Below are 72,089 nucleotides of genomic sequence, written 5' to 3' on the forward strand. Positions count from 1 at the left end.
TGTCCAATTTCAAATTTGAAATGATGGTTAAGGTCTAGGTGAGGAGTGGACTCAAGCTATCTAGTCACAATTTCCTAAAACTGTCCCACTCAAAATGTCATGAGTCTATCGCGATAGGCACAGGAGATTGTGTAGGAAAAGTCAACTCAAAATTGTGACTTCACTTTTAGATTCCCCTTACTCTCTTGTGTCTATCCCTCAAATTTCATGCAATTTGGGCACTTGGTTTGTGTTTTGGGCCATTTTTAGTGTTTTTGTCAGAACCTGAATCTCTATCTGGGCTTTAGATTCACTTCTAGTGATCCAAACACCTTGAAATTTGGTGTGTATGCTATGTAAGCTCTGCTTAAGCTATCCCTAGGAGGGATTTGCAAAATAAGATCCACAGCTAAATATCCCCAACCTATCGCGATAGGTTCATAAAGTTTCCCAGTTTTCGTCTTTTTACAAAGTACTCTTCACAACTAGTTTCCTTATCCTCTGTATAGTGAATACACAAAGTTGTGCAATGTTTGGACTATTGGTCAAGGTATTTTTACCACTGTGTCTCTGAACTTAGACTCTAAACACCACACTTGAGGTTTAGTGGTTAAGCAGGTGTCCAAGTACACTCAATTTTTGGGAGCAGCCTTGTATTGATGTGTTTTACCTGTGGTATGAGGGGTTTTGTCTGATTGTGAGTCTATCTCTAATTCATCAGTCTATTGCGATAGACTGGGCAGAGAGCCATTGGGAAGTGATTTTTTTTTTTGTTTTTGGACAGTTTGGTTCCCAATGCCCTTAGAAGCCTATCCCCAAAGTTTCATTCAATTTGGACTTCTTTTCCTTTGGATTCAAGCATTTCACAGTTCACTTCCTTACACTCAGAAAAAGCAAATTCCCACTTAGATGCACAAGCACTGATGCAAATGCTTTGAAAGTTCACATACAAGCTCTAGTGCATATGCAAAACAAGGTCTTGAGGTCAGACTTTTTGTTTTCTGAAAATTGCAGATTTGGTTTCAGATTTTTGTTTTTTGGGTTTTTTAGAGTTTTTTAGATTTTTTTTTTTGTATTGGACCAAATATGTGTTTGCCCCCTACCTTAAGGTCTCCAATGCAAAAACAAGCACTCAAATCGGCTTTCAAACGACCATTTTAGAGCACTTTTGCCATAATCAACACAATTCCGCCTTTTGTGTTTTCAAGCACATTTTTATGTCAAAATTGCTCTAGATCAACATCAGATGTCCTACACTACCTAAAGTCCTACTTTGGATGGTTGAATGGTTGTTTTTCCTTTCTGGCAAGCAAACAACCTCCTACTTACCTTTTGCGTTTTTTTTATAAAACAACCATAAGTCACAAGCAAACACACAAACCATAAAACCTAATCTAAACACACAACAAAATAATATAACCATACCTCAACCTCATGGTGGACCACCTCGGCGAGACGCAGGCTGCCTGGCTATCCCTCAGTCAAGAGATCCGCTCTCTGACTTCCCACTAAGAAGGCAAATGGTGACAACACTCTAGAAAACTCTAGAGAAACGCTATACTCTCAAACACGAGTGATGCGGTCTACCCTGGTTTAGGCGCTTCATCCCCAGCAACGGCGCCAATGTTAGCGGGTACGCCGCAACGGACGATGGAGCACAGCGAGAACACAGACCAACAAACTGTCAATCCGAGGACGTAGCTGACCCGACTAGGGCATGGAGGCAATCTCTGGGTTTTCAACCCTGAGCTAGACACGAACAACACTCTACAGTCACTAATCCTACCACAACACTACCATAAAGCAAAGAAATAGACAACGCATCCGATGAAACACTACAAGCTCGAAAAAGTCTCAAATCATATCGGAATGACTCGAAATCGGAGGGTAAGACTCACAAGGACATATCCTATGTGGCCAAACACCTAAACCTTGAAAACCATAACTGTAAGACCTCTAATCGCTATCGCGATAGACTCAAAACAGCAATTTCGAAAGTGTCCGAAACTGATCTACAAAGACATCAACACGAAGAGCTTCTCGCCCTGATTCTAACGACTACTCGATCATTCAGAACGGATGTCGTTTGAGGTACTTACGACCAAATATAGCTCGTAGCAGGCGGGCTCGCGATGTGGTCCTCGGCTTGCATTGCTTGCGTCGACGCGGAGAGACCCTCGATGCTAACACGCTCCTACTCTCATATTTGCAATGTGATTAGTGTGTGCGACGGTGTGTGTGCGTGAAGCTCACTACTGTGTGTTGCAGAACCCACGACTGTATATTATTTGAGATAACGTAATATGTTTTTTACAAAGCCTTAGGTTTCAGCTTATATACAAATCCTTCAAACCTAATGTCCGGACAAATGACCTGAATTGTCCCTAGGCTTCTACAGAGCTTAATTACAAGAAACTGAGTTGGCTTTACTCATTCTACAAGCATCTGCGGCCAAAATACAAGTGCCGATTTAAAATATGAGGTTCCCGTAAACATTACAAAAGTGGCCATAATGGCTCAAAATAATAATAACGGGATATTCGATGACGTCCATGAACTTGTATCTTCATGTTGCAGCATCCATCTTCATCTTCATTACTTCATCACCATCTTCATGTGGAATCTTTGAGGAATCTTTAATGGAATCTTTATGGAAACGTTGTTGAAAGGACGTCCTTTCAACACTCTAGGATTTCTAATCTTAGACCCCCAAGTTGGCCTCGTTGCCCTTCTCGCATGCACCCGTAATCACCTTCTAAGTTGAGACCGCCCGCTTCGGATGCTCATGACTCAAGATGTACAAGTCCGATTCACAAGCTATAAAGCACGGATGAAAATACTTATTAAAAACCATATTTTGGAGTGTCAAAAAACCCAAAACATCAGCATTGAAGCTTGAAAAAATCACACCTTTGTACATGAAGTTTTACAAGGCCACTTCCAAAACTTGCAGGGCTATGTACACATATATACATGAGGCTAGTGGGCAAGCTTTTTGGCATGACTTAGTGACTTCATGCTTATCCATGCTTGCTCTGTCATTCATGACAAGCAGAGGTGTCTAGGGTGAACAACTACTGCATTTCATCCTCAAAAACCTCATCCACATTTTTAGATGTCTCTACATTGTAGTCTTCTATTGATAGCATTTCATTAGTCACAATTGTCATCAAACGTGCCAGATACTTCTTCAATCTATAGCCATTAACACGATACTTATGTGGGGCACCATTAAGTCTGCCAACAACTGATATGTGCCATTTTCAATTTTTCTTCATAGTAACTCAAAGCTAAAACTCTATCCAATTGCAAGCATTGTAAATCCAATAACCTTTTCTGCCATGCATTCATTTGCTCCTCATTTTCCAATGACAACAACTTGGGAGCAGGAATTTCCACTTCAATTGGCAATAAAGCTTCCTTGCCGTAAGGGGAAAATCTTGTGCTCATCTTGATAGCAGTTCTGTAGGCCCATAATGCACAAGGCAACTATGAATCCCAAGTCTTTCCATGTGTCTGAGTCATCTTTGTCAAGATCTTTACCAACTCTCCACTGAATCTTTCATTAAGCCCATTGCATTGTGGATAATAGGGAGAATTGTACCTATGCTGTATATTGAGCTTTTGGCATAAGAAATCAAATAGTTCTCCTCTAAATCCTGGTCCTCTATCAGAAAGTAGCTCTAGTGGCACACCATATTTGCAACATATGTACTCATAAAAAAATTTTCCCATCTCTTTGCTGGTAATTTGTTTGATAGCCCTGGCTTCTACCCTTCATGAAAAATAATCCATTTCTGTCAGGATGTTGAGGCAATCTTTTCCATGCATGGGAACCCCCCCATATATCTTTGCCCTTTTACCAAAATATTTCCTATTACATAAGTTACTTTTGATTTTTCTTCCCTTTTTCACAAAAGTTTTAGCCTTTATTAAATAAATAAGACTTATGCTAATCAATCACGATGCAGCATAAATAAGTAAGCTTTCTTTGTTGATCTCTCTTTTGACCTTAAATATTAAATATATATAAATTACATTATATATTTTAGTATTTTCTAATATATTTATATATTATTCCACCCTACCAAATATTTTATTCACTAGTTTTCATTTTCAAACCTCAACCCCACTTTCAAATTTCAATAATACCTCCATCTAGATAATTGCCAATCTTTTCAAAACTCTAGGTCATGTTTTCATACACATGAAGGAGCTTACACTTGAAGGCAAGAGAGAAGTCCACTCAAAGGGAACCACCAAAAGACCTTTGCAGCCACAAATAATACATTATTTGGCTGAATTTTTTAAGTAGAGAAGAACCCCGAATGTGAAGGAGCATTCAACATGAAAGATGTAGCTCGTGATCTCAACTTTTAGCTCAATTTTTTAAAATTTTTTTGGAGTTATGAACACAGAGATATGATTTTTGTAGTGGACCCCAGTTTTCTCGTGTAATGGTGACACAGGCCATCCCCAATTTTCTTCCCTCTAGAATGGCTATGGTTCTACAGGTCTTCAAGCATGATTACAAGAGACAAGGATCTTTTAATGAGGTCTTGGCAAGTCTAGAGTGATTCTATCACCATTTTTGGAGGATCCATCCTCATCAACAATTATCCACCTTGGACAACCTCTCTTATAATTTTCTTACCTCTCTCTTCTCTCCCTAATAAGCTTATGTCTAGCCAAAGCTAGACTATTGTAAATATATCCTATCCTCTACATCCTACCCACATTCTCTCTTCTTCTCTCTCTATTGACTCTGGTATTTTAAATAACGAGGAGACAAGATGGGAGCCACAGTCACATGCACCCCATTTTCCTAGTCACCAGAGTGGGACACTCACCTCAATTAGAAATATTGCTAAAACCTTCCCTCCTTCCCTATATAAGGAGGCCATGAGAGCTCACTTGGGGGACACACACACACACACACACCTATCCATACACACTCTTGTGCTACATGCTTGTAGCATGAACCCTAATCACATAATCACAACACCATCATCATCACCATCACCATGCGCAAAAGATGAGCACCACACCTCCACACCACTTGTAATTAAGGGTTGAAGGCACAATTTCAAGAAGAAGAAGGGTGGACACACTCATGATATTCCTCGCCATCAACTCCCATCTCTCCATTGTGCCTCTTACAATCTTGTTCCCTTCTCATTTTTCTGCCATACGCTACCTATTGTATTCATCTTTTGCAAGCAATCAACACACTCCATCTTGGTGCCATACTTTGTGTCGCTTTGGATACATCTCATTGTGAGTATGGTATATGCTTGTTCCTTGCCATTTTTTCTTTTTGCTTATGTTAAGGTGTGCGGATTCGCCACCATACACACACACACACTCTCTCTCCCTCTCATATTCCTATCATCTTGCTACTTCCATCTTGAGGTGTGCGGATTCGCCACCTTTTGTATGAGAAGTGAGCATACTTGCATGTATCCCTGACCTCGTTATCTTCCTTACTACATGCATGAGTAGCGAGCCCATTCTCACTCACTCACCACTCCTCTCACCTTATTCTCTGACCACCCCATTCCACATTTGGGTGTGGATCTTGAAATTGTTTTCCATGGCATGTTTCATTGTGTATATGTATGCGTCCTAGCCGCATATCTTGCTAGGTGGTGCCCCTATTGCGTATTCCCCATGATGAGGCCATTGTGCATAGTCTTAGTGTAGAGGCCACTGGGTTTATTTTTTCACTTCCGCTTCTCATTTGGTGCCCCCACTGAGGAGGGCTCTTGAAACCTTCAGTTTACAAGGCTGACATGTTTACTTCTCTTGATGGACGAGTGGCTTCTTGAATTCTCTAATTGGACCACTGAAGAGGAGGAGCTTCAAGAAGGTTTGACTCAAGTCATCAAGACACTCTTTCCAGGGTGTTGTATTGTTAGCATAGAAGAGGTGCTAAGACCCTCTTTCCCTACTCAAATTGTTTACATTTCTCATCATCCCCGCAAGCGTAAAAGCAAGGCACAAGCTGCATCATGCTCACATTGTAGCCAAAAACCGCACCTTCGACATGAGTGCAACCCAAAGTGAAGAAAAGGCCATCATTTTCTCCCTCGACATCCGCACAGGCATTCTCACATCAGTAGGCTTTCAAGTAGCACCAGGCTTCTCTACATCTACGTCCACATCTTTGCCACCTATTCCACCTACGCCCACAACAAGCCTTCACAACTTGAGGAAGTTACTACGAACGCATAGTCCCTCCCTCTCCCTTGCACCAAAAGATTCAAGGGTTTTCCAGCGCCGACAATCACCCTGTCTCCAAAACAAAAGGGTCCAAAGTCTTTCTATACCTCACTCTCATCTCATGAGCCAGGAACTAGAAACAGTAGCATGGATTCTACGTCGTCTACCGAGTGAAGTGGCAAAGCTTGTCATCGACAAGGTCTTTGACACAGGTTTTGCTTGGCGGAAAGACAAGACCCTCCACCTTCAAGGGGTGTTGCTTGTGAATCAAGGCTATGATGACGACTTTACAGCTTGCTATGTATCCATCCAAATTGGATTAATACAAGTGGTAAGACTCACCACCTACCTCATCACACCTGTGTATACACTAGATGGCACTCTATCTTGCAGGAAAGTGAAGTTGCTCAAAGAGAGAGACTTCAAGCTTTTCCAAGAGCTTGCTAGAGGGGCAGTCCTAGAGCTAGAAGACGAAGACAACCTTGTTCTGTGGTACTATAAATTTGACCTCGACTACCAAGAGCTCTACACCTCCGACTATAACCTTCCACCACGAAGGAGAGAGCCTTTCTGAATTATCATGTGATGGACCCAGTGCATCAGCCTTTTGCAAGGAACCAAACTTATGCACCACAACGAATTCAATCAATCAAAGTAATCTTGGACCACAAGATGTTTTATCAACAGATCATTACAACCATGTTTGGTAGAGAACGACTGCAAGAGATAAACACCTCTTCTCTACCCTTTATCCTCCCTATGATTAATCATGAAGTGTCTTTTGATGTAGTTATTTTCATCCTTGTATAGTATGTTTTCCATCTACCGAGCACCCATGTATTGAATCTCTCTTTTTTTTAATTTTTTTTATTAAAGATTTCTAAGTTGAGTTAATTTTCTCACTCTCACAATGGCAAGTGTAGCATTTCCAAAATTTACTGGTAAGGTGGGTGAGGATGCTGCAGACTTTCTAGACAACTTGGAAATAGCATGTGTCATCTCTGCGAGAGATGATGATGCTTCGCGCTTGCGCATCTTCCCACTTCTAATGAAGGTGGAAGCAAGATCATGGTACAATGCCTTGGCACAAGCAACCAAGGAACAGTGGGACTTATTAAGAGCAGCCTTTGTCAAGCGTTTTCGAGAGGGCACAACATCAGAGAAGCTATGGTAATTGTTGACAGAGTTGAAGCAGGGTAGTATGCTGGAATACGCATCATATGAGTCAAAGTTTGTAGATTTATGGGGGCGATGGGTTGCATCGCTAAGAGAGGATGAGGGGGTACCTGATTTCCTAAAGAAGGATCGGTTTGTGGCTGGGTTATGGCCAACTCTTAAAGAGAAGGTGAAGGGAAGGTTTCCTGCTACGTATGAGCTAGCAGTTGAAGTGGCCCGCCTTAAAGACAAGAAGTTGCGCCTACAAGCCAGGAATATCGATGAAGAGGAAGCCGTTAGGACCCGACCACCTCTAGCACCACCTACAATAGTCGCCCAGAGGATTCAACCACAAGAACCAATTGAAGATCAACAAGACCTGCTCAACCGAATCACCAATCAACTTGAGAATCTCTCAGTCCATTTGATACAACAAGGGCATGCACACAATCGCAACCAAGAGCAAGGGAGGGGACAACGAAGGCAAAACCAAGAATACCACTGCTACAATTGTGGGGAGGATGGTCATGGCATGTACTACTGTCCACACCCAAGGAGGCAGAATTTCAACAGAGGAGCCAGGCAAAACCAGGTTTCAACACAGAGAGTAAGACCACCACCACCGAGGGCACCACAACAAGCACCACCTGTGCAAATCCTACAACCACCCATTCAACCACAACCACAACCACCACCACAACCTCTCATTCCACCCTTACCCCCACCACCAGTTGGCAATCAAACAGTAAGCGTCATCAGTCTTGAAGGTAAAGGAAAGGAGAAAGTGGAGGAGGATAAGACCAAAGTTAAAGGAGTAGATGCCATAGGGGTAAAACGCGCTAGGCATGGTGAATCTTCCCAAAAGGAAGAAAAGATGAAGACTAAAGGGGAATCTAGCAAAAAGCCGTCCAAGTCACGACGTACAATTGACATTGTAGATTTCTCTTTGGGTGAATGTTCTAAACCATATGATTTGGTTCAAGATGTTTCTGTGCAGGGCCCAAAAATCACCTGGCCCCAGTTACTCCACCTAGCACCTAGGGTGAGGAGACAATGGACAAAGATGGTTAGCACTAGACGACCAAAGCCAAAGATAGTTGGGGCTATCTCTGGGAGGAATCTAGATGACATACTACCAGTGATGGATGCTTACATCAAAGGGCAACACATCTCCAATATCTACATCGATGGTGGCGCACAAATATGCGTCATGAGTGAAAAAATGATGCACCGTTTGGGTTTAGAGGTGAGTCGGCAGGCACCATGCCGAGCCAAAATGGCAAATAATTTAAAAGTTCAATGTGTTGGTGTCATAAATGCAGTTAGGATAAAGGCATTCAACACCGAGGTAGATGTGGACGCCTTTGTCATGCCACACAAATGGGAGGGCTACCCTATCATTCTAGGGAGGCCTTGGCTTATGGCTATGAGAGCTAAGTAGGATTGGGACACCGGCATAATCCAGATGAAGGATGCAAAAGGGAGGCCAATACTTTACGACATGAAGATAGGTCGGCAATGCGACATGGATCTAGAAACCTCTATGGATGAGTTTTCTAGTGGTGACTCTTCAACCACTTCAGAGGAGGAGTCAACAGGGAGTGAAGGAAATGATAGCTCCATTGAGGTAATGGGCCTCACATTCAACCAAAACAAGGTGGACCCTTCAAATTTGCAACCACGGGTGAAAGTGGTGAAGACACTTCAACTACCCCTATGGCACGAGATTGGTGGAAGACGACCAAAAGTTATATTGACGACCACTTGGCAAGTCCTTTCTAGAGAAAGACTCATGCAGAGAAATGCAATTGAGGTCTACTGGCACTTTAGGTTTTCCTTTCTAATTGTGAACATTGTGTGTAACATTAATTTGGGAAGCTCTTTAAGTTGGGTTGAGACAAGAGTGGAAGGATTGACATCAACAACCAGTGGAATCAATCTAGGACACACCAATCAAGGAAGAATGGTTTTGCATACTAGTGGTAAGATGGAAGCATTTTTCAAAATGTGGTTTGTAGTTTATCTTTTGTACATGGTGGGCTCTCTTGTGCAACAGGCATCAACCATGCAATCTATCCATGTGGGCAACAGGTCTCTATCAATTTGGCATGAAGAAGGACAAGCAAGATATGAGGATTATGGTTTCTTACTCCCTTTTGGCTATGTGTCTGGACGAGGAAGCCATGCATGGTCCCACTTTGGAATACTTTCAAGGACTGATCAAGTTCTTTACATACCTTCTATCACTTATGCAAGAGTTAATTCTTGTGCAGTTTGGGGACTCAAGAATCATTATAAGTGTGATCTTCTGAAGAGGGCATTATTGCATACAATGGATTTACGCTTAGTGTGGGACCCAGGTGGACACCGAAAAGAACTTTGGGGAGCCTCATGCTTCCAAGGGATCCATTATTCCCTACAAGGATCTACCAGCCACCAAGGAGAAATCCTACTCTATTTCAACATGCTCAAGTACAGAGCTAGAGGCATGAATACCTCTAGCCTTAGGGGGAGGGCTAATGAGGCAAGCTTTTCCATGCATGGGAACCCCCCCATATATCTTTGCCCTTTTACCAAAATATTTCCTATTACATAAGTTACTTTTGATTTTTCTTCCCTTTTTTACAAAAGTTTTAGCCTGTATTAAATAAATAAGACTTATGCTAATCAATCACGATGTAGCATAAATAAGTAAGATTTCTTTGTTGATCTCTCTTTTGACCTTAAATATTAAATATATATATTCCAAATTACATTATATATTTTAGTATTTTCTAATATATTTATATATTATTCCACCCTACCAAATATTTTATTCACTAGTTTTCATTTTCAAACCTCAACCCCACTTTTAAATTTCAATAATACCTCCATCTAGATGATTTCCAATCTTTTCAAAACTCTAGGTCATGTTTTCATACACATGAAGGAGCTTACACTTGAAGGCAAGAGAGAGGTCCACTCAAAGGGAACCACCAAAAGACCTTTGCAGCCACAAATAATACATTATTTGGCTGAATTGTTTAGGTAGAGAAGAACCCCAAATCTAAAGGAGCGTTCAACATGAAAGATGTAGCTCATGATCTCAACTTTTAGCTCAATTTTTTTCAGAATTTTTGGAGTTATGAACACGGAGATATGATTTTGGTAGTGGACCCCGGTTTTCTCGTGTAATGGTGACACAGGCCATCCCCAATTTTCTTCCCTCTAGAATGGCTATGGTTCTACAAGTCTTCAAGCATGATTACAAGAGACAAGGCTCTTTTAATGAGGTCTTGGCAAGTCTAGAGTGATTCTATCACCATTTTTGGAGGATCCATCCTCATCAACAATTATCCACCTTGGACAACCTCTCTTATAATTTTCTTACCTCTCTCTTCTCTCCCTAATAAGCTTATGTCTAGCCGAAGCTAGACTATTGTAAATATCTCCTATCCTCTACATCCTACCCACATTCTCTCTTCTTCTCTCTCTATTGACTCTGGTATTTTAAATAATGAGGAGACAAGATGGGAGCCACAGTCACATGCACCCCATTTTCCTAGTCACCAGAGTGGGACACTCACCTCAATTAGAAATATTGATAAAACCTTCCCTCCTTCCCTATATAAGGAGGCCATGAGAGCTCACTTGGGGGAGACACACACACACACACACACACACACACACAAACCTATCCATACACACTCTTGTGCTACATGCTTGTAGCATGAACCCTAATCACATAATCACAGCACCATCATCATCACCATCACCATGCGCAAAAGATGAGCACCACACCTCCACACCACTTGTAATTAAGGGTTGAAGGCACGATTTCAAGAAGAAGAAGGGTGGACACACTCATGATATTCCTCGCCATCAACTCCCATCTCTCTATTATGCCTCCTACGATCTTGTTCCCTTCTCATTTTCCTGCCATACGCTACCTATTGTATTCATCTTTTGCAAGCAATCAACACACTCCATCTTGGTGCCATACTTTGTGTCGCTTTGGATACATCTCATTGTGAGTATGGTATATGCTTGTTCCTTGCCATTTTTTCTTTTTGCTTATGTTAAGGTGTGGGGATTCGCCACCATACACACACACACACTCTCTCTCTCCCTCTCATATTCCTATAATCTTGCTACTTCCATCTTGAGGTGTGCGGATTCGCCACCGTTTGTATGAGAATGGAGCATACTTGCATGTATCCCTAACCTCGTTATCTTCCTTACTACATGCACGAGTAGCGAGCCCATTCTCACTCACTCACCACTCCTCTCACCTTATTCTCTGACCACCCCATTCCACATTTGGGTGTGGATCTTGAAATTGTTTTCCATGGCATGTTTCATTTTGTATATGTATGCGTCCTAGCCGCATATCTTGCTAGGTGGTGCCCGTATTGAGTATTCCCCATGATGAGGCCATTGTGCATAGTCTTGGTGTAGAGGCCATTGGGTCTATTTTTTCACTTCCGCCTCTCAATGTAAGCATTTCTTTTGCTAGTCATAGGTAAGGATCCGATAGCATCAAGACCCCATTTTTCAAACACATCAAAAGCTAAAATATTCTTTCTTAATTCAGGCTTCAAATTTCTCTTTCCCATCCTCTCACAAGGCAAACATGACTTGCACCAATGATTAACATCCCGTTGAATACTCGGACATATATAACCTTCTCGAAAGATCTTATGCAACATGATCTTCATAGAAAAATGTCCTCCACAAGATCCCTCATGATTTTCTTCCAAAATTTTGTAAATCTCCTCCTTCCAAGGCACACGACGCAAAACCAAATCACCTCCTTTCATGTAAAGCACATCATCAAGCATTTTGTATTTCCTGGCTTTCCTTATGAACGCATACTTTTTAGAAGACGGTAAACCTTCACGTAGAACACCTGTCAATAGAAAATGCACTTCCTTTGATAAGATTTCCCTTCCATGATATAAAGGAGCATCTGCCTTTACCACAAACACACAAGTGATCATCTCTTGGGCCGCATCATGAGATTCTTCATTTTGAGACCTCTCAATATGCTGCAAACTCCATGCTTCAAGCTTTTTGAGCAATGCTTTCACTTTGAAGCATAAATTCTTTAATTTAGGGTTCTTATTCTTCCATACTCCCAACACTTGCTTCACAACCAACAAAGCATCTCCTTTAGTTTGCAAGCGTCTGATTCCCAATTGTAAGAAAATATGAAAACCACCTTCAAGAGCCATGTATTCTGCTTCATTGTTACTTTTGGCATCAAGTTTTAGCCCTTGCTTTCTCATAAGCTTTCATTGTGCATCATAATGACAATGCCTCCTGAAGCAGCATCATGAATTCTTTGATAAGAACCATCAAAGTACAACAATGAAGCATTAGAAATGGTAGAAGTTTCAATTTTCTTTTTCTGCACCACCTCTTCTTTGACACAAAAACTGGAGTATCCTTATAAGTGAGAATATCTGCCAGGTAGCTCGAGTACTTTCCTCCACCAAAAAGGTAAACTAAAACTCTTGAAGCTCTATAACCCATTTCATCACCGTTTTTGATATATTTGAATTATTGAACAACTGGGGAAGCAATGAGTAACTCGTGAGAAAGGTGAATGAATTTTGTGGCAAGTAGTTTCTGAATCGTCTGCAAGCATAAACCATACTGGTCATCACCAATTCAATTTCCAAAAAATCTCTTTCGTGAGGAGTCTTTACTCTGCTAGCATAATGAACAAGCTTCATATACTGAGATTCCTTCCCCCTTTGCAATAACATAGCTTTGATAACATCATCTCCCACTGATGGGTTGACATAATGTCTGAATCGTCTGCAAGCATAAACCATACTGGTCATCACCAATTCAATTTCTGAAAAATCTCTTTCATGAGGAGTCTTTACTCTGCTAGCATAATGAACAGGCTTCATATATTGAGATTCCTTCCCCCTTTGCAATAACATAGCTCCGATAGTATCATCTACCACTGATGGGTTGACATAAAACTCCTTTTCCCAGTCAGGAGATTGAATAATAGGTAACGTACTCAAAACCTCTTTAACTTTGTCAAAAACATCGTCACAGTTATGAGACCACTCCAATGGATCATTCTTAATTGTTTGCTGCAATGGATACAATAGCTGTGATGCCAAAGGTATGAAGCGAGACAAATATTTAACTTTTTGTATGAAAGTGGCCAACTGTTTGGTATCTTTTGGAGGTGACAATAACAACAAAGCCTCCACTTTCTTTGGATCTGCTTCAATCCCATTTTCTAAAATTACATGCCCCAGAAGCTTCACCCATCGCTGTACCAAATGACATTTTTTAGGATTGAGCTGACCCCACATTCATCGTACCTGGCAAAAGTCATTTCAAGCTTTTGAACATGCTCTTTCCTTGAACTATATACACAAAAATCATCTATGAATCCTTTGACAAACTTCCCAAGAAATGGGGGTAAGGACCCAATCTACTTCTCTTTCAAAGGCTCCTAGCCCATTTGTCAACCCAAAAGGAAGGCAACAAAAGCCAGAAACAACCCCATGGCATGATAAAATTAGCCTTTTTCCTATCTTCAGGAGCAAGGATAAGCTGAAAGTATCCTAAATACCCATCACAAACAATGTATCTCTCAAAACCAGCCACTCCATCTAGCAATTGATCAATAAAAGGCAACGGGTAAGGATCTTTCTTGGTCATTGCATTTAGTGGCTTGTAATCAACACATACTCTCCAACGCCCATCTTTCTTTGGGGTGACTACTACAAGGCTCACCCATTCAACATTATCCACTGACACAATGAACCCTGCATCCAAAAGCTTATCCACTTCTTCCTTTAAGGCATTCATCTGCTCTTTGCCCATCCTCCTTAACTTCTGTCTCTGATTGGTTTTTCCCCTTCAACTAGCTTGACCTTCACAGGATCCCCAACAAAACCCCTTATTTACTGATATGAGGTAATGAAAATATTTGGAAACCTGTCCAACATTGCTAAGTACTCCCTTCTTTCTCCTTGTGTCAAATCAGTACTCAACATATTTTGAATCAACTCCTTCTTCACTGGCAATTCCTGTTTAGGTTGCATCAACTCTTCAAGTTGCTCTAAACGGCTTGAAGCATTTATATTCCCTGATAATTGCAGCACTTCACTAATTTCTTTATGTTCCTCATCCAACAACAATAATGACACTTCACCCTCATCACTGGAACTCGAAGTAGTGCTACTTTCTAAGTCTTTAGAACTATCATCACTGGTAGTTTAGGACTCCTCATTTTCACTCACATCTTCAAGTGCCATAGGTTGTTTGGTAGTCATATCAAACACTTTCTTTTAACCTTTTTTGCCATGCACACCGATTGTGCCCTTGCCCCAATCTTGCACGGCGCCAACAACTCTCAACCAAGGTCATCCCAAAATGAGAGGAAAGGCTCCCAAACCAGCTGGCATAACATGAAAGGTTACCATAACTTTCACATTAAAAACTTCGACTTCCAAATTCTTGATTAGTCCCAAACATTCCACTTTGGCATGGTTTGCTATTCAAATCCAAAACCCAGAGCTTCCGCATGTAATGAGGCCCAGTATCTTGACACATGACTGTGTGATCACACAAACTTGAGCACCTCCATCAATGTAGGCTTCTCCCATGCCCACACCTTTGTGCCAAGCATTCACCACAAGACAGATGTTGGCCACAGACAACACTCTAACTTTTGTCCATGCTTCGGCTCTTTTTCTGGACTCACTAATGCCTTCCACTCCCTTTTAAGTTTGGGAGCCATATTCATTAACTGTCCAAAATTATAGTCTACTTTCCTCCTAATAAGGTCTTCCTTTAAACTGTAAGCTGTTTGGCCTTCTCCAAATGGTAAATCTGCCACTTCAAATCATCTACGAGGATTTCTCTTCCTCTTGGCTTTCACATCTTCACCCTCTTTCTCTTTCCCATTCTTTCTGCTAGGCCTTGGTGCTGCATAGCCTTCCCTCTCTCTTTTGCCTACTGATAGCACATCTGCTTCTTTCTCACACAACACCCACATGACCACCAGAAGTTGAGGCTTGATTTTCTTGTCCAGTACCTTGATCTCCTTGTATATCCAATGCATAATCATTAGCTCTATTAGGAATCTGCCGAGGAAGTGGGAACATATCCCCTTCCATCCTTACTGGCTTTGAACAATAAGTGCTAATATGACCAAGTTCACCACAATTATAAAAAGTGGGGATGAATCTTCTGTGTAGCTCAAAACCACCTTGTCCACGACCAGCATTCACATTAGGTTGAGCTTCACATGCCTGAGCGATTCCTCTACCACGCTCATGACCACGACCACCTCCACCACCAAGGACACTAAGTCGCAATTCTTGCATCATGGTCATCATATCTTGCATATTTCATTGACTGCTCGGTACTAGCAGCCCTTTGAATAGGTTGACCTCTAGCTTCTGCTCTGGGACCGCTTTCTCGTATTCACTAAGCCTTTGAGATTTCCACTCTTTCTCTCTAGCAATGGCGACTGCCTCCTCGAAGGTGACAGGTCTTTTTAGATCAACTTTGAACTTCAAAATTTCTTTTAGGTTTGCCACAAGCGATCCTTGTTTAACATGGATGGGGGAATCTTGTTTCCCAAAGCTCGGGCCCATTTATCCCATAAACGGATGAACTGCATGACAAAATCATCAACACTCTGATTAGCCCTCTGAGTGTACCTCAAAATTTCATGCCAAACTTCATCAGGTACGTTGATGGAGCAGTATTATGCCAGGAAATCTTGCTTCACATGGTTGTAGTCCAAAACTACCCCTGGATTTTGTGCCTGCATCAACTCTTCAAAATTGTGCAACCAAACTTTTGCCTCATCCTGTAAACTATATTGTAGCAGCCGCAACAATATAGCTTGGTCTAGTATATTGCGTAGTAAGCAATTGACTTCCAACTTTTCAATAAACGTCTGTGCATACTCATTATGAAATCCATGAAACTGTGGGAACTCGTCTGCCATGTTTGATTGCCACAAAAACACTTACATGTGACGTCGAAAACTCAAGGGATGTCGATGGATCGCTCCAGTACCTAATCCTCCTCACACTGGGTAACTCGGCCCCCAGTGCTCGGCTTCACAAAACCTCACAACCCTCCAAACTCCAAAGGATACAATCCAATTATACGACCGCCTCAAGTGCTATCCACAATTTTCACATACATAGGCGGTTGTCCATAAGGACCCACATCCCTTTTACATTCACTCTCTGCAGAATAGACATATTTCACAGGAATTGGAGCATAGGAGAACTTGCTCCTCAGTGGGGGAACCAAAACAATGTTAGCATGCAAACAAGAAGGAAAACAAGAACCCCTATAGCGTTGCACACACCACACCATCGAAAAGAAACACCACAAAGCTGCGGAAAACACCTATGTTGAACACCTATAGAGTCCGGCGGGAGACAGCCCTAACCCAAACCATGATTAAAATTGATGAAAACCAAGACCATAAAGATGAAGCGCGTGTTGTGTATACCTCCATAGAGTATCATTATGCGTGATTTTAACACCAGACGAGAGAGTTACAGGCTTTCAAAGATGGGGTCTCTCTCAAAAGCTCCAAAAAAACTAGTCTCTATTAGGAAAAAGGGTGTGCAAGGAATTGCAGCTATTAAAAGGGGATTTTTTTTGGCTCTTATCCCAAGGGATTTTCTCTCTCTTCTTAGCCGACATGGTTCTCTCCTTGGGCACCTTTTAATTGGTCCAATTTTGGCCTTTTTTGGGCAAAAATAAGCCATCGCCACTTTTTGACCAAGGCAAGTGGGGAAAGGGGATGTCCGGTGGACCAAAAAGGTGGCTAGGTGCCTGGGCGGTTGGTGTGGACTGAAAATGGCACCCCCTCTCTCCCCCAAAGTCCATGATCCCTCACAAGCAAGGCAAGGAAGCTCCATTACTCCTTTGATACACCCTTAGGGGTACCCACTCCCCCCCTTATACCCTCCGATTTCCACTTTCTCCCCCCCATGTGGGATTACTCCATTTCCACTTGGCATTATCCTCCAAGCTTCCCAACTTCCCCAAAAATTCCCAGCTTCTCCCAAAGCATGAGAGGACTTCTTGGATAATTTTCCTCGAGGCATACCTTGATACTCCGGTCACCGAATGACGCACCGTAACACACGGCTCGAAGCCTATCACCTCGGCTATCTCCAAAAATATTAAACTCTAGCATTTCTAATCTTAGACCCCCAATTTGGACTTGTTTCCCTTCTCGCCGGCAGTCGTAATCACCTTCTAAGTTGAGACCGCCCGCTTCAGATGCTCGTAGCTCATGATGTACAAGTTAGATTCACAAGCTATAAAGCATCGATGAAAATACTTATTAAAAACCATATTTTGGAGTCTCGAAAAACCCAAAACATCAGCATTCAAGCTTGGAAAAATCACAACTTTGTACATGAATTTTTACAAGGCCACTTCCAAAACTTGCAGGGCTATGTACACATATATACATGAGGCTAGTGGGCAAGCCTTTTGGCATGACTTAGTGACTTCATGCTTATCCAAAAAATGCCAGAAAACGTGAAGATGAAGCTTTTGAAGCTATCAATGAAGATGAAATCATGGAAGATCTACAAGGGGACTGATCTTGCAAAGATCAAATGTGGCACATACCAAAGGATGTGTAGGTTTAGAGGGGTTGGATGTTGTGCTGTGACATGTACATAGTGGGAATGAATGCTACAAGATCTATCTTGTGACTTTTTAGATACATAAGTATATTTCCTATAATGTATATATGCATATCTAATTATAATAATAAAGCTTTCTATCTCATCCTCCTATTATTTATCTCAAGGATAACATATTCTTACTTTACCATTAGAAAGTACTATGGGACAAAGCGTCAATAGCTCCGTCTTTTTAACTTGGGGCAAAAAGCATTGGTTCTTTATTTCTAATATCTCATTCTCATCTCACACCCTAGCTAAATCCTATATGAAGGGTAACTTCAAATATATATATACTCTATGTATTTTTGATATATTTCTTTTTAATAGCTACTAGAAAGGAATCATATCCTAGTGGGACACTAGCTTGCATGATTTTCAAAGATACACCTATTTTAATGCATTATTGCAAGCATGATTACAAAACTTTGTCAATGAGCAATTTCATGCTTTCATATTGCATGAGGTGTCCATTGGAATCAAATGAAAGTCTATGCTAAGGGGACCACAAGAAGACTTTTGCTGCTAAAAATGTATCCTATTTTGATGAATTTTTTACACAAGGTTCTACTGCAAATTGGAAAAAGTATATCAAATGGGAGTCATGGCTAATGAGCTGAATTATCTGCCTCTATTTTTATTTCTTTATTTGGAGCCACAATTGAGGAGTTATGATCAAAATGGTGGACTCCAGTCTGCCCACATTATGCAGGAACAATCCATTTTAAACTTTTCCAGTTCATGTTCACACTGGCTCTTCTCTTTCTTGTGTAACCCTTGGGGGTTCCCTTAACCTATAAAAGGGGACCTCTTCTTCCTTGTAAACCATTCATGAGATGAATTCATGAGGGAGTGAGAGTAGTAATGCATAATTCTACTTAGCCATAAACATAAGCCTAAGCCTAAGCCTACACTTGCTCCTAGAGGAAGACTAGCCAATTTTGTAAGCTATCCTTTGGAGATCAACTCTAATCAAAGAAGGTCTTGAACTTGGTGTATCAATCAAGGCTTGAAGTCTTCCCTCTTCTTCTCTCTCCATCAAAAATGGTGAATAAATCCCGAAGGGTTTGTCAAGTAAGATGTGTTCTAGTTTGCTATTTTGTTGATTTCTTGTTGTTTTCTTTTTCATCTCTAATCCAACATCTATCTCTAATTTCATCTCCCTCTCTAACCAAATCTATCTCTCTCACTCTTACAAATTCATTCTCTCTACAAATTATAGGTTCTCCTTGCTACAGGTACATCTCTCCCCGCAGTATACTTATTGCCTACGGGAAAGAATAGGACTTGGGTTGGGAAATTCTCTTTCCTTCACTTCTCTCATATCTACATTTTTCACATACTTAAGTTATCCTAGATGAATAGTCCACATGATGTGAATTTCTATCGCTTCCACTCTGTGCGATCTATTACAATTAACGTATGGATTAACCATAAAATACACTTTCAACAACATATGGTGTTTCTCTTTGGCCCAGAAAGGCTCAATGAAATACTTCTTTCACTGGATCCCATCATACTACCCCTTATAGACTATAACTTTTCATTTAATGTAATTGTAGTTATCTTGCTATTAACCAAGAGAATTTGTACACACAATTAATCCCAATCAATAGAGAAAACATATATATTATGGTAAGCACAAAATTACAATTCCAAAGAACAATTCATAGCATGTTTGGTCAGTAAAGATTGAACGCCATTAACTCATCTATTAACCCTTTCATATTACCCATGATACGATACGACCATAGCTTTGATGTTTTCATCTTTGTGTTGTTTTGATATTCTCTTTTGTGTTCTTTCTTTGTGTGTGTGAGTGCAAGAGAGAAAGAGTGGGGCTTCTTTGATTGCACTTCCTTCTAAACCCTAGACTTCATGACATCATTGGTATAGCTCTTTCATAAAGTTTTTTGGAGTTCTCTCACAAACTCTCATAGCCAAAATCCTTGTGCTTTCCTGGCAAGACCGCAAAGTTCTTGACAACAAAGGAGTCAGATGCCTTGCATAAGGTAATACATTAAAAAAACCGTCATTTCCTACCCCAAGTCATAGCCAATACAAGGCTTCAAAAAATAGGAAGACTCCTCTAAAGTACACAATGGTAGATTGGGCAAGGATTTGGGAAGAGCACTACATCAGTGATCCACCTTCATCTACTCCACCAAAAGGTATGTCATGTACTCCATTTTTTTAAGGCTTTCATATTGGAAGGACTTAAAAATATGGATTCAACACCTCTGGGATTCTGTCATAAAATATAATATCTAACTTTATCAAATGATTTTCTCAAATTAAACTGATTATTCAATATGAGAAGATAAAAGGGGAACATGCATTAGGATATAGATATGTGCTTCTAGACCTATCTCAATAAAGGACCAAAAGGAGAAATGGTTGCATCTCAATAAGGGTCCAAAAGGAGACGGTCTGCCAAAGAGAAATATGCAATAAGTGCTTCTAGATTTACCTCAGCAAGGGACCAAGAGGAGATATGGTTACATCCCAATAGGGGTCCAAAAGGAGGTAGTCTATCAAAGAGTAACATGCATCTAATGGAGGTTAAAAGACCTTAGGGTTAGCTTCATTAAATACTATCATAATAATCAATATCTAATTCTCCTAAATGATTTTCTCATGTTAAACTGATCATTTAATACGGGGAAGCGCCACGGGAGAAAAATCTAGAATATTGGTTAAGTTAGCAGACCGACCACAGTAGGGATCCAAAGGAGGGAAAATAGGGATGAAAAGGGGGGGCATCTACAAAAGAGCTATGTGCAACAATGGGCTTAAAAGACCCTAAGGTTAAGCCCATTAAGACTTCCAAAATGCTAAGGTTCCAAAATTCAAAGGTTGTGTCCAAAGGTCAACATTAGGGAAAATTGGATGCTTTGTGTGTGTCCCAAAAGTCTTTGTCAAGCCCTACATAGGAGGGGCGAGCCCAAGAAGTAGGGGATGAGAGAGAAAATCACACACACACACACACACAAGCTCCCTTTGTACACAAGGGGAAAGAGGGACACATGTCAGCTCCCTAGCCCAGATGCCCACAAGGTGTACTCAAATCCTATTGGATGGCCTTTGAGGTGGACCAATAAGAATTAGGATAGAGTAATTCTAATTTAATTAATTTAAAAAAAACTTAATAAAAGAACCAATAAGAATTAAGCTCTCTAGAAGACTATTGGACAGTCTCCCAAGGGGACCAATGAGCATTCAAAAGCCCAATGGCTTGCCTGATTCCTATTGGCTAGGAGGCAAAGGGGTCCAATGAGGGTTTAGTTGCATTTATTAATTACCTAAAGCTCTCACAAAAGGGGAAAGGGGGACACATGTCAGAAGGCTATCACTTATACTGCTTAATTACCATTGGCTAGCTCTGGGGAGGTCCAATGAGGCTGCAACATGAGCAAATAGCAAGAGGGGTCGACCAAGAGAGAGAGGGGGTTGATTTTTCAAAGGCATTATTAACTCACACACACACACAACTCATGTGTGGAGTAAGAAGACTCTCTCTCTCTCTCTTCTCAAGCTTTAGATGAAAGCTTATCACCTACTCCAAGCTTGTGAGAAGGGAGGCCTACACCAACAACTCTTGGCTTTGTGATGCAAATCCAACCAATAGAAAAGCTTCAATGCATGCTCATCTCCTCTACCATGCAAATAAGTAAGATGAGCTATGCTAATATGAGTGATTATGTGAGGAGATGTACATCTTTCTCGTAAGAATACTCCTTCTTCCTCTCAATCTACTCTCATACCCCGCTAGCTCTCACCATCTTTGAAGGTGTGTGAGGTCTTGGGTCTGAGACTGTGAGGGAATTGATGTTGTGTTTGATAAGTGTTTTGATTAGTGCATGAAGTTTCCATCTTCATTGCACAAGCTAGTCTTGAAGGAACACAGAGAATTGTATTGTACAATGTCTCTCTTGATGGGAGAAACCATAATACAAAGCCTTTTGGAGGGGGGACCGGCTCCATATAAATCCGGTCCTCAACTGTTGTCAATAGATTAATCTCTTTCTTTTTTGAAGTATTGTTCATGCTATCTAACTAGGTGTTATGCTTTTTGTTGCTCTCTCCACCCAAGCACTCTTGTTATTCTCATTAGGAAGCTATTCTAATGAAATGCTCACTATGTTCATGCTATTTTCCGCTACACACAAGTTACTAGGCCATTGAAATGTTACATTGGTATCAAAGCACAAGGTTTCTCTTTTCTTGCTCAAGAAGGGAGGTCCTCAAGCTAGCTATAAATGGCTGGTATTATTAATTGCATGTGAGTAAGTAGAATAGGAATTTATCAGCGTTGCAATGTGCCTGCCTTTGTACAGTTAACAAGGCATTATTGTCGAGCGCTATGGTCTTAATAGTGGATTCCTATGGGGCCTGCCTATGTCTTAACCATTATTGAGCTATTAGAAGCTTGGCAGGATCCGGTGTTGTTTTGGTGTTGAACGACCCTCTCTTCTATTCCTTGCAATTAATGGTATTTGAGCCATGGGTACAGTAGCTTGAGTGCTTTTTCTAAAGGGGTAAAGAGGAGTAGCAACTAGGGCTTGAAGTGCCAAAGTACACCTAAAAAGTTTACACCTAAAATTTGTTAGAATGGCTGACAATAGTAAAGAGAGTGAAATTAATGTTGATAACTTTGAGTTTGCTAATGAGCAGGCTACTAATGATGCCTCGATGCTTGTTAACTATCTTGTTTCTAGGCTTCAACAAGCCATGGGCAATCCATCCCTCCAAAGTGAAGTACAATGGCAGCTTCATGCTCATGGGATTCTCCAAGCTCCCCACCATGACAAGAGAATACCTAGGAAGCCTCCTTGTGAGACTTCCAAAAGAGTTCTCTCTCTGATTCGGGAAGAAGAAGAGGATCCATACAAAGGGCTCAAGAATTTACTTCTTGATGATGCATCTCCTTCCCAAAGGAGAACTCAAGAGCCTCCACCGAAGGAACAAGAAATAAATGAGTCTCCCACCACCTCGGCGGAGATGGCTCCATGAAGACGGTGGGCTAAATTTTCTCCATCACCTCCAAAATGGAGAAGACCATTGCACGCTTATCCACACCATAATTTAATGAGGGATGACAAAAAGCAAGAGAAGAAAAAGGCGAGAAAGAGGACACCCTCTTCTCCATCTTCTTCATCCTCTTCCCCTTATGAAAGTAATGGTTAAGACAACAAAGATCAAGGCAAGAAAAAGGCGAGAAAGAGGTCACCCTCTTCTCCATCTTTCTCAGATTCTTCATCTTCAGAAGAAAGTGATGGTGCAACCTTTGAACCATAAAAAAGAAGAGGCCATAGGAAATCCTATGCCGCGTGGAAGAGGTCATCCAAGCTCAAGAAGTTCAAAGAGGGAGGGAAGAGCATCTCTTTCCGTACGTATGATGGCACCTTTGGTGCTACGGACAAAGTCTTGGCCTTTATCCAACAATTTGATGTGGTGTTCGGAGATGAGGGCTTCACGGAGTCCTCTAAGCTACACCATGTAGCTATGCACTTTCAAAAGTCCACCAGACAATGGTGGTCTAGCCTACGGGCCAACGATGAAGCTCCACGAACATGGAAAGATTTAAGAGTTTCCATTATGAAGTAGTTTCTGGCCACCAATGCCAAAGACAAAGTACTCATCAAATGGAAAAGCTTGAAGCTCTCTCCCTATGAATCCAATCACAAATATGTAGACAAGTTTTGGGACCTACAAATCAAAGCCACTGTCTTCAAAAAGTTGAATTTTGGAGAGCAAAAGCAACAATTTTGTGCGGGCTTAACCGAAGAAATGGCGGAGTATGTCAACTCCCAAAGGCCACGCACCATATTGGCGGTAATACACCATACTATGATGGCCTCTCGAATCAATTTCCAAACAGGGGCTAAGAGGAATTCTAAGCCCTCGGAAAACAAGGGTTCCAATGAGCCTAAGGGGAAGGACAATGGCCAAAAGTTCCTAAGACCAATTCCAACAAAGCTAAGGAGAAGGGAGTTTACAAAGGTAAAAACAAACTCTCTATTGAAGAGCTTGAGCGTTATCGCAAGGATAACCGGTGTTTCAAGTGCGATGAACAAGGGCATGCGTACTGCGCTTGTCCCCAAAAGAACACCCGCCATGATCCTCCAAGATCTACCTTGGTTGAAATCCAAAGGGAGGAAACTCACCACAAAGGATCTCCTCTATGCCATGCTTGGGGAAAGGTAAGAGAACATGATGCTTTTATTCTCTTTGACCCTGGTTCTACTCACAGTTTTATATCTATAGAGTTGGCCACCAAGCTAGGCATACAAGCCTATGAGATGGGAGATGTCCTACCCGCAGACGGTGCTTTCAAGGGGCAAGAAGCTTCAGTCACTTCCTTAATCGAGAAATTGAGGCTCCATGTCCAAAGCTATATGGACAAAGAGGACTTCTTTATCTCTCCTCTCAAGCATGAAGATGTAATCCTAGGGGAACCATGGTTTGATCGCATGGCTACCAATGTTAAATTCCCTGAAAGGAGAATCTCCTTTAAGTTCAGGGAAAAAGATATGTATATAGACGCTAAGGAAATGGGTAACACTGTACCCATTGTACATACACAAGCTTTCAACAAGTCAATAAAGAGATCTATTTCCATGTACATGATTTTTATTAAAGATTTTCAAAATGAACCTAATGCTTTAGCAAAAGCAAATAAAAGCAACCACAAGGAATTAGAGTTATCCAATTTTCTCAAGGGGTTTCAAGATGTCTTTATTGACGACATCCCTTGTGAACTACCTCCTAAACAAGGCAATGATGACCATGCAATTGAACTTCTTCCATGAAGTTCACCACCTAACAAACCTCCTTATAGAGTTTCTCAAGCTCAACAAGAGCAGATTATGCGGCAAGTGCATGAGTTAGTTGAGAAAGGCATGGTTAGGCCTAGCTTATCTCCATTTTGTTCTCCTGTGCTACTAGTGCAAAAGAAAGACCGCACATATCGTATGTGTGTCGACTATAGAGCACTAAATAGGATCACTATCAAAAATAGGTTTCCATAGTGGCTATCATCAAATAAGGATAGTTGATCAAGACATTGTAAAGACCACATTTCACACTATGTTTGGTCTTTACGAATACATTGTCATGCCTTTTGGCTTGACCAATGTACCAACCACATTCAACCGCTTGATGGAGAAGCTATTCAGTCCTTGCCCAATCTTCACTGGAGTGTTCTTTGATGATATTATTGTCTACTCTAATTCATTAGATGAACACAAGCAACACCTCCAAGTAATATTTCAAGTTTTAAGAGAGAAAAAACTTTATGTTAATCGAAAGAAAAGTGATTTTTTCTTGCAAGAGATTCAGTATTTAGGTCACATTATCTCTCAAGATGGAATCCAAATGGATCCATCAAAGCTAGAGGTAATAAAAGGATGGCCTAAACCAAGGAATATTCATGAACTAAGAAGCTTTATAGGTATGTGTGCATACTATAGACGCTTCATAGAAAAGTTCTCACAAATTGCAGGACCATTACATGACCTAACAAAGAAAATCGTTAGGTATACATGGTCGGCTAAGGAGAACAATGCTTTCAAAAAGCTTAAAGAAAAGCTTATCTCTCAACCTGTGCTTACACTACCAGATCTCTCAAAGCCATTTGAGGTCTAATGTGATGCTTGTGGTGATTGCCTTGGAGCTGTTTTGCTCCAAGAAGGGAACGCCATAGGCTATGAAAGTCGAAGGCTCGACCCTGTTGAGAAGGCTCTAGGCATATATGAAAAGGAACTTCTTGCAGTTCTACATGCCTTAGACTCATGGAAGCACTATTTATTGGGGACTCCTTTCATTCTACAAACGGATCGCCAAAGTCTTAAGTACTTCATGACACAAACCAAGCTCTACGAAAAACAAATGAGGTGGGAAAATTTCCTTTCGCAATTACATTTTCATATTTCTCACATTGCTGGCAAGCATAATCAAGTAGCCGATGCACTCTCAAGATGGCCGAGAGTGAATGCGGTTTCCATAGAAACTCACAATGATTTATCTTCAATGATTGATGAGTATGCTATTGATCCTGATTTTCGAGATGTGATTTCAGCCCTTGCTTTAGGGAAGAAAGAGGAACCATTTACTTTACAAGATGGTTATCTTCTCTATGGCAATAGACTATACATTACTAACTCACTCCGTGAGAAAGTAATGTATGAATCTCATGCTCCTCCTTATGCGGGGCATAAAGGGATTCATTCTACCATAAAGGAAATTGAAACATATTTCTATTGGCCTATCATGAAAGCGAACAGACAAGAGTATGTTTCTAAATGTGTGCTATGCCAAAAGACAAAATTTGATAGAGGGAAGCAATCTCGATTGCTTCAACCCTTGCCAATCCCTAATTCACCATGGGAGAGCATATCCATGGATTTTATCTTTGGATTGTCTAAGTCTATCCATGGGAATACGGGAATATGGATGATAGTAGACATGTTCAATAAATAAGCTCATTTTATACCTATCAAAAAGACTATCATAGCCCATAAAATGGCAACCCTCTTCATTTCACAAATTTTCAAGTACCATGGCTTGCCAATGTCCATAGTGTCGGACAGAGATCGTAGAATGACCAGTAATTTATGGAAGGGTCTCTTTGAGAATTTAGCAACAAGGCTAAACTTCTCTTTGGCCTATCATCCACAAACGGATGGCCAAAGTGAAAAAGCTAACTTTACAATTCTCGATCTACTAAAAGCCTATGTAACGGAAGTAGATCAAGGATCCCAATGGGAGAAGTACTTACCCTTAGTGGAGTATGCTTACAATAACACTGTAGATACTTCCACAGGAAAAGCTTGTCAATGCTTACAATGCTTCCCAAGAGTAATCAAATGTATTAATGTTAAAAATGAACAAATTTTTTGTCTTATAAGACTCTCTTTTTCTTTACTGTGCACAAAAATGAAGTAGTATGCATGCTTAGATCAAGTTTGCGGAGACGACGTCTCTCAAACACCAAGTAGAGCTTGTCACTCTAGTCTGGAAGATTGATAGGACTAATGTGCAGACATGCTTGCGGCAGCCTCAGGCTCTCAAGCACCAAATGGACTAGTCATCCATTCTGGAACGATGTCGTAGGGTAACATAGGGATCCTCTACCCGCTAAGAAAAAGGACTCATAAATATGCTTTATCTTCTCTACACCATAGTCAAGAACGACTCTGATTTCAAGAGAGAGGTAATGTCATAATAATCAATATCTAATTCTCCTAAATGATTTTCTCATGTTAAACTGATCATTTAATATGGGAAAGTGCCAGGGGAGAAAAAGCTAGAATATTGGTTAAATTAGCAGACCGGCCACAATAGGGATCCAAAGGAGGGAAAATAGAGATCCAAAGGGGGGGCCTTCTGCAAAAGAGCTATGTGCAACAATGGGCTTAAAAGACCCTAAGGTTCAACCCATTAAGACTTCCAAAATGCTAAGGTTCCAAAATTCAAAGGTTGTGTCCAAAGGTCAACATTAGGGAAAATTGGATGCTTTGTGTGTGTCCCAAAAGTCGTTGTCAAGCCCTACATAGGAGGGGGCGACCCAAGATGTAGGGGATGAGAGATAAACTCTCTCTCTCTCTCTCTCTCTCTCTCTCTCTCTCTCTCTCTCTCTCTCTCTCACACACACACACACACACACACACACACACACACACAAGCTCCCTTTGTACACAAGGGGAAAGAGGGACACATGTCAGCTCCCTAGCCAAGATGCCCACAAGGTGTACTCAAATCCTATTGGATGGCCTTGAAGGTGGACCAATGAGAATTAGTCTATAGTAATTCTAGTTTAATTAATTTAAAAAAACCTAATAAAAGAACCAATAAGAATTAAGCTCTCTAGAAGACTATTGGACAGTCTCCCAAGGGGACCAATGAGCATTCAACAGCCCAATGGCTTGCCTGATTCCTATTGGCTAGGAGGCAAAGGGGACCAATGAGAGTTTAGTCGCATTTATAAATTACTTAAAGCTCTCACAAAAGGGGAAAGGGGGACACATGTCAGAAGGCTATCACTCATACTGCTTAATTACCATTGGCTAGCTCTGGGGAGGTCCAATGAGGCTGCAACATGAGCAAATAGCAAGAGGGGTCGACCAAGAGAGAGAGGGGGGATGATTTTTCAAAGGCATTATTGACTCACACACACACACACACACACACACAACTCATGTGTGGAGTAAGAAGACTCTCTCTCTCTCTTCTCAAGCTTTAATGGAAATCTTATCACCTACTCCAAGCTTGTGAGAAGGGAGGCCTACACCAACAACTCTTGGATTTGTGATGCAAATCCAACCAAGAGCCAAGCTTCAATGCATGCTCATCTCCTCTACCATGCTAATTACTAAGCTAAGCTATGCTAATATGAGTGATTATGTGAGGATATGTACATCTTTCTCATAAGAATACTCCTTCTTCCTCTCAATCTACTCTCATACCCGCTAGCTCTCACCATCTTTGAAGGTGTTGAGCCAGCAGAGGATCACACCCATATTTTTGCTCACACCCATCATTTTGTAACCATTGATTGTAATAAATGTCTTTCCGACATTAATTTTGATTTGAGCCATTCATTAAGTATCGGGACTCAATTGAGTTTCCAGCTTGTAATCCCGAAGTAATTTCACCTGTTAATGTAAATAATTAGAGATGTTCTCACCTCCAAGGCTGAGGTATATAAGCCAAAGTTTTGTAACCTAAAAAAGGATTCAATTATTAATCAAAGTGAGTTTTGGAGCGCCGTGACTGTGTCTGAGAGAGAGAGAGAGAGAGAGAGAGAGTCTTATCTCCTTGCTACGCGAGCTACGGGGCCGCCATTGGAGAAGCGACACCACCATTGTGTTAGCAACGGTGAGAGCTACGCACAGATACCAAGAGTGCGCGCTATCGGCTTCTAAGTGTGGTAAGTTCCTACGAGCTTCGGTGTGAGTTTTCTTCCAACTCGTGTGTCGGAATAGAGCGTGCAGCATATCTATAGAACCACAACGAGTAGAGCTACACATTAGTACCATCGGGGTCAAGTTTCAGTCACCTGTATTTTTCGGCCTGTCTTCATACGCGTTTACCGCACGGAGTGGTTATAGGTTGATTTTGCAGTTCAAGTCTTTAGGATGTTGTTCTTACCTAGTGTATAGACTTCCCCTTGAGTTTGAGATCGATTCAATGATTCTAGATCCTGTTTCGTATAGCATTCGTTCGTAGTACGGATTTCAGTCACTTGCGTGTTTTAGAACTTAGATTTGATTTCCTTAGTAGTGATTGTCATTAGAAGGTCGAGTAGGTGATTTGACACCCACCTAGTTGTTTCCATGCGCCTGCGGGTCAAGCTTCGTCCTCGTCTGACAAATTCTGTTGTTGGTTGAGTTCTCGCTATTTAGCTTCCGCTAGCGGCGTAACCGCCTTAACATTTGGCGCCGCTGCCGGGGACGAGAGCCCTAAGTAGGTGACCTTAGACTAATCCTACGAGGTGAGTCGTATAAACTACTTTGTATACTTTAGTTAGAAAAGATCTAGGAGTGGTGGACTCCGAAGGTCTCGAGAGATACTAGGAAGTGGGGTATTCCTGGGTCTTCCGTGTTGACAGTATTTTTAGTCTAGCTTAGATTAGATTGTTTTTTGATGGTGTTTAAGGGGTTGTTGACATAAAAAGCATTTGCTACTCCTTGTGTGGTAGTAAATCTCTTTATATTTTCAATTGCAAAAAAAATCCATTTTATGATTAGAAGTAGCTTAGGTAGGGCCTGATTTGATCCTGATCTAGAGCTATCAATTGGTGTTCTATTTGCTTGATGTGTTTGATTGCATGTTAGATCACTGAAAAAAGTCTCTTTGGTAGTGAAATATGCAATAAACAAAGTTCAGAAAAATTTCCTGTGTAACTGATTGTTGCTGAGCACTTAAAAGAGCTATTGGAAGAGTTCTGTGCTGAAAAACTGGAAATCTGCAACTTTAGACATCATACGCGTATGATGTCTTAGGACCTAAACAGAGACTAAAATTGAAAATTTGACATTGCCAGAGTGTTTAGAAGGGGGGTTTCACCCTAAGATCAACTTAAAACAAGAGCATTAACACTCAAAGAAACCCAAAAAAGACAAGTCGGAGTCCAAGAAATGCAAAGAATAGGAAATTTTGGATTCAGATCTTGTTTTTACATTCAAACCTGACAAAAACACTTGAAACTCAATTATAAACATTGGAGAAGGCTTAAAACCAAAAATAGTCAAAATCTGGGACAAAAGACATCATACGCGTATAATGTCTTTTGGCACTTCCACTGCTTATTTTTGAAATCTGACCTGACAAGATTGTTACAATCACTGTTGGAAGCATAAATATCAAGTTTGGACCCAAATTGATGAAAAAGACATCATACGCGTATAATGTCTTTGACCTAATTTTGGACATATTTTGATACTTTGCTAACACAGATCCATTGTAATAGCTGTCTAGAGGTTATATTTCAAGTTTCATACCATTTGGATCACAATTGACCCAAAAAACAAGTCAAAAGCGGGAAATTGCCAAGAAAAGCCTGAACTAGCCATAACTTGCTCAAACAGAGTTCAAACTGAATTTTGTGAGTGAACAGAGCATAAAGGGGCCACTGAGAGTGAGCATAACCAAAATAGTCAAAATCTGTGAAAAAAGACATCATACGCGTATAATGTCTTTTTCAGCATAACAATAACAAAATTCTCACTTGATGAAACAGAAGTTGCCCAACTGACAAGATTAAACAACTGACCAATTATCAGTCAGTTTGGATCAATTCTGACCACAAAAACTTGGGGGAAAACAAATTGCCGAGACGGAAAAGCTACAGTCCTTTAGGGGAATTGATGAATTTGAGATCGGGCAGGAATCTCCGGAATAATCAACCAAAACAAGGGGAACCAGCAAGTGTCATATCAACCGAGGGAAGTGTAAACCAAAGTTGGGTGCAACCATTAGAGCCGATCTTTGAAGGAAGTGTTTCTGATACTTCTTCGGAGAGATCTTACGAGATTTTCACCGAAAACTTGGAACACTTGAACCTGAACAACAGAGAAAATATGGCAGCAGGATCATCAAACCCTTCCGCCACCATGAAGCTATTGTTCATAAAATACCAGTACGACAATGAGCAAGGTGCCAAGATCTACAAAGATGGAATGGACCGCTATTGTGTAAAGATAGAAGATAGACCTAGTGAGTTCAAGGACTTAGTGCCTGTGAGCTATAGCGGAGATAGATATCTAGATGACGAGGGTACCATGTACTTGGTAGTCCTAAACCCTAACATTGTGGACAAGTGGGGATTGATGGGCACCAAAGCCAAAATAGATGAAGAACTCGAGGAGAAAGCACCAATAATGAACTTCCCTAATGCGAGGTTAAGAAGAGAGAATGAAACTACAAGGATCAACACTGATAACATCTATGTGGGGCTGTACAAATATAATAATGGGGAGCAAGATCTCTATTATAGATGTGAAGAACCCTACACCGGAGAGTTGACAGACCAAAAAAGACTTTATGTCTTTACCTACACAGAGGGATCGGAAGTGAAAATTGCCGCTTACGATAAGTATGGCAGGCAATACTCAACAATGGGCAAGAAAGAATTAGAAGGATATACATACTTTGGGGGACCACTACATCAGTATTATGTTACTTCTAGCTCACATAGACCAGCACCAACAAGTGGAGTGCAAAACTCAATGACAACAGGAGGACAAAGAACTCAGGTTGCTGACTCTTTCAGTCAACCTTGGGACTCGAAGCTCGGACCAATGGGATCATTACATTCCAGAGAGTCAATGGAGACGAATCGAGGTAGTGCAGTTCCAATCCCCACCTATACCACTCCAGGTCCAAGGTTTGAAGCGGAACCATCACATTTACCTCCTAGTAGTAGATTCAGGGCGGGGGAACCGACAAGGGTAACCCATGAAGTCCATGATGCTAGAGAAAGCTTTAGCCGAGACACAGGAGCAATGAGATTGGTAGCAGATCATAGACGTATGAGACCATCTCAAGTAGCCAAGTGTATGCCAAAGAAGTATGGTGGTTCAGGAGATCCGTATGCACATGTGTCACTCTTTAAGCAAGTTTTAAGAGCTGAGCAGATAACAGATTTCCATACACAATACGAGGGATTTGGTCTTACTCTAGAAGGTACTGCATTGACATGGTTTCAACCAATGAACATTGGGGGATTCCATGACATTGACCATTTGCTAAGAGAGTTTGCTGAGGAATTCTCAAAACAAGGGATTAAGCACAATACGGTCTCACAAATATATGTTTTTAAACAGAGAGAACACGAAAAGGTGAAGGAAGCTTCACTTTGCTTCAAACAATACATTGAGAGATGTCCAGTACGTGAACGACCACAAGATGACAGACTATCTGTTCTCTTTATTGAGGGACTGAGGAACGACACTCTCAAGAAGGACTTGCACTTGAAAGCTTGTACAAGTTTCGAGCAAGTAACGAGAGCGGCATTGTACTTAGTGGATAACTGTACGGTTTATGGAGAAGTGTCAGCGGATACAGATTTTGCATCCAGTAGCTCCTCCTCCGTAGCGAGCGAGACTACCACTAAAAAGAATGTTCAAACAACAACCATGCCAAATGTAGAGCAAATGATAGAAGATGCTCTAAAAAGGATGGCACCATACCAAAAACCATTGCCAAAACCCCTGAAATGGTGTGCGATTGAGCAAAAATGGACAAATCATCCAACAGAGGAGTGTTATTACAACAAAGGGTATGTAAGGGAGCGCCAGTATGCACCTCCAGCTCAATTAGCACCACCTCAGATACATCCAGTACCTCGATACCCAACGGGAAATGTACCTGGACCTATGGGGATAGAAAGACCGCAACCGGTATTGGGACAACAACCACCTTTACCAGGAGCAAGACCAGTGGGCATTAGATATGCACCAACCTTAGAGAATCAGGAAGAACAAGCCTTAGTGCCTGTTCAAACCTATTACGAAGAATCGGGTGCACACATGTCTCCGACAGTTTATTACCCACCAGAAGAACCAAAACAACCAGAACCATGGGGCATGATGGGGAATGTTGGAATACCAACAATTACAAGTGCTTCTGATGAAGAGAGATACAATTTGGACGCAAGAACCTTGATGTTCATAGCTCATGGAGGGTTAACAGGACAAAGACCATCCTACCCACAAAGGACGAATCAAATGGGACCAAGACCAGCACTAGGACCCTGTTACAAGTGTGGAGGTGACCATCTGATGAATGTTTGCCCACATACGGAAATCATTAGAATTAACTCTTATTGCACTGAGTGTGGGGTTACTCACTTCATTGAGGATTGTTCAAAGAATCCAAACAAAGTGCAAAAGACGACATTGAATATGCTAGAAACTATTCCTACCAGCAGTGGGTCTGAAAATGAAACTCTGATACCAACGCAAGTTGTTACTAGAGCTCAAGCTAAGAAAACCACTAGAGAACCTGAGAATGGAAAGTTAGCGACTGACGTAGTTAGTCAAGGACCGCGGAGTCAGAAAAACACATGGAAAGCTAGAAAAGCACGCATGAAGTTGAGAAAAGAACGTGAAGACGCTATTCTAGCTGAGGAACTAAAGCAAACTAAAGCTAGATTAGAAAAACTTGAGAGTCAAAATGGGAAACGAGAGATGAGCCCGGAAAGAACGAAACAAAAGAGTATCAAAGAAACAACGAGCTTAAGCTCCGGGGGATCAGTGCTAGTCGACAAGGTACACGAACCATTGGACGCACTGCTAAGAGCTTACGAAGCTAGGTTAAGGAACAACCAAACACAAGAACAGAGGTGGCTGACATACCCAAACGCGGAATTGGAAAAGCAGAGACTTGAAATGTGCCAGAGAATGATCGAGACTGCACAAGCCTTATTAGAACCACCAAAAGAAACAATGAATTGTGGAAAGGAAAACCCAATTCAGCAAGAGACTATCGTTTCACGGGTAGCTGAAAAGACTCCTAGTGCACAAAAGACTGATCAGGAGATAGAGAGTTTTCATCCAGTCATACAGAGGAGTTACGAAAGAGATGATGATTACAATGAATTTTGGAAACAAGTGAGAGAGGCAAACTTTGCAAACGAGCTAAGTTGCCAAGCTAATCAGACAAATTGGGAAAAGGACATCAGGAATCCTCCCATAGTGGAATTTGAGGCAGGATCTCAAGTGGACTTGGATCTGCAATCTTACTGGGGAGATGGGGGCTCTGTTAGAACAATGGAGAGCAAACCTCATTCACTGAAAACTTTACCTTCATACTTAGGAGAGTATGAAGCAAAATCCGAGATTAGAGCACTTCCCTCACGAAAAATCTCATCAGAAAAAGTCATGGACTCGCAAGGATTGATAGAGATTTTGTCAACACCAGTGACATGCACTATCACTCTAGCTGAGCTTTTGAGGCTAAGACCACATATGTGGACCACTGTAGGAAAATGCTTGGAGAAATTCGGGATAAAAGATCCAACATCGAGATTGCAAGAGAGCATAGAGGAGCTAAGCAAGTCACCAAAGAACGCTAAGCCTGTACCCTTAAACAAGGTCGGAGAGTATTGCGAAGGTGAAGAGGGGAATACAACCTTACCAGTTGAATTCCAAGGAGTGAACACAATGGCAATACTAGACAGCGGAGCTGGGGTAGCCATTGCTACAAAAGAAATCTGGAAAAAATGGGGGAAACCAGCAATAAGGAAGACTAGGTTGAAACTCCAATTAGCAGACGGACACATGGAGAAACCTATGGGGTTATTAGAGAAACTTGTAGTGACTTCTTGCGGCATTGAATACGAACATACTTTTGCTATTGTCGATTTTGGCAAGGAGAATAACTATGATATCATACTGGGAAGACCATTCATGAGACAATTGAAAATGGTCCAAGATTGGGGCTACGATCACATATACCTGAGAAATATGGAAACCACTACACGTGTGAACCTGAAAGACCATAGCTACAAAGATGTGAACCGAACACCAGTGGAGGAGTTTGATTCGGCTACTTTGGCGGGATCCGAATTTCCAGCTTGGTTAGGTAAACCCAAGGAGTTATGGATGTGTGGAGCTTCGAAATGTGGAAGTCTGAAACGAGAAGAATGTGTTTTAGAAAGGGCTATCGAAGACGAAACTTATATAGGAGAACCCTTTCCAGAGGATACGTTTGAACCATTAGAGTGGACACACATTCTAGCAACCCTAGATGTTTGTGCAATTCCGGATGGTCCCACAACGAAATTTTGCGACAAGGACGGGTACGACGTGGTTCCGTATTTCATGTTGAGAACTGTGCTCGAAAAAGAAACTGAAAAGAACGATACACTGGAAAAGGAAGATGAAGAAGAGGTGTTTCACGACATTCCCAATCATCCAGAGTGGGGAAATGAAGCAGACAACGAGTCAACGGACAATTCAAGCGGAAACGAAGAAACTATAATGGATGTCCGATTTTATGATTTTCCGAACCAAACTAAACAACGCCAGAAACACTATAGAGCAAAGAAAAAAACAAAAGGGGTTAGAACCAATCCGATGCCTAGAATAAGAGGAAAAAATCAATTCCTAATGCTAGTAAAGGCCGAAGATTGTGTTAAGGATAAGATTTCTGGAAGAATGAGAGGCATTGATCAAAAGAGCTTACGAAAAGACAAAAGAGGCTCAAGAAATCAAGTTCAAAATAATGGAACGAAAACTGAAACAAAAAAATCAGAAAAGAACAAGCGCAACAGAGAATACACGGAGTCCAAGCTAGAACGTAGAAACAAGTACATAGAGCTCAAGAAAACTCTGAAAGAAGTTTGGACTACAGAAATTGAGAGTGGAGAGGACAAAAACGCCAAAATCAAGGAAAACATGGATGTTCCCTCTCACTATAGGAAATTCACAATAGAGGATAGGAAGGTGATATTAACCCCACCTATTCGAGAGAGGAAGGAGAACGAATCTTATGACGGACCGGAGGATGCAAAAAAAGTTGATTTAGCAGCTCCAGGTGAGCCACCTAGACCGGTCTACATAGCCACAGATTTGTCTCCAGGCGAGGAAGAGAGACTTTTGAGTCTTCTCAGAGAGTATAGGGATGTGTTTGCATGGTCTTATAAGGACTTAAAGGGAGTTGACCCATCGATATGCCAACACACAATCCCACTGAAACAAGACGCAAAGCCTAGCAGACAGAGACCATACACATATAATGATACGTTTGCTAAGCGAATCAAAGAAGAGATAGATAAGCTAATGGAAGCTGAATTCATATACGAGATTGAACACACTGATTGGGTATCTCCGATTGTGGTAGTACCTAAGAAGAACGGAAAACTCCGAGTGTGTGTCAACCTAAAGAAAGTGAATGCTGCAACAATCAGGGACAATTATCCCCTGCCGATAACTGATCATGTTCTAGAGCGTGTATCAGGGAAAACAGCATACTCCTTTCTTGATGGTTTTTCAGGATATAACCAGCTAGCCATAGCACTGGAAGATCAACATAAAACAGCTTTTGCAACGGAGTGGGGAATTTATGCTTATCGGGTTATGCCTTTTGGTCTAACCAATGCTCCCGCAACCTTCCAGAGGCTGATGACGCATGCTTTCAAAGAATACTTAAGGCTGTTTCTCGAAATATACATGGATGACTTATGTGTACATTCTCTACTGAGAGATGAGCATCTAGAACACCTAAGAAAAGTATTTGAGAAATGTAGGACATATCGCATTTGTCTCAATCCTGAGAAATGTGTGTTTATGGTCCGACAGGGCAGAATTCTGGGACATATTGTCTCACAAAACGGAATATCCACGGATTTAGAGAAGATAAAAGTTATAGTGGATATGCCTAGACCAACCAATGCGAAACAAGTACAGAGCTTTATGGGACATTGCGGATATTATAGACGATTCATTTACATGTACGCTATAATAGGCCAACCACTTTACAGGCTAATAGTGAACTTTGAATGGACGGAGGAGTGTGAGGAATCATTCAAGAAATTGAAAGAGGCACTCATTACTGCTCCAGTCTTGAAATCACCAGATTGGGAGAATATATTCCATGTGCACATAGATGCTTCGGCATATGCAATAGGATGCATTCTGGCTCAGCCAGAAGGCCGAAACATGGATTTTCCTATCTGTTACGCCAGTCGACAGCTCAACCATGCAGAGAAGAATTACACCACAACATAGCGAGAGGGATTAGGAATGATATATGCTGTGAAGAAATTTCGGCATTATCTTCTAGCCAACAAGTTTGTGTTTTTTACAGATCACCAAGCCTTGCTCTACCTAGTGAATAAACCATGCAATACCGGGAGAATAGTGAGATGGTTCATTATCTTACTGGAATTCGACTTCACGGTAGTAGTAAAGAAAGGAAAAACACATCTTAGAGCTGATCATCTTTCGCGATTGACGAATGGAGAAGACCCTATAGGAGTAGATGACGACATGCCAGACGCGTACTTGTTCAATATAGAAATGATACCGAGGTGGTCTCAAAATGTCGTTGACCTATTAACCTATGGAGGAGAGTTCGATAGAAGAGAATACAACCTGAAACATATTGCTATTCAGCAATCCAAGAATCTTCAATTGATTGCAGGAAGGTTGTATCAATTGGGAAATGATCATGTTTTACGACTATGCATCAATCCTGAGGAATATAGTATATATCTGCGCGAAGCACATGTTCAGGAATGTGCATTTCATTGTTCAAGAAGGAACACATATAGGAATTTGTTACAATTGGGAGTCTATTGGCCAGGAATGAAAGAAAGCGTACATGAATATGTCACTGTATGTATTGTATGTTCATCAAAACCGCCAGCCGAGTATTCGACATTATATCAGATAATGATCGCTCCAGAATGGAGTCAGTATATTGTTGAATATCTCACAAATAGAACTTTCCCAGAAGGAACGTCAAAAGCTCGTCAGAAATCTGTAGAGACAGAAGCTAGAGATTACGCTTTAATAGGAGATCAACTCTATAAGAGAGGTAAAGACAACCAGCTTAGGATTTGCGCATCAGAGTCTGAGTATGTGATAATCCTGGAGCAAGCTCATGGAGGAGTAGGTGGAGGCCATTTTCAGGTGATAAGACAACAAAACTTGTCTTAGCCGCAGGAATATGGTGGCCAACATTACATATGGACGCTGAGGAATACGTTAAACGGTGTGATGACTGTCAGCGGACCAAAGTACCACTTAAAAGAGATGATATGCCGCTTAGACCAATGATGGGGGCAAGAGCTTTTGCAAAATGGGGGATTGATTATGTCGGACCCATTTCACCTCCTGCATATAAGACTCATGCACAATACATCATTGTGGCTACAGACTATCTAACAAAGTGGGTCGAAGCAAAGGCAACTCAAAAAGCAGATGCCAGGACCACGGCACAATTTCTATATGAATACGTCTTTGTACGATATGGATTGCCAATAGAAATTGTGAGTGATCGAGGCACACATTTCATAAATGAAGTGATAAAGATCCTTCTAGATGAATTCATGGTAATCCATAGGAAATCAGCCCCGTATCATCCACAAGCAAACGGACAAGCTGAAGCAACAAACAAAACCATATGTACGGTCCTCACGAAGATTGTATCTGAGTCGAGAACTGACTGGGACCAGAAGTTGCATTCAACATTATGGGCATATAGGGTAGCATATAAAACATCCATAGGAACGACCCCATATAACATGGTTTTTGGACTAAATGCTATCTTGCCAATAGAATTCTTGATTTCAACCTTAAGGGTGGCTAAGGATCTAGAGTGGACAGGGCACGAGCTCTCTGATAGAATAGATGACCTGGAAAAACTAGATGAGCTTCGCCTAAAAGCAGTAGCTTCCATCTACGCTCAAAAAAGGCGACAAAAGGAATTTTTTGATAAGCATGTGCGGACTAAAGAGTTTAAAGTTGGGGACTATGTCCTAGTTTACACTCTGAAACAGCATGCTAAAAAGCTTAAAAAGCGAGGGATGGGACCTCTGGTGATTAAAGATCTATCACCAAGTGGAGCCGTCAAGCTTGCTACATTAGACGGCGAAGAAATGCCCAATTGGATTAGTGGATGCAGAGTGAAAAAGTATCTGTTGCCGCTAACACAAGACATGCTTCTCAAAATACATCAAGAAAAGCTGCGTGTCCAAAAAAAGAAAAAGATTGTAGAGGAAGCGCAAACCGAGGCGAAGGAAAGAATGGAGAAAAGAAGACTACTGCGTCCGAAACAGCGCAATGAAGGAGCAATACGAATAAACGCAGTCAGTATAACAGAAATGGGGAATGACAAAGAAGAACCCATAATTGAATGCAAAGTAGGGACCAACCAAATCAAAGCCAGAGCACTATTGGATTCAGGAGCTCAAGCTAACCTACTTTCACTCAGTTTGTATAGACAATTGACAAATGACACTAAACTACAAACTGCCAAGCACGAGTTAAAGAGTTACTCTGAGAATGCAATCAAAACTGTCGGATGCACAGTTTTACATATACAGATTAACCAATATGTGTATCCTCATATGTTTTACGTGGTTGAAGACCAAGATACACAACATCCATTATTGCTAGGACAACCATGGCAGAAGAAATACAATGCAATGATTGACTGGAGTTCTAAATCAGTGCTTATCAAATACGAAGGTGAAAGTCAATCAGTTAAGTTCACCAAAGGAGCAGAGCCAACTCCAAAGGAAGAATCCACGGACAAGGGCAAACAACAAACAGAGGAAAAGAAGAAGCAATGGCAACCAAAAGTTTCTATACAACCGGAGTACTCTTCGACAAGGAATTCTCAACAGTGGATAAGGAAGACAAGCAATATTATAACAGCTCAACCTTGGAAAAAAACGGAGTCTAAGATGGTATGGAGACCAAAAAAGGTGGTGCCAGAAAACACAAACAGAGTCTTCAATACCAGACAACAGAGTGATCCCCGACAATCAAGGAAAGTGAAACAGATCTGGATTCCAAAGAAGTTCATGACGGCACAAAGCTACAGCCAGCAAATTTGGATCCCAAAGATTTGTAAAAAGGAACTCCCTTCAATACAATCAACGGAAACTCCTAGGTATTTCAAGGAGAGGGAATCAACAAACAGAACAAAGCAGGTTTGGGTCGCAAAGAGTTTGTGGCAAGCACAAGCAAAGCGGAGGCAGATTTGGATTGTAAAAAAAGACAACAAGGTAACGAAGAATCCATCTACTGATTCTACTACCGAAGTGCCAAAACCAACCCAAAACCCGACCACCAATCCTTCAATCAAACAAAGAGCAGCTTTATTGGAAAGACTGTTGTATCATCGCTCTACAATTGCATTGGGAACTGATGACCAAAAAACTACAATGCTTCACCCACAGACACTTCATAGTCGTCCGGGAGGAACTCCAGACTCGGGAGGGGGGGAGGTATACCAGAGCTTATCACAAAGCAGCTAACAAAGCGGAAAAACAAAGAAAAACAATAATTATCTATTACAAGGGCATGTCCTTTACATGATTTTTGCAATTTTTTATGTTTGATCATGCGGATCCTTTATGCTATAATAATTATGCCCTTATATACCTTGTTTTGTAACAAGCAGAGATCAAATGAGGATGAATTTGGGGTCCTCTAGCATGTGTAAATCATCAACTAAAATAAAGAGTGGTTTTTTCTGGAGCTAAAAAGTGGAAAAAAGTGGTAATCCAAGTCCAAAAAATCACAAAAGAAGTGTATATTCATATACACAGGGTTACCAGATATTTATCGTATGTAATGTTGGGAATTTTTTTGGCTTCAATTTGCTATATTCCCTTTATTTTTTATGATTTTCTTAATAAAAATAAAAGAAAAATAAAAAAGCAGTTGAAATGAGATCGGAAAAAAGACAAGAATAGACGGTGATGATCCTCATGACAAGGGAAACCCAGGATAAAAATTGGGTACAATTCTGAAAAAGTTGCGGAAAGCCCGAAATGACAGAATTTTGGCAAAGTGACAGATTTCTCAGAAACAGGAGTCAAACGGAGTCATCCAAATTGAGGAATTTCAAATCCTAAAGTGCATTTCACGACGAGATAGGAGCACATGTCAAATTTGGTAACAAGTGATCCGGGAAGCCCGAAGTTAAGTATTTTTCACTTCACTATCAAGCTCATTTCCACTATTACCTTCTTGGAGAGGAGCAAAGAGCACACAGGAGCATCCGACCTTCTCACCCGCCTTCTACGACTGCTACGAGAGCTCAGAGGACACCAGACATGAGAGGTAGACTCGTTGCCATAAGCTTTTGATGCTTATCGTTAACTTTTGTCGCGAAAACTCACCAAAACCAAGAAACAAGAGCAGACGGGAATGGGGAAGACGCTAGGTAGGGCACAACCGCCTAACCAAACTTTGCAAGAACTTAGAGGTGGGTTACCCTAGTATAGGAGATGAGTTTCTAGCACTCAAAGCTCGAGAAAGAACGACTGGAAAAACCATAGGTCAACAGAGCCTGCAAGAGGCAAAACAGCAAAAGTTGTCGAACGACACAAAACTTCTCAAGAAGCTTAACAACATCGAGGGCAATGCAACCATGGAGTATCTCCAGGTTTGTAACACCAAAGTAGGTCGGAACAAACCGATTCGGCTGTGGACACACAAAGCGTCATTTTGGCATAACAGCTAAAATTGACGACCAAATGACATGAAACTTCACAAGCAGCTTAAAATATACATGGATGACTTATGTTTGCAAGCAAAACCCAAAAGAAAGCTGATTCACTTACCGATGGTGAAAAAGACGCTTTCGGGCAACCAAATGGAGAAAGATGGAGAACGGGGAGCCAAAGTCAAGTTCAACCGAATAGGTGGCTTCACAACATATCCAATGAGCTGGAAATGCAACTCTCCAGAAGAAAAGTTGAAGAAATTCAACTCCAAGGCAAAAAGACGACTTCGGAGACTGAAATGCCTATAAGGGGGCTTTTTAGCTAAACTGATGATGACTTTTTAAGTTGAAAACTAGTTTAGCAGGGCTTAGGGCACTAGCACAAAGCATTCTTTGCACAAAAAGACCAACATTTCAAGAAAAGACATCATACGCGTATGATGTCTCAAGCATAATTTTCACATCCATTTCAACATTTGAGTGTATAGCCTCATTCCACATGTTAATCACATCCTATGAACCAAGTATCATGAGAATTGGAGTTAGAAAACTCAAGGAAAACCAAAAAGACGCAAAGTAGGCCATAAAATTGATTTTTGGTCCTAATTTTGTCAAAATAACTCCAAACTCATTGAAACTTTGTAGGATTGTTGATTAACACCTCTACAAGCTATCTGGAACCCAAAAAGCACCATTTTGACACAAAAGACATCATACGCGTATAATGTCTATTTGCACTTACAGAGCCAAAAATGCTCATTTGTCATCATACATCCATTATATATATCTAATACATGCTGCATATGAAGTTTGGAACCATTTGGTCAAGTGGATCACCCCATTAGCCCAATTAAGAGAAAATCCTTCATACAAAGCCTATTTTTGTCCCAAATAAAACAAATCCACATTCAAGTCCAAACCAAGATTTGAGTATAAACAGTCCTTCACTAGCACATGGAGAGTCCACAGAACCAATCCCATGAAAAATTGATGAAAAAGACATCATACGCGTATGATGTCTCCAGAGCCATTTTTAGCCCAAAATCTATCCAAACTTCATAAATCCACTGAATAAGCCTATCTAAAGCCAAATCCAAACTTATAGAAAAAATTGGTCCAAAAATGCACTAAAAGACATCATACGCGTATGATGTCTCACTATGTGATTTTGGCACCTCAGGGCTTCAACCACCAAACAGAAGTGTTCCACAGGCCATTTGAAAGTAATCCACCAAGTTTTACCCAATTTGGATCATAAAATCCAATTCCCTTTCAAAATTTGGCCAAGAGCCTGAACTGGACTGAACTGGCCAAAACTTGACCAAAGGGGATCCAAACTCAAATCCAAGCATATGATACTCATGTATACACTATCAGCTACAAGCACAACCAATATGAAGTCATTCTGACACAAAAGACATCATACGCGTATGATGTCTCAAGCATGTTTTTGAGCCCAGTTTGCATATTTTTTCACCTACATTGCATCCTTAGGCCCTGAATAGCTCATGTTTCAATTTTCAAGTCATTTGAATAGTTAAAAGCTTCATTTCGGCTTTCAGTACTAAAAAGACGCTAACTTCTGAAATTGGAGTTACAGGATCCATGGATTCCGCTAAGTCATCGGCAACTAAGAGAAAAAGACCAACCATCAAGGATGCTCTTGCAGAGGCAGAACCTTTTGATATTCCAACAGAAACCCTCAAGCCAACCAAGACTTGGGTGGAGGAAGCAGTACTAGAAAAAGAGGGAATAAAGATCTACCAGGGGACTTTCAGAGATCCTCAAGGGCAATCGGTCGATGTGCCTATGATCCCACGAGAATTAGTGGATTATAGCAGATCAGAGAACATCAGCAGATACCTGGAAAAGTCTGACTTACACAGGTTCTTCACCTCGAGACCATCAGGTGTAGACACAAGAAGAGTGTATGAGTTAGCAACATCCATTCAGAAGGATGGGAAAGCCACGTTGACAGCCATGGATGGAGAAACAGTTGAAGTACAGATCACTCCACAGCTCATTGCAGATGCATTGAAGCTGCACAACAAAGGGAGTTCTGTCAGAGAAAGAAGGGAGGCCATAGAGGTCTATGGATCAAAGAAACAAAATACAACCTACGGAGATATGGCAGATCAACGAGCGGCAACCCTTTGCCGGTTATACAACCAGTTTTTCCATGTGTGCAGTAAAAGACCGCAGAAGTATACTACACCACCCCATGCCATTGCGACAACCATCACATGGGCACTGAAGAGCAACATGCCAAAAGAGGTGAACTATGCTCAATACATCCACGAGCAAGTAATCTCCATGCACAACCAGAAGCCAAAGTACATAGGAGGAGGAGAAATCCTAACAAGAATAGCTTATGAAGCTATTGGAGCTAGGGATCAAGGGCCACAGATTCCCTCCCAGAATGAGTGGCTTAGAGAAGCCGATGAGGAGGAAGAACAGCAAGAAGTATCCAAGAGGGCGTCCACAAGAGCACGCCGAAAACTAGAAATAGTTTCAGAACCTGAGGAGGCTGTGGACGAGCCGCTCAAGAAGAAAGCGAAGAAGAAGGCCGATCCCAAGCAAACCAAAAGTCAAAAAGCCGCAAGAATGGAAAGGCTGGTAGAGCAATTTAGAGCGGAAAGAGCTCTAAAGGGGGACTTCGAAGAAATGTGGGTGCCAGACCCCAGTAAAGTCGGAACCAGCTCAGCCAGGCCACATGTTGATCAATATGATCAATACATTAGAGCTTATGAGGAGTCGGAGGCCATACTGGAGCAGCAACCTGTCGAGCCTTATACTGAAGAGGAAGTACAGCTTTTAAAAGCTGAGCTGAAAAAGGACGACAAGGGGAAGAAAAAAATAGATGAGTCTACTGAACCTAAAGAGAAAGACGGGCAAGCAAACAAAGGGAAAGCCAAGATGGCTAAAGACAATCAGCCCTCTTTTACTGTTGTACCAAGCCCGAAGAAGATGGAAATTATTGTGGAGGAAACCACAATAGAAATAGAAACAGAAATTATGGAAAAGCCGGAGGCCGGGACCAAGGAAACGGAGATAGATCCAGTTCAGCAAAAGAAAGATGATTATGAGGATCTGGTAGCGATCGGATACAGTGAAGAAGAGGCCCTGGAGGCAGTTTATGGGATATCCCTACGGAAACAAGATGATCGGAAAGGGACGAAAGAAAAGACAAAGGGTACAATGGAAAGTGAAGAAAAAATGGTCGAGCCGAAGCCATTGGAGGTGGTGGCACAAAGAGCTGTCAAGTTGACAGATGAAGATGAAAAAGACATGCACATGGTGCATGAACTGCTCAGCAAGATTAAAGAAAGATCCAGAGCAAAGGAAGTAGCACTTGAGACAGCAAAACAAAAGGAAGCAGAGTTGCAGAAGAAGTGAGAGAATGCTATGACTGAATCTGAAAGTCATAAAGCATCACTCTACGACGCAGAAAACGAGAGGGACGGCTTGATACTCCAACTAGCCGAAGCTTCAAGAGAGGTAACAAGCTCACATGAAGCAAAGGAGCGAATAGAAGATGAGCTGGAGGCAGCCAAGGATGAGCTCATTGAGCTAAGGGAAAGAGTCGAACTTCAAGAAAGGACAATCATGAGACTCAGGACCACCCCTAGAGCTAGCAGAGCAGGAACAGAACAAGAGGGAGCCCTCGTACCAGCTCTGGAAGATCAGGTCAGAAGTCTGCAAAGAGAGCTGAGGTTAGAGCAAGTGCAAAGGTTGCACATGGCGGAGGGATCATTGGCTGCAGAGGAGAGGCTCACATCAGAAAACCAAACACTAAGGACAGAAAATGAGGCCCTCCGCAAACAGCTCCAAGACCTCCAAGAGCAACAAAGAAGAGAAACAGAGCCACCACAAGAAGAAGCAGGGGGAGCAGCCATAGAGCTACCAGAAACTGGAGAGGCAACCATAATTGAAGATCCAGCCCCAGTTCAAGAAGTGGCCTCGACTTCAGAATCTCTGAAGAAGAAGAACAAAGGCTCCAGGACCAAATAGAAAAGTCAACAGAGGAAAGTGCCAAGGCGGAAATGGAATGGGAAAGGAGACTCCTCATCTCCATTAGACTTCAAGGTTTAAACACAAAAGTGCTCCACGAAGAGTGGATGCAACCCAGCCTGCCTTTCCCTCTGATGAAATTTGAAGTGATAAAGACGAAAAAGAGAATAGAGGAGGAGCAGTATGTCGCTCTTTATGAAGGCGACATCACAAAGGATGAACAATCAAAGAAGATTGTAGATTCTCAACCTAGATGGAGAAAGGGTTGGCTGAACAAATACCCAGCCTACCTCATCTACTTGGTAGAGGCTCCAAAGGAAATTCGGGAGGATGCAACCTTCTGCCCGGTGCCAAGAGTCAGAAGCTGGGAAGAGCATGGCAGGATTGCAGAAAAGAAGCCAAATTGGCTCAATTACCCAAGGATGCCAGGACCAAAGGCAGGAGAGAGAATAGGTAAAGCCTACATGGTGAAAACCCTAACGGGCACCATCAAACTCTTTACTGGCTCTCCTGACCTTTCGTGTCAGATGCTAAAGAAAATCTGCAGGACTCTCCTAGCATGCATTGAAGTGTTCGCGCCAGATAAAGCCACGACCTCGAGTCTACTATCGACGGCCGACACAGTGACAGATATGATGTATGATCTTTCTTTGCAGCCATCACCAAAGGTGTTACATCTCTTATACCAAAGAATTATGTTTTTGCCTAGCTTCCACATGCAAACATTCGAAGAAGCTTTCTACACCGGTTTTTTCACTCACGAAAGCAAAATATTCGGCCCAACCTTGACCATCGGCAACCTACGCTACGAATCACATTTGCAGATGCTCAAGACGACAGGACTCTATTGATCAAGCCTAAAAGTCATGTCAGGGACGACATGAACGCGGAGGGGGGGAGTGTTGAGCCAGCAGAGGATCACACCCGCATTTTTGCTCACACCCATCATTTTGTAACCATTGATTGTAATAAATGTCTTTCCGACATTAATTTTGATTTGAGCCATTCATTAAGTAACGGGACTCAATTGAGTTTCCAGCTTGTAATCCCGAAGTAATTTCACCTGTTAATGTAAATAATTAGAGATGTTCTCACCTCCAAGGCTGAGGTATATAAGCCAAAGTTTTGTAACCTAAAAAAGGATTCAATTATTAATCAAAGTGAGTTTTGGAGCGCCGTGACTGTGTCTGAGAGAGAGAGAGAGAGAGAGAGAGAGAGTCTTATCTCCTTGCTACGCGAGCTACGGGGCCGCCATTGGAGAAGCGACACCACCATTGTGTTAGCAACGGTGAGAGCTACGCACAGATACCAAGAGTGCGCGCTATCGGCTTCTACGTGTGGTAAGTTCCTACGAGCTTCGGTGTGAGTTTTCTTCCAACTCGTGTGTCGGAATAGAGCGTGCAGCATATCTATAGAACCACAACGAGTAGAGCTACACATTAGTACCATCGGGGTCAAGTTTCGGTCACCTGTATTTTTCGGCCTGTCTTCATACGCGTTTACCGCACGGAGTGGTTATAGGTTGATTTTGCAGTTCAAGTCTTTAGGATGTTGTTCTTACCTAGTGTATAGACTTCCCCTTGAGTTTGAGATCGATTCAATGATTCTAGATCCTGTTTCGTATAGCATTCGTTCGTAGTACGGATTTCAGTCACTTGCGTGTTTTAGAACTTAGATTTGATTTCCTTAGTAGTGATTGTCATTAGAAGGTCGAGTAGGTGATTTGACACCCACCTAGTTGTTTCCATGCGCCTGCGGGTCAAGCTTCGTCCTCGTCTGACAAATTCTGTTGTTGGTTGAGTTCTCGCTATTTAGCTTCCGCTAGCGGCGTAACCGCCTTAACAGAAGGTGTGTGAGGTCTTGGGTCTGAGACCGTGAGGGAATTGATGTTGTGTTTGATAAGTGTTTTGATTAGTGCATGAAGTTTCCATCTTCATTGCACTAGCTAGTCTTGAAGGAACACAAAGGATTGTATTGTACAATGTCTCTCTTGATGGGAGAAACCATAATACAAAGCCTTTTGGAGGGGGGACCGGCTCCATATAAATCCGGTCCTCAAATGTTGTCAATAGTTTAATCTCTCTCTCTTTTGAAGTATTGTTCATGCTATCTAACTAGGTGTTATGATTTTTGTTGCTCTCTCCACCCAAGCACTCTTGTTATTCTCATTAAGAAGCTATTCTAATGAAGTGCTCACTATGTTCATGCTATTTTTTGCTACACACAAGTTACTAGGCCATTAAAATGTTACAAATACCTTCAAAGGTTAGTGTTAAAAAGTCCTTTGACCTTAGGCAATCTAGGACTGACCTTGAGGTGGGAATCCTACCCAATAATGAGGTGCTTGTCGTGCTTGCTAACTAAAGTGCTTAGAGTGTTTGTTGGAACCTTGCCCAAGCTTGAGATGCTTCTCATGCTTAAATTACAAATTTTTTTGTAGTGTTCAATCCAATCATAATCAGGCAAGAAGAATAAACGCTTTCCATGCTTAAATGACTAGTGCTTGAAGTGTTCAATTCAAACATGATATCTTAAGAAGCATAAAAGACACGTGTCAAAATCTTCCACATGTGGCCCTCATGATGTGTTTGAATCCTATTGGATAGGCTTTAAAGGGGTCCAATGAGAATTTAGATGCATAAAAATAAATAATTAAGTTCTTTCTTTCAAAGAGGAAACAAAGGACACATGTCCGAATGATATAATTAAATAGTACGAGAGAGAGAGAGAGAGAGAGAGAGAGAGAGAGAGAGAGAGAGAGAGAGAGAGAGAGAGGTGGACCAAGCATGGGGTATACTCACCCACAGACACGCACACACACTCTCATTATGTGAAGTAAAAAGTGAAAGAGCTCCATATCCTTCTCCAAGCTTGTTGAGAAGTTAAGATCCTACACCAACACTCTTGGCTATGGAATGCAAATCCAACCAAGAGCCATGCTTCAATGCTTAATCTTGCTATCTTCTTCATCTTCATTACTATGGTATTATGCTATGCTAAGCAAGAAGAGTGATGATAAGTGAGGAACTATTTCTCTCTCCTATGAATGATTCTTCTTCCTCTTCGCTACCCTCATTCACCTCCCTCCACCTTCGAAGGTGTTTGAGGCCTTGGGATAGTTAATGCTTTTTGCAAATTTTATGTTATGCTCATGATGCATGAAGATTTCCATCTTCATTGCATCACCTAGGTCACAAGGAACACAAAGATTGTATTGTACCAAGTCTCTCTTGATGGGAGAACCTATAATACAAACGCCTTTTGGAGGGAGGATTGGCTCCAAGTAAATTCGGTCCTCAACTATTGTCATGTTCTCTAATAGTCTCTCTCTTGAAAAAGTATTGTTCATGTCGAGTTAATTAAGTACTATTTTTATGTTGCTACCATCAATTAAGTTCACCCTCTATGTTCTCAAAGTAACCTCACAAAAATGCTCACTCTAATTCTCTTCATTTCACTATTCTCAAAGTTCTTAGGCCATTTCCATTACGTTGGTATCAGAGCATTTGATTTCTCTTTTCTTACTTAAGAAGAGAGGTCCTTAAGTAGCCTATTAATGATTGATTTTTAAAATTATATTAGGGTAAGTGGGACTGGGTCCTATTATCGATTTTATTGAGCCCACTATGTGGGATATGTTGCACACCTCTCAAGAGCTGTGGTCTTAATAATGGGGTCTTTTTAGACTTGCCTACGGCTTTACCATTATTGATCCATAAGAAGTCCAAAAGGAGCTATCCCTTGGTAATTCTGCTATGTTAGACCCACTCCACTACTCTCTATAATTAACCAATTCAAGCCATGGGTGTAGATGCTTAAGTGTTGATTTTCAAACACTAAGAGGAGTAGCAACTAAGGTTTAGAATTCCCAAAGAATACACTAAAGTAAGTAAACACATAAGTATAATTAGCATGGCTGAAAATAACCAAGAGAGTAGAATGAACATTGATAACTTTAATTTTGCACATGAAGGTGCTAATGATGATTTCCCCATGTTTGTTAATTATCTTTTTACTAGGTTGCATCAAGCTATGGGCAACCCTACTTTGCAAGCCGAAGTTACTCAACAACTTTGTGCTTATGGGATATCCCTTCCTCTCCAAGAGGAGAGAGAGCTTAGGAGGTCTCTTGATGAGACTTCCCAAAGAAGACTCTCTCCCATAAGAGAGGAGGAATCCAAAGAACGAGAAAGAAGAAAAACCCTAAGTTCCTTTGAAGATGTGGCTCCACAAAGACGGCGGTCTAGACTGTCGCCAACTCCTCCCAAGAGGAAACAATCAACCCATAGTCCTTCTCCTCATCATCCCAAAAGGGAAGAGAGGAAACAAAGGAAGAAAAAGGAAAGAAAGAGGTCACCCTCTTCTCCTTATTCTTCACCTTCCTCCTCTTTCGACGAAAGAAATAGTTATTCTCCTAGAGAATACAAGAGGAGAGGACATCACAAAACTCACCCAGCGTGGCAAAGGTCTCACCTATGATGGCACCTTTGGTGCCATTGACAAAGTATTGGCCTTCATTTAGCAATTTGATGTGGCGTATGGAGACAAGGGCTTCACGGAGTCCTCCAAGCTAGGCCATGTAGCTATGCACTTCCAAAAGTATGCTCATCAATGGTGGGCTAGCCTTCGTGGCTACGACGAAGCCCCAAAGACATGGAAAACTCTATGAGTTTCCATCATGAAGCAATTCCTTGCAAGCAATCCAAAGGACAAAGTACTTACCAAATGATGAAGTTTGAAGATTCTCTCCCATGAGTCTATTCACAAATATGTGGAAAGTTTTGGGATTTACATCTCAATGCTACTGTCTTCCAAAAGATAGACTTAGCCAAGCAAAAGCAACAATTTTGTGTGGGATTAACTGAAGAAATGGTTGAGTATGTCAACTCCCAACGGCCTGGTTCTATCACCAAAGTAATCCACTACACCATGGTTGCTTCCCGCTTCAATTTCCAACAAGGGGCTAGACGAAATGTTAAGCCCATGGAAAAAAAAAAAAAAAGTGATGCAAAGGGGAAAACCAATGCCCAAAATTCTTCCCAAGGCAATTCCAATAACAACAACAACAATAGGTCCAAGAAGAAGGGAGTTTACAAAGGTAAAAAAAAACTCTCTTCTGAAGAGCACAAGGACCATAAGTGTTTTAAGTGTGGTGAGCAAGGACATGGCTATCATTCTTGCGCTTAGAGAAATTCCCACAGTGAGACTCCTAGAGCTTCGAGTCTATCTTTAGCATCAAAGTATTGTAGAGTACCAATAGGGTGGTATTAAGTACCAAACTACATAGAACTAATTTGGTAGTGATAATACCAAAGTGGTGCATACTACCAAATTGGTAGTATTGAGTACCAAATTGCTATATAGTAACAACCTTGCACATAGTTTCAAATCAGTAAGTAGTTGCAATATTTACTACCAAAGATGATTAATATCTAAAATGAGTCCACCATATTTGGCACTTAAAGAGTTTTGGGTACTATAATTGGTCCACACCAAACATTTAACAATATTACTACCATTGATAGTATCTAGGATTCACTTTGCAAACATTTTGGCACTCTAAAAATTCATTTTCAGGTAGGGAAGTACCAAAAATGGCATTATAATTTGATAAGGTACTAGTCCTTGTAGACGGTGGGGCTAGTTTCCATGTAGGAATTCAAACTGAATTTAATGCATTTCTGGCTAGTCGTGGGATAAACCACCAATGTACAGTGCCCTATACGCCTCAGAAAAATGGTGTTGGTAAGAGGGAAAAAAATGGCAAGATGTATGGTCAAGAGTCAAGCTTTACCACATTCGTTTTGGCTCGAGGTTATCATGTTTGCCACTTATGTACTCAATAGGTGTCCTACAGAAGCATTGTAGTCTATGACTCCATATGAAGCATGGCATGATAGAAAGCCATCTATTGAGCACATGTGTGTTTTTGGCTGTTTGGCTTATGGTTAAGTGCCACAAGCACAATTCAAAAAATTGGATGACAATGTACTTTTGTTGGTTATAGTGCTGAAAGCAAAGGTTACAGGTTGTACCATCCGCAAACAAAGCGTATTTTTGTCTCACGTGATGTTGTGTTTGTGGAAGATTCTGCTCAGCCTTTGTTGTCATGTACTAGAGATAGTAATGTAAGCTCACATGACATTTATGACACTTTGTTGCCTCTTTTCAATGGTGGAAGTACGAATGTAAATTCGAATGAGGCAATTGTACAGCCTATGGGGGTTTCTAAAAATGTTACTGAGGCAGATATACATGATGTACTTGATGAGGAAAGGGCTGAAAATAAGCAAGCTAGAGATATGCCAAAATGGCTGGTGCACACTTTGCATGACAGTAAATTGGATGCACCTTTGTCTAGTCATACTCGTTTAGGTTCTCACTGTGCCTCTTATGCATCAGATTGTTATGCTTTAGCTGTGTCTAGCTTACATGATGTTGAGGAACCTCTATCTTTTGATAAAGCACAAAATTTAGAAAATTGGATGGCTGCCATGCAATCAAAATATGATGCACTTATAGAAAATGACACATGGACTTTATGTGATTTGCATGCTGGCAAAAAGGCCATTGGTACAAAGTGGGTTTACAAGTTGATACGCAAGCCGGATGGTGAGCTTGATCGCCATAAGGCTTGACTTGTTGCAAAAGGCTATGCACAACAAAAAGGCATATATTATGAAGCAAATTTTTCTCCCACTTGTCATATGACTATTGTTCATGTTCTATGTGAATTGGCAGCTCATTTTGGTTGGGATGTACATCAGTCAGACATTGTTATTGCTTTCTTGAATGGTGACATATTTGAGGAAGTTTATGTAACGCAGCCTCACAATTTTGTCAAGAAAGGAAAAGAGGACAAAGTGTGCAGAGGTAAGAAGGCTTTGTATGGGTTGAAGCAATCTCCTTATGCTTGGTATGAGAAAGCTGACACTCATTTGGTCAAATGAGGCTTTCGTAACAGTCCAACAGAAAGCACATTGTATGTCAAGCATGAGGGCGATGTACTTCTCATTGTTGTTCTTTATGTGGATGATTTAAGAATCAACATACTGTGGCCACTTCTTGTTGTGAGGTTGAGTACAGGGAACTCTTCACAACTACAATTGAGTGTGTATGGCTCAGACACCTTATGGCTGATTTGGGTGTTGGACAGGACACTACTAACACTATCTACACTAACAGTCAGAGAGCATTGGCAGTTTTTCAAGGAGCCCACTTTTTCATGCTCGCACAAATCACATTGAGGTGCATTACCACTATGTTAGGGAGAGGCTCTCAACAAGACAGATCACCTTGGCTTATGTGCCAACACAGGACAACCTTGCAGATCTTTTCATAAAGGCATTGTCTCATGAGAAGTTTGAAGCTTTCCGCAAAGCTTTGGGCTTACTCCCCTTTGAGGATTGATCAAATCCTCTGGGCATGGCACTTCCCTTTACTCATGTGCCAGCTCTTGTTCACTGCATCACTCTAGGGGGATTTGTTACCATATACATGTGGTAGTGATGTGTGTGAGCACACTTAGAACCACCGGGGCATTTCTTCCCTCTCTAGGAGGTTTTTTCCCCCATGCATTGTATATACGTCCATTCATTCTAGGGTTATCTCTCTTTCCATTGCACACTAAGTAATACACTCTCTGTTGTGTGCCTTGAGCTTCCTTCATCTTCTCCAAGCTGTGTGCGTTTCTCTGCAACCCTAATTCCAACACATTCCAAGATGGATTTACAATGAGTTTTGGCCTCCTTTATATAGGTAATTCTTTGCTTGTCTCAACGTAACACCTTGGTGGGGAAGGTAGTGGGTGCCTCTTTACATAAGTGTATATCTCATTTTACTAGTGGGTGTCGCCATCCATGGTGGTTTATTACTTTGCAAGGTGGACAGGTCAAAAGGTAGTGAGAAGTGGAGGATAAAGAGTGTTGGAATTAGGGTTGTAGAGAAATGCACATAGCTTGGAGAAGACGAAGGAAGCTCAAGGTGCAAAATAGAGAGAGTGTTACTTTGTGTGCAATGAAAAGATAGATAGCCCTAGAGTGATGGGCGTGTATACAATGCACGGGGGAAAAAAACCTCCTAAAGAGGGAAAAATTGCCCCGGCTGTCCTAGTGTGTTCACACACATCACTACCACATGTATATGGTAACAAATCCCCTCTGGAGTGATGCGGTAAAGTAGAGCTGGCACATGAGTAAAGGGAAGTGCCATGCCCTGAGGACATGATGAGTCCACAAAGGGGAGTAATCCCAAAGATTTGCGAAAAGCTTTGAGCTTCTCATGAGACAATGCCTTTGTAAAAAGATCTACAAGGTTGTCCCGTGTTCGCACATAAGCCAAGCTGATCTCTCCTTCTGAGAGCCTCTCCCTGACATAGTGGTAATGCACCTCAATGTGATTTGTGAGAGCATCAAAAACTGGGTTCCTCGCAACTGCCAATGCGCTCTGACTATCAGTCTTGATAGTGTTGGCAGTGTCTTGTACAATACCCAAATCAACAATAAGGCATCTGAGCCATACACACTCAATTGTAGGTGTGAAGACTGCCATGTACTCAGCCTCACAACTGGAAGTGGCCTCAGTAGGTTGCTTCTTGCTCAACCATGATATACATGAACATCCACGCATGAAAATAAAACCACTTGTGGACACTCGCGTGTCAAAACAACTAGCCCAATCTGAGTCCAAAAAACCATGTAAGTCTAGTGGCAATGCTCCCCCCTTGCGATAAAACAAGCCAAGATTTAAAGTGCCACTAAGGTAGCAAGATTTAAAGTGCCACTAAGACAGCTTGCCAATGCTTAGACCCTAGGCTATGCATAAATCTGCTGACCTGTGAGACTGCAAACTGAATATCTTGCCTCGTGTTGCATACATAAATGAGGCATCCAACATCAATTTGGTAAAGAGTGACATCAGCAGGATCACTAGCGTCATGAAGACTCAACTTCAAACCTTTTTCCATGGGAGTGGCAATAGGTTTGCAATCCTCAAGTCTAAACTTACATAGAAATGTCTCTATGTAACTTTTCTGACACAAGGCAATACCACCATCACACTGCTTAAATTGTATATCCAAGTAATGATGCAACAACCCCACATCTTTCATCTTGAAAGTAGCATTCCAATCAGCCTTAAATTCAGCAATATGTCTCACATTTGGTCCAGTGATCAGCAAATCATCTACATAAAGAACCACAATGACAAGTACATCACCCTCACGCTGTCGTGCCGCTCCGCTCCCATGACAAGAAAATGAGCAAAGAGATGCAAATCAGGCGTATTTGAATCCTACATGATTATTCAGCATTTATAAGGGCTTGCTAACAAGCCAATTTTAAGTTAAAAGTGTGCCAGATGTGGCTATAAGGGCCAAAAGATTTCTTGGTAATGCTAAACAGTGAGTATGCTTGAAGTGGTCGCAGCTGGGATTTTATTGATCAAAGATGAAGTACTTGAAGGGCTCTACATGCCTGTCTTTACAGCTCGTCAATCGGAGCTACGGATAAGAAGTTATGACAGTCTTAAGTTGAGTTAGTACAGTAGATCCGTACCGGATTAAGCACCTGCTGATAAAAGGTCAAAGATGAAAAGAATGCATGGGTCCGAAGTGCTCACTTCCAGGAGCATTTCGATCTTTCCAGTTTGTCAATCGGGGTTTTGGTTGGCAAGATATGACCAATTTAAGTATCGTCGGGCGCCCGTTCCAAACCCCCCTGGTCGCTTTGATCATTCAAATTCATCTGGCTTAATGCAGTGCGGTGCCCGATATGTATGCCAAATGTGGGGCGATGTGGAAGAATTTTTTATAATATATCTAATGCCTTGCCTTGACGGACACTAATACTCGCGTCTTGAAAGTTATGGTGACATTCAAAGCACTAGAACGGGCAATAGAATTCAAGGTGATATTGCTAGTCAGAATTGTTGGGGAATGAAGTCATGAGCAACTTTGCTTTGGCCGGCATGTATGCCAAAGGTGGTGCCCTTACAATGGCCGTGGCCGCCCAATGGAGAAGCTTGGTGGTGCCTTGGCCAATATGTATGCCTAATGTGGTGCCCGAAGGCCGCCCAAAGAAGCCAAATTTAAAATGGCTGCCCACTCAAATAATATGGCCGCCTGTTCAATTACAATGAAATCTTTAGTGTGTAAGAAAATAAAGAGAAGAAGGAGCATGGCAGATCAGAGAAGATGCATGCAGCGCTAGGGAAGATGTACTTGCGCGAGCATGTGTGGTGCTCCAATGAGGAGGCCAAAGAAGCGAGAAACACTCATAGGATCATGTCAAAGCTTTTTCGTGCTGCTCTCGCAGTGTTTGATGTTGCTCGAAAAACCCACTGCCACATCATCGAGTGGGTACCCATTAGCGACATCGCTAATGGGTAGGCCCTTTTTTAGCAAGAGGAAAAGCCATGCAACATATAAAAGGAGAAGGAGGGCTCTCTGAAGCTCTCTCGTGTGATTTTTTGGGGCTCACCTCTTTCAATTGGAGTGCTCTCTCTTCAGAGAGAAGCCAAGCCAAAGCTTCTCAAACTCATTAGCCATATTCCTAAGCCCTCTAAGCCTAACCTCACCTTCATTAGTCAAGCTTAAGCAATCATTAACCGGGATTTTCTTAAGCTTCTTTATTTAAGCCTAATCTCTAATCTGTCGCGAGCTAATCCAAGTTTTCCCAATCCTAATCTCTCATAAGCCAAGCTTTCAATCCTATCTCAAGCTCTCTAATCTCTTAAGCTCTAAGCCTAATCTCTAAACCCTTAAGCCAAAGCCTAAGCCTAATCTCGGAATCCAAAGACTAAACTTTGATCCTTGAGCCTAATCTGAAGCTTAATCTATCCAAGCCAAGCCTAAGCTCGAGTCATTAAGCTCCCATAGACAAAACATAAGGAAATCAATTCTCTTTCAATCTTGAAGCAACAAGAGGGAACAAATCAGATCAGTAATGATTGTCTCAATCAGCACCTCGATTAAGATAGGTTCCACCTTGTAAGGAGCATAAAGAGTGCATTGACGATTGATTAATCATGGATACTGTTGATTAATTGGTATTAAGAGAACTGCTTGTTTTGAGTTCTGTTTTTGTTAATTATGTCTGTTGCACCTCTTTTCCCCGCACCTCTCACAACCAGGGGCCCAGTGCGGTGCATACTTATCCCCCAACATTCTTGGTGAACCCGACGTGAAACAAGCCGTGGTGGGAGGTAAAGATGGAGATTCCAGCATAGTTGCAGCAGTTTATTGAAGATTACAACTTCAATAGATTTGATAAAAATCTAGCGGCTGCATATCTGCCAAAAATTTCGGGCTTAGTTCAGAGATGTTTCCAAGAAGTAAAAGCTATGAAGATGAAAGAGCAGATTGATAATGCAGTGGAGATGGCACTTAATGCCGTACATGAACAATATGGAATTTTTCAAGGACATGATCCAGATGGACTCGTTGCATGTTATAAGGCGGAGATGAAGAGCCGAGGAATTTCTGAAGATCGGATGATTTTGACCTTTGAGGAAGTGGTAACCTCTGAGTTTAAAGATAAGGTCCGAGAACTGGCAGAGACATACCCCACACAATGGGACTATTTTACAGAAGGGTTTGTTCATGAAAACTAAAAAATTATCGAGTTAACAATGAAGGAGATTACTGAACGAAGCCAGATTGTTTTCTATGCAGGGGATCATATGCAGTTCCTTAATTATGATCAATTTTGGAATCATATTTCTGCAAGAAGTAAAGCCAAGGCAAATACAGCTTTGGAAGTAGCAGATTCAACGACAAAGGACCATATTTTGAGCAACCTATCAAAGGTACATAATGAAATTAATGCTGAAACACAAATATATGATTTTTTTTCAAAGATTGCTCGCATTGAAGTTACCTTGAATAATGGTTCTAGTGAAGAACTAGATTGTACAACAAAAAATTTTCAAGCTACTGACTTTGGCATGGGATGCTCTCAACAAGTCTATCAAGAAGATGAGCCATTACAGGCTTCTAATGGATCTATCGACACTATAGCTGAGCAGGGTAACAGGTTCACTACAGATGACTGCATAAATAAAGCAATTATATACACGATAGCTGATGAAGTGGCAGAGGTTGCAGACCTAACACAGGATGTACTTGATAATACCAATGAACCTATGGTTGCTTCTGGAAATATGTTTGCCGATTCTATTATCACAGAAGCAGATTCCATAATTGATGGGTTTTTGACCCAATCTGAAGGAGAAGGTTATAGCAGTATAGGCGATCTTTGTGATGCATGTACCCCTTTAGAGGGGGTGCTTGATGAACCTTTTCAAAGCTATAATGGCTTGCTAAGTAGCATGGATGCAGATGAGGAAGCAGAGGATGATATTGAAGATTGCCTACATCATGCTGATTGTGAACAGGATATTGACATGGATTTTACATCTATGCTTATATACAGGTTGCAAGAGGAGCCAACTCCTATAGCTTTGAAGAATGTTGAGACTTCCAAGGGTGGTTTTCCCCAGGATGCTATGGATGAAGATCTACAGGATAAAGTTATTTTACATTATCAGACTCAAAACCCAGGTAAAAATCTCTCTGATGATATAGGTCCAGAAAGTCCTAAGGTTTCCCGTAATGGCTATGAAGCTAGAGGGGGTGATGATGCTAAATCATCCTTGATACTGCATAAGGTGCACATGGTTTTTCATTTCTTTGGACAATGTGCCAAATGTGGTTGGATTTGGATATTATTCCTAATAATTATTATGTCAGTAATGTCCTGGCTACTAGTAAAAGGGAGTCAAAATTCTTTAATTCTTGCTGACAACGACCTTAAGTTACCAAAAGTTTATGAGATGTGGCTGCTGCACTATGCTTTAGGTGACGCTCTAGTATATTGTGGAGCCCATCAATGTTATGTGATCTTAATGGTATTTGATCCCGGTGATTCGACCGATCTTCAAAAGCATGTTCATTTTGGATGGGTATTTTTGGGTCTAGATTGTGGTTTCTTTCTACTAGATCCAGGAATAGCATATTTGGAGAACAAATGCTTGAACTTGATTGATTCAGAATATCTATGCTCTTGTGGATATTATGCTGCGCCACTATTGGGGCAATTTCTTATTATCCCATTTGATCCTGGGAGCTATTGAAGAGCAACTTGCAGATTTAAGGATATCATTTATTTTCCTGTAGCAGGTTACTTCGCAGTAGATTTGTTTGCTAAGATAGAAGTGTTTTTGGTTATATGATTAATAAGCTTACATGGCTAGCTTCCAGTTGACATCTTTGGACAATTGTTATAGTATCTTCACATCTTTTGAGATGGTTCTGCTACCAGAACTTGAAGTAAAATACTTGATGACCATTCCGTGTGCAGACAGAGTAAGGCATATTTGAGCTTGACAAGGTTCCCTAAAGCGAGCTGATGGTCAAGCCGTGTGCATAAGTAGCTAGAGCACTTGAGTTTCGCAGTCACACTAAATAGATTTTTCATAATTGAATGCTTTGGAGATACGACCACTACGGTTCAAAGATTTGTGATGGGACAACTACCAAATAATTGATCTAGACTATTGATGCTATGATTTATAACTTCTTTTGTTTTACATGCCTTTACCAACTCCGTGAGCTTGATGACAAGTAGCTTAAGGTGTTTATAGATGATGCAGCTTGAAGACCGGCTGGCATAGACCGGAGGCTGTGTAGGTTCACAGGGGGTGGATGTCGTGCCACTCCGCTCCCATGACAATAAAATTAGCAAAGAGACGCGAATCAAGCACATTTGAATCCTACATGATTATTCAACATTTATAAGGGCTTGCTAACAAGCCAATTTTAAGTTAAAAGTGTGCCATATGCGGCTCTAAGGGCCAAAATATGTCTTGGTAATGCTAAACACTGAGTATGCTTGAAGTGGTCACAGCTGGGATTTTATTGATCAAAGATGAAGTACTTGAAGAGCTCTACATGCCTGTCTTTACAGCTCGTCAATCGGAGCTACGGATAAGAAGTTATGACAGTCTTAAGTTGAGTCAGTACAGTAGATCCGTACCGGATTAAGCACTTGCTGATAAAAGGTCAAAGATGAAAAGAATGCATGGGTCCAAAGTGCTCACTTCCAGGACCATTTCGGTCTTTCCAGTTTGTCAATCGGGGTTTTGGTTGGCAAGATATGACCAATTTAAGTATCGTCGGGCGCCCGTTCCGAACCCCCCTGGTCGCTTTGATCATTCAAATTCATCTGGCTTAATGCAGTGCGGTGCCCGATATGTATGCCAAATGTGGGGCGATGTGGAAGAATTTTTTATAATATATCTAATGCCTTGCCTTAACGGACACTAATACTCGCGTCTTGAAAGTTATGGTGACATTCAAAGCACTAGAACGGGCAATAGAATTCAAGGTGATATTGCTAGTCAGAATTGTTGGGGAATGAAGTCATGAGCAGCTTTGCTTTGGCCGGCATGTATGCCAAAGGTGGTGCCCTTACAATGGCCGTGGCCGCCCAATGGAGAAGCTTGGTGGTGCCTTGGCCAATATGTATGCCTAATGTGGTGCCCGAAGGCCGCCCAAAGAAGCCAAATTTAAAATGGCCGCCCACTCAAATAATATGGCCACCCGTTCAATTAAAATGAAATCGTTAGTATGTAAGCAAGTAAAGAGAAGAAGGAGCATGGAAGATCAGAGAAGTCGCAGGCAATGCTGGGGAAGATGGACTTGCGCCCACCTGTGTGGTGCTCCAATGAGGAGGCGGAAGAAGCAAGAAACACTCATAGGATCATGGCAAAGATTTTTGGTGTTTCTCTCGCAGTGTTTGATGCTGCTCAAAAAACCCACTGCCACGTCATTGAGTGGGTACCTATTAGCGACATCTCTAATGGGTAGGCCCTTTTTTAGCAAGAGGAAAGCCATGCAACATATAAAAGGAGAAGGGCGTGATTTGTTGGGGCTCACCTCTTTCAATTGGAGTGCTCTCTCTTCAGAGAGAAGCCAATCCAAAGCTTCTCAAACTCATTAGCCATATTCCTAAGCCCTCTAAGCCTAACCTCACCTTCATTAGTCAAGCTTAAGCAATCATTAACCGGGATTTTCTTAAGCTTCTTTATTTAAGCCTAATCTCTAATCTCTCACGAGCTAATCCAAGTTTTCCCAATCCTAATCTCTCATAAGCCAAGATTTGAATCCTATCTCAAGCTCTCTAATCTCTTAAGCTCTAAGCCTAATCTCTAAACCCTTAAGCCAAAGCTTAAGCCTAATCGCGGAATCCAAATCCTAAACTTTGATCCTTGAGCCTAATCTGAAGCTTAATGTATCCAAGCCAAGCCTAGTCTCGAGTCAATAAGCTCCCATAGCCAGAGCAGAAGGAAATCAATTCTCTTTCAATATTGAAGCAGCACAAGGGAATGAATCAGATCAGTAATGATTGTCTCGATCACCACCTCGATTAAGATAGGTTCCACCTTGTAAGGAGCATAAAAGCCTCCATTAATGATTGATTACTGATGGATACTATTGATTGATTGATATTAAGCGAACTGTTTGTTTTGAGCTCTGTTTTTGTTAATTGTGTCTGTTGCACCTCTTTGCCTCGCACCTCTCACAGCCAGGGGCCCGGCGCCTTCCTGGCTCACCTTTTGCATACTTATCCCCCGACAATGCTTTACATACAATGTGCTTTTTGTTGGACTATTGCAAAATCCTTGCTTGACCAAATCAGCGTCAGCTTTCTCATACCAAGCAGGAGGAAATTGCTTCAACCCATACAAAGCCTTGTTGCATTTGCACACTTTGTCCTCTTGTCCTTTCTTGACCAAACCGTGAGGCTGCGTTACATAAAATTCCTCAAATACGTCACCGTTCAAGAAAGCAGTAACAATGTCTAATTGATATAATCCCAACCAAAATGAGTTGCCAATGCACATAGAAAACGCACAGTAGTCATACTACAAGTGGGAGCAAAAGTCTCTTCATAATCTATGCCTTTTTACTGTGCATAACCCTTTGCAGCAAGTCGATCCTTATGGCGATCAATCTCACCACCCGCCTCGCGTTTCAACTTGTAAACCTACTTCATACCAATGGACTTTTTGCCAGGAGGCAAATCACATAAAGTCCATGTGTCATTTTCTATAAGTGCATCATATTTTGATTGCATGGCAACCATCCAATTTTTTGAATTTTGAGCTTCATCAAAAGACAAAGGTTCTGCAACATCATGTAAGCTAGACATAGCCAAAGCATAAAAATCTGATGCATAAGATGCATGGCGAGAGCCTGAACGAGTATGACTAGAAAAAAGGTGCATCCAATTTACTATCATGCAATGTATGAACCAATCATTTTGGCATACCTCTAGTCTGCTCATTTTCAGCCCTTTCCTCATCAAGTACATCATGTACATCTGCATGAGTAATAGGCTGATCTGTAACATTTTTGGAAACCCCCATAGGCTGTACATTTGCCTCATTGGAATTTAAATTCAAACTTCCAGCAATGAACATAGGCAACAAAGTGTCATAAATTTCCTATGAGCTTACATTACTGTCTCTAGTACATGACAACAAGGTCTGAACAGAGTCTTCCACAAACACTACATCCCGTGAAATCAGAATACGCTTTTTTTGTAGATGATACAACCTACAACCTTTGCTTTCAGCACTATAACCAACAAAAATACATTTGACAGCCTTATCATCCAATTTTTTGCGCTGTGTTTGTGGCACCAAATCATATTCCGAACAGCCAAAAACATGCATGCGCTCAATAGAAGGCTTTCTATCATGCCATGCTTCATATGGAGTAATAGACTGCAAAGATTTTGTAGGACACATGTTAAGTACATAAGTGGCACACATGATGGCCTCAAGCCAAAAATAATGCGGAAAAGCTTGACTTCTAACCATACATCGTGCCATTTTAAAAACTGACCTGTTTTTCCTCTCAGCAACACCATTTTTCTGAGGCGTATAAGGCACTTTACATTGGTGTTTTATCCCATGACTAGCCAGAAATGCATTAAATTCATGAGACATATACTCCTCCCCTTGATCGGAACGGAGGGTGCCCATAGTACATTTCGAGACATTTTCAGCCATTGCCAGAAATTGTTTGAAGCACATAAAACCTTTGGACTTCGCTTTAAGTGGAAATACACATGCATGCCTCGAGTAATCATCAATGAAAGTCACGAAGTGAAGGTAATTTCCCAAGGATGGAGTTTGCATGGGCCCACCACTATGCACAAGTTGCACCTGCATGTGGCCCTAATTGAACCATCCTTTGGAAACTTAGAATGCTCCATTTTACCCAAAATATAGCCTTCACAAACATGTTTGACAGGTGCTTCAAGAGGCGGCAAAGAAGCAACCATATCAGATTTTTGCAAACGCAGCAAACTGACAAAATTTCGATGACCAAAACATGCATGCCAAAGTTTTGCATCTAAAATAGCCCTTGAATTTGCAACTGCGTTTGCAAAATTTTGTCCACACTTGTCACACAAAGTGAGGTTATACAACCCACAACACAAAAGGCCAGATGCAACAATTTCATCACCAAAACTGTACATTTTTCATCCACAAATTTGACTACAAGTCCAAGTTTAGCAAGTTTCGATACAGACAAAAGATTCTTCTTGATCCCAGGTACATAAAGTGCATCAACAAGTGTGAACAAACTGCCATTTGTAGCAGTAAGCACAATATTTCCAACTCCCTAAACCGGATAAGTGTAAAGAATGAGGATGCAAGAGAGCTACACAAGACAAGCACAAAGCACACAGAGATGGAAAGCTTCTTCTTCTTCTTCACAGAAAAGAGAGTACAAAATGACTAAGTGCTAAAGCTGAAAAATAGCACATATGTACATGCGGTCACTAAGTGTGAACTCGCTAGAAGCGTACTAGGCTGGCACTATAAGTGTAGTCCAGCTGTAGAATCACTGGCAGAGATCCTCCATGTCGGTCACCTAACGCGCCAGTGAGTAAATGCCGTAAGCGGCCAAGACCCGTAGTGGATGCCACCTCAAGGTGTAGAGCTCGACATCTCAACACTCCCCCTCGAGCTCTGCATGTCGCAGAGTCCAAGCATAGTCCGGAAACGTCGAAGCTTCTCAGCTCCGAGGGCCTTGGTAAAGATATCCGCTATCTGCTCCTCTGTGGTGACGTAGACCAAGTCGATGTCGCCCGCCAACACTCGCTCTCGAACGTAGTGGTAATGGACCTCTATGTGTTTTGTCCTGGCATGGAACACTGGGTTCCTAGCCAACTGCATGCTGCTGAGGTTGTCACAATGGATGAAAATCTGCTGGTCCACCTGCACTCCCAAGTCCTCAAGTAATGTGCGTAGCCAAGCTACCTCGCACGCCGCAACTGCTGCACCTCTGTACTCGGCCTCTGTGCTCGATAAAGCAACCGTAGGCTCCTTTTTGCTGCTCCAAGTAACAGCAGCACTCCCAAAAGAGAACATGAAGCCACTCGTAGATCTCCTATCAACAATGCTACCTGCCCAATCTGCATCTGTATACCCATACAATGCTAATGGTGCATGTGCTGCATAGAACAATGCGTAGTCAAGAGTACCTTGCACATACCTAAGTGTGCGTCGTACTCCATCCAAATGTGGCTTCCTCGGAAGTTGCATGAACTGACTCTCCAAGCCTACTGTGTAGCTCAAGTCTGGCCTCGTGATAGTCAAGTAGATTAGACTACCCACAATCTTCCTGTACATGTTGACATCCTCAACAACATCACCCTTCTCTGCACTCAGCTTTGCATTCACATCCAAGGGAATAGAAATTGGCTTACAATCAGCCATACCATACTTTGACAACATGTCCAAAGCATACTGTCTCTGTGATAGCCATACACCCTCTGGAGTCCTGATCACTTCAATGCCAAGAAAGTAGCGCAACTCGCCTAAATCTTTCATTTCAAACTCCTGTTTGAGAAGACCCTTCACATGGTCAATCTCCATAGCATTGTCACCAACAATAATAAGGTCATCTACATATATGGTAATGACCACAATCCCCACATCACTCTCACGTACATAGAGTGAATGATCAGCATGAGCTCTCCTAAAACCAATACTGACAAGATACTTGGCAATCCTGTCATACCACGCTCTAGAGCCCTGCTTCAAACCATACAAAGCTTTGAGAAGTCTGCATACATAATCTGGGTAACCTGGATCGACATAACCAGGTGGCTGATCCATATACACTTCCTCTTGCAACTCACCATTCAAGAAGGCATTCTTTACATCCATTTGATGCATAATCCATCCTCTAGATGCAGCCACTGCTATGACAGCTCTCACAGTCGTCATCTTTGCCACTGGAGCAAAGGTCTCCTCATAGTCTATGCCATACGTCTGTGCATAACCCTTTGCGACCAGCCTTGCCTTGTGACGCTCAATGTTACCATCAGCCTTATGCTTGGTTTTATACACCCATTTACAGCCAATAGCTTTCTTGCCACTTGGCAATGGCACCAACTCCCATGTGTCATTTGCTTCCAATGCAGCCATCTCTTCATTCATTGCATCATCCCAATGCACATTTCCAACTGCATCCTCAAAACATGTGGGCTCCACATCCTGTATCACCTTAGCCATGTAGGCTTGGTGATGCGGTAGATACCCATCATAAGTCAATTTCTGAACTGGATTTCTGACTCTATTAGATCTGCGCGGTCCTGGGTCACTCCTTTGCCCTCTAGCATCTTCTTGTACTTTCCTTACACCAGGTGTCCTGACAGCCGGAATTCCAAATTCCTCATCAAGACTTTGTTCAGAACCATCTGAATCCATGTCTACATGTGAAAAACCTGATGATGCATCAACCATAAAGGGAGGTTCATCAACCTTTTCCTTTCCTTTTCGTGATACATTCCTTGTACCTGTTGGTGGAGTAACCTGCGTACGTAGTCTACCATTCCATGGTTTCTCAACAGAGCCACGAGAAGAGGACTCTTGTGGTCCACTCAAAACCTGTGACTTTGGCCTCACATTTTGTACAACCACATCATCTTTTACATCAGCCCCAATAGTGCCATGTGCATTACTGTACCAGCTGCTCATCTCATCAAAGACTACATCTCTGCTCACTCGTAATTCTCGTGTAGTAGGATTGTAGCACCTGTACCCCTTTTATTCAAGGGAATATCCCACAAGAATACATTTCTCTGCTTTAGGATCCAATTTCCTACGCAACTCATCTGGTACATGCACGTAAGCTATGCAGCCAAACACTTTCAAGTGTGCCAAATCAGGCTTTGTACCTGTAAACTTTTCCTCAGGTGTTACATCATGCACCGCAGCTGTAGGTGTCCTGTTCATAATGTACACAGCTGTATTTACAGCTTCAGCCCAGAAATGATGAGGCATGTTCTTCTCATTCATCAATGCACGTGCAACCTCTGCAATGTGCCTGTTTTTCCTTTCTGCGACCCCATTCTGCTGTGGAGTATATCTGCATGTAAACTGCCTGTGTATACCATGCATTCGCAGAAAATCTGAAAAATCATTGGAGAAGTACTCTCCCCCTCCATCTGACCTCAATGTCTTGATTTGCATATCTGTCTCCTTCTCAATCATGACTTTGAAGTCTTGAAAGTGACCAAACACTTCACTTTTGTTACGCATGAAGTAGACCCATACTTTCCTTGTATGGTCATCAATGAAAGAGACATAATACCTGCAACCATGTATACTTGCAGTATCGGTTGGACCCCAAACATCTGTGTGCACCACCTCAAGTGGATTTTTACATACATTGCGCTCATGTGGAAATGAGCCCTTTGACTATTTTCCAAACTGGCATGCTGCACACACTTTATGCATACCATCCACCTTGAATTTGGGCAAACCTTTTACAATCTGTTTTGATTGCATGCTGCGCAATCTCTGCTCATTGACATGGCCAATGCGTTTGTGCCAAATGTCAACATCAGCCACAACACCTGTGCCCTGTGCAAATAATGCAGCTTTTACCTCAGGCATGTCTACATTCAGCGTAAACATTCTGCCCACACATTTGCCCTCTGTGATCAGCTTACAACCATTCTGGAAATCTTCTACATAACAGCCATTTGGATTGAAGCGAACCTGCAAACCCTGCTCAACCATTTGTCCAACAGAAACAAGATTCATTGTAATGTTTGGGACATGAAGTACATCTGCTAAGTACTTTGATTTCCCACTCTTCGTATTTAGAGGTATGTCCCCTACATGAGCAATGGGGTGAGCTGTGTCATCTCCTGTCTACACATAGCCTGACACATCTGGTTTGCGCATATCTCTAAACCACTCTCCACGAGACGTCATGTGATTAGAGGCACCTGAATCCACATACCAAACATCATCTTGGGTGGAATTCTCTGCAGTCATTGTATTCATTACATGTTGCATAACAAGCATGCGCTCGTTTTTGCTGTCATCTGCATCTCTGCTAGTAGATGCATAGTTGCCCTGTTCTCTCTTTCTACTTGCTTTTCCCTTTGGACAGTCACGTGACATGTGACCTCTTTCACCACAAGTCCAACATTCTCTACTATCTGGAGTATGTTGCTGCCTGCTTGATCCTGCACCACGACCTCTTTGACTCCCCCTGCCTTGAGACTGGTTTCCCCTGCCACCTGTATTGTTTTGATTTGATTGACCTTCCAGAAATTGGCCCCTGCAACCCCTTGGGCCTCGACCACGACCTCTACCTCTACCTCTGTTGGAGTTAGAATAGAAGGCCTGTTCAGAATTATTTCTGCCATGAGAAGAAGATGTGTCAAGGTTCTTCTCCTCAAGAATAAGCATAGAAATCAAATCTTGGAACACGGGGATGTCGTCTCTTGTATTCATGGAAGACCTAAAATGTACATACTCATCTCCTAGACCATCCAAGCATGCACGGACAATGTCATCGTCTTCCACTGAGACTTTAATAGATCCAAGAGCCTCAATGATACTCTTGATCTTCAAGGCATAATCATTGATTGAGAGGTTGTTCCTCTTAACCTGATTTAGCTCCGACTTTAGTTGAAGCTTCCTGGCCTTGGTGTTCACCTCGAACACTCTGCCTAAGTTTCTCCATGCAATGGCGGGGGTTTCAGCATCCTGTAGATAGCCCATCATGCCATCTGTGATGCTCATAGACAGCCAATACATCACTTTTCTCTGGCCTTGTTGCCAGTCCCTCAAGGCTTTCCTTTGTTCTGCTGTAGCATTTGCCTCGGGAATCTCTGGTTCCTTTTCATTGTCTCCTTCTACATAGTCCCAATAACCTTTTCCTTTTAGGAAATTTGTTATTCTGAACTTCCATGCAGGGTAGTTATTTTTCTCAAGCTTCTCAGTAACAATCTGACTGAAACCATCAGACATCTTGAAGCACTAAGACAAAATAGCTGCAATCTGCAAAAACCTGCAAATCTGATGAACCTGCTATCGTGGTTCCTGTAACGCTTTCTACACTCAACAAGTGTCCACAATCAAGCGCTTCACAACCACTGTACTTGTACAATAAATCTCTGTATACTGCACTTTGGAGACCTGTTTGGAGACCTGTTGTGGATTGCGAACGAAGGGATTGTGATGCTCTTGCTCTCTTAGCCTCTCTTGCCTGCACCAGGCTCTGATACCATGTAAAGAATGAGGATGCAAGAGAGCTACACAAGACAAGCACAAAGCACACAGAGATGGAAAGCTTCTTCTTCTTCTTCACAGAAAAGAGAGTACAAAATGACTAAGTGCTAAAGCTGAAAAATAGCACATATGTACATGCGGTCACTAAGTGTGAACTCGCTAGAAGCGTACTAGGCTGGCACTATAAGTGTAGTCCAGCTGTAGAATCACTGGCAGAGATCCTCCGTGTCGGTCACCTAACGCGCCAGTGAGTAAATGCCGTAAGCGGCCAAGACCCGTAGTGGATGCCACCTCAAGGTGTAGAGCTCGACATCTCAACAATAAGAGGCATTGTTGGCACAAGTGACTGAATTCCCATGAAGGACAGACTCGAGAGAGCTGAACAATTCACAATGTGAGGTAATGTGCATTGTAGCACCACTGTCAAAATACCACACATGTGAATCTGCAGCTACTGACATGCATGCATCATGGACAACAGGATTGTAAGTGCACTCTGCACTAAAGGCCCATTTTGCATCAATATCAGCATCACAGTCTCCTTTCACAAAAGACTCAACAATGGCTACATTTGTAGTGGAACCATCATTTGCAGTGGAACCACCCTCTCTCTTCTTAGCCTCTTTGGCCTTCAACTTAGGACACTTCTTGATCAAGTGATCATTAGCTTTACAATAATGGCAACACATCTTCTTTTTACCCTTATCACCAAAATTTCCAGACGAATTGCTACCAACAGAAGCATTAGGAACATAAGTTTTTCCACTCGCAGTAGAACCATAAAAAGTGGCTGCATTTCTGTTACTACCCTTTATTTGAGAAGCAATAAAATCCTATTCAACTGCATGCTACCTAGTCCTGTTTTTTCTGGAAAGTGACTCTTGCAACAACAATGTGCATTATGCATCAAACTTGACAACTTCAAGATTTCCTTGGGTCATAAGTCTCCAAGTACTAGCAAAAGTCTGGTAAGAATCTGGTAAGGCATCAAGAACAGTCAGCACAAGGGAACTATTTGAAATGACTTCACCTGCAAAAAGAAGTTTCTCATTGATATCCTTGACACCAGCAAGGAAAGTGTCCATATCATCTTCCTCATGCATAATCTTTGATTCCAGCTCTTTATGCAGCAAAGCAATTTTAGCCTCATTGCGGCTTGCATAAAGACCTGCTAGAATATCCCAAGCCTATTTTGCAGATTTTGTTGAACAAATGTGAGGAACAATGGTGCGGTTCAAAGACAATGCAATCAATGCATGAGCCTGCGCATCCTTTACATCCCAACGACCTTCTTCTGCCAAATGCAAAACAACAGCAAGACTTGCAACATCCTCAACATCGCCTACATCCTTAGAACCAGGACGTACATCAATGCCCTACACAATATTCTAGACGCCCTTTGACACAAGAACATGTTGCATTATATAAGCCCACATAGCCTCCCCATCCAACCTGTCCTGAACAACAAAAATTTTGAACACACCTGTGTTGTTGTCAACCATGGTAAATGTTGCAGTTGATGCAAAATTTCTTAAAAGAGGAGAAACAAAGCGGGAACAACACATGATATATAGCACAAACCGTATAAGGATGTAAGGCACCAGTTATGAGAAAAACGACACTGACAAAAATTTTGCACAAAATGATGAAATTGCCTGTGCAGACCTGCCTGTAGTGAGAACAGAGGCTGAAATGAGCCCAAATCAGAAATCTGAGCAGACTGAGCTTTGCGAGTATTCTCAAAAATTTTGGCGACCTGCGAACGCTCTCCAAAGGTCATAGAAATTGGAGAAAATGAGCAGGCGTGTGCTGGAGCTGCTAGCGACTAAGCCCCGGAGGATGCAACCTGCTCTGATACCAATTGTTGGAATTAGGGTTGTAGAGAAACGCTCACAGCTTGGAGAAGACAAAGGAATCTCAAGACACACAATAGAGAGAGTGTAACTTAGTGTGCAATGAAAAGATAGATAGCCCTAGAGTGATGGGCGTGTATACAATGCACGGGGGAAAAAAACCTTCTAAAGAGGGAAAAGATGCCCCGACGGTCCTAGTGTGTTCACACACATCACTACCACATGTATATGGTAACAAGGTGGAGAATCTTATAGCACACACTTTTTTCTAGACACTTAGTGCTAGCACGTTCGTGTGGGTTATGACATAAGTGATTATGTCATTGGTAAGATTCTTCATGCTTTAGTAAGTGATTATGTCATCCCACCCTACCTCTAGAATCAAAGGGATTGATCCATTGTAGTAAGAAATTCTATCATCCTACCCCATCTCAAGAATGTCGGGTCATCGAAAGTTGAGATCTTTGATTGCTTCAGTCCGGCGACTTCTCCTTTTGATTTTTATATTTTCTATTTTTGAAGAATTTGCATCCTTTAGCCAGAGAGATATCTGTTTGGATGTGGTTTACAACTTTGTCTTGATTGATCATAGATGCATTGATAATATTATTCCATTTTGAATCGGGAATGAGACGGCTTAACATATCAGATATTCTTGGATCCTTTGGTATGTGCATACTGGCAATCCCATTGTGAAAACCAAGATGCCTCGGAATTCTTGGAACTGAGAAATCTTGGGATATTGTTGAGGCCCATACAAAGAATAAAAATTCATTCCAATAGAACTAGCCAATTTTTTTATATATTGAGTTTAGCAGCGAGGATTTTTAGTTGTTTAGAAGGGTAATTTTGTTCTGCCTAAGAAAAGGAACCACTGGCAAATTTTTATAGCTATATTTCTCTTTCTCTAGTAGCTTTGCATAATATTGAACCCCATGCTTTAAGAGATGCATCAATGTAGAGGATTGTGGATTGTTGAATATGCAATTCCATGTAATATCAAGATAGCATCTTGATATACTAAGCAAATATCTTTGATTGGTTCAAAATTCATTTCTACTCTTAGTTGAAATTTTGATGGAGTATTTGCTAATCCCACCCGCATAGAAATCCATTGAAACATATGGTGAGGTACTATAAAGGATGTTTTATACCTATCTTTGAAATGTACTTTAAATTGCCAAAATTCCCTTTTGAGATAAAATTTGGAGAATACTTTTGCACCATGAATTTGCCGAATTAGATCTTTTTGAAGAGGGATTGGGATTTTTTTTGCCACCAGTAATTTGTTTAAGAGGTTTATAGTCAATGACTAACCTCTTTTTTCCTCTCTTCAGTTCGTTGTGATTGTTGATGTAGAAGGCTCTGCAAGCCCAATTTGAGTTGGAAGGTTCAATTGTCCCTTTTTGTTGAAGTTTGTCAAGTTTCTTTTGGCAAAGCTTCATGTCTTTGATAGACATACTGGGTGTGAGGCCTTAGTAGGGTTTGCTTCAAGGATAGTTGGAAGAGTAATCATGTATTTCTCTTGATCCTAGAAAGCAAATGGGTTGTCGGAGGTTCGAGTCAGACTTTCTTCCTTGATGAATTCAATCTGGTATTAGTATTTTTCTTTTTCTTTGGAGAACCATTCTCTAAATCTGTTATTACAATAGCTAATAGAAAGTAGAGAGCGATTTATAGCATAGCTAGCTTTTTTTGTAATAGGGGTACTACATATTTTTCCAATATATGAAAAAGTAAAATTACTTTTTGAAAATATGCTAGGGCTAATTTTGATATTAGGTCAAAACCTATTATTATATCATAACACATATTATTGGAATGTAGGGATAATCTAATAAGGAGTTTAACAATATCTAGTTGTATCCATGTA

Source organism: Adiantum capillus-veneris, chromosome 28 (genome assembly GCF_014529385.1).
Source record: "Adiantum capillus-veneris isolate H3 chromosome 28, ASM1452938v2, whole genome shotgun sequence".
Taxonomy (NCBI): domain Eukaryota; kingdom Viridiplantae; phylum Streptophyta; class Polypodiopsida; order Polypodiales; family Pteridaceae; genus Adiantum; species Adiantum capillus-veneris.